The 72,089-nt window shown below is 35.0% G+C and overlaps 3 protein-coding genes across 3 annotated transcripts in view; all 3 read left to right on the top strand.

Annotated features, from left to right (window-relative positions):
* LOC110918373 (protein trichome birefringence-like 41) overlaps window positions 1-9,851 on the top strand; it is a 13,265-nt gene extending 3,414 nt beyond the window's left edge. Inside the window, exons 2-5 of the mRNA XM_022162705.2 lie at window positions 5,198-5,372; window positions 5,445-5,620; window positions 6,028-6,186; window positions 9,454-9,851. Coding sequence (XP_022018397.1) covers window positions 5,198-5,372; window positions 5,445-5,620; window positions 6,028-6,186; window positions 9,454-9,739 — 796 coding nt within the window. The 3' untranslated portion in view covers window positions 9,740-9,851. The remainder of the gene's footprint in view (window positions 1-5,197; window positions 5,373-5,444; window positions 5,621-6,027; window positions 6,187-9,453) is intronic.
* Window positions 9,852-39,236: 29,385 nt separating this feature from the next.
* LOC110918377 (protein trichome birefringence-like 41) lies at window positions 39,237-43,466 on the top strand. The gene is made up of 5 exons (XM_022162706.2): window positions 39,237-39,507; window positions 41,405-41,579; window positions 41,654-41,829; window positions 42,161-42,319; window positions 43,061-43,466. Exons 1-5 carry the CDS (start codon window positions 39,257-39,259, stop codon window positions 43,344-43,346), a joined length of 1,047 nt encoding a protein of 348 aa, XP_022018398.1. The 5' UTR covers window positions 39,237-39,256; the 3' UTR covers window positions 43,347-43,466.
* A 21,828-nt stretch (window positions 43,467-65,294) lies between these two features.
* LOC110920118 (protein FAR1-RELATED SEQUENCE 2-like) lies at window positions 65,295-71,278 on the top strand. The gene is made up of 5 exons (XM_035985676.1): window positions 65,295-65,659; window positions 69,525-69,783; window positions 69,928-70,477; window positions 70,578-70,630; window positions 70,967-71,278. Exons 1-5 carry the CDS (start codon window positions 65,295-65,297, stop codon window positions 71,276-71,278), a joined length of 1,539 nt encoding a protein of 512 aa, XP_035841569.1.
* The last annotated feature ends 811 nt before the right edge of the window (window positions 71,279-72,089 follow it).

The raw sequence follows: 72,089 nt of genomic DNA, 5'->3' as shown, positions 1-72,089 counted from the left end.
ACGCCGCTTTTGTTGGGATCCTATCCATTTCCGCACTCCACGCCATAATCAAACACTTCGTCGGAACCCACTTTAAGACAAAACATTCTTCGTACACCGACCGCTGCATTAGCATCTTTGTAAGCCCATTCGTGGTATATTCTGCTTCCAGATTACCATCCCAAAACCAAGTGTCCTGCCCCACTTCTATTCCTGCAGCAGCCACCATTTCGCACAAAGAAACCCATTGAATTAGCTCTTCTGTTTCCTGCATAATATCAATCCATTCGGCTATGATAACCCGTTGATTATTAACAATTTTTGTACGTTCCGATATCCAGCAAGCTTTTTTATTTTCCAGGCGATAAAGAAGAGGGAATTTAACCTTCAGAGTGCAATCGCCTATCCAAACGTCCAGCCAAAACCGTACCGAGTTTCCATCCCGAACTCTAGGTCTAATAAACGAGTACAACGGAACTTCATTCACCTTTAGACCAGCCACTACTTTAACAATCGCTTTCCAGTTACCAGCCACGTACTTGTTGATCGGAAGAAAACTTTTATAGAAAACTTTTACCCACCGTTGTTATTCCACCATGACGGCGACTAACCGGAAGCCTATTCCGGTTGAAATCCAGGCAAGAATAACAAATTTTTTTGTGAACAATCTTCCAGACATATGTAGTGGGGTAGACGTGGCGACTGCATTGAGAGGTATGGGTACGATTTTCGACATCTACATTGCACGTAAAAGAAATAAGGAAGGAAAGAGATTTGGTTTCGTATCGTTTTTGGATGTGAAAGATCGAAGGGAGATGTTGGGGTCACTTTCAGAGGTAAGAATGGGCAATTTCAAACTCAAGTTCAATGTTGCAAGATTTGTTCTCGAAGATGGGGAGATCAACCAAATGAGAAAGGATTCTTATCATTACCGACCTAAGGTGAGGAATGGGACGGGTCCAACTATTCAGATTCCGGATATGAAGGGGTCGTGTGTAAACAATGTATCCTTCAATGAGGCATCCACAGGGGTTTTCATAGGTAAAACGGTGGTGGTGGACGATGGTTTGGTTGCGTTTAGTGATCTGCATGGGAGGGCCATTTTCGTAAGGTTGAAGTCTTTATATGTTTTACAAAACATAATTGGCATTTTGAAAGAGATGAAGTTGGGAGAAGGGAGAGTTAGATGTTTGGGGGGCTTGTCCGTTTTGATTGAGTTTAAGTCGAAGGAACATGCTTCTATGGCAAAGGATGAAATGATTGGCAGGAAGGAGGAGTTTGATTGTCCTTTGATCTGGGAAGGGCAAACTGTTCCTTTTGAGAGGGTGGCATGGCTCAAAATTAGTGGATTGCCATTGTGTATTACGGATGACAAAGTTTTGAATGACATTGGTAGTCTCTTCGGAGTGGTGGTCAAAGAAGCACGGGTGGATAGACTGGCATGTGATTCGTCTTTTCATTTCATTGGAGTGATTGTTAATAATGGCAGGATTATCCATGAAGCGGCATGTGTTCGATGGAGAGGTTCGTCTTACAAAGTATGGGTGTCGGAGATCGATAAGGAATGGACTGGGGATTTCGTTCTTGGCAGTAAGTCGGAAAATGGATGGAACGTGGATGAGGAGATGAATGAACAGTCGTCGGAGGCGTTGGAGGAACCGGAGTCAACGCCGGTGAAAGTCTCGTCACCGGTAACGAATATTACGCCTAATAAGGAAATTCTTAATGGAGAAATTATGGCAGATTCGGTTTCTTTTGATAGGGTGGAAAAGTCAACTGATCAGTTTCAAAAAGAAGGGGATTTTGGGAGTAGGGAGTTTTTCTCGGGGGGGGGGGGGGGGGAATTTAGCAAATAATCAATCTGTTGCTAAATCTCTTAAGAGATAAAAGTTTAAATCTTTTGCGAACTTGGGTTTGGACTCTTATGGGGGGGGGTCATCTAGTGGAAACAACAGGCCCAATAAGGAGTCAAAAAAATGGGATGAGGATATTTTTGGGCTAGAGCCTTTAATATGTGCTGGGAATGAATTTGATAGACACTTGACAAATAAAGGCCTGGTTATTGTTGCTAATAATTTCACTGGTCTTGAGTCACTACCTGTAGAAGAAGAATGTGAAGAGATTCAAACTAAAAAGGATGATGAAGTGGTCTCCGAGAAGTTTGATAGGCAGGTAGAGGATGGAGGGACAGTTGGGAGTAAGTCTGTTGATGAAGGAAATGTACAGAAGATTATTGCTGACTCTCAACAACCGGATGAGGTAGGATCTTCAAGACTTGATTTGGGGGATAAAGAAGATTCGTTTAATATGGAGAAGGAGGTATCATGCACAGTTACAATGGGTCGTAAGATGGGTGTAGAACTCCAAGATTTTCAAGAATTGATTCGGGATTCTATTGCAAAAGAAGGAGTACAAAAGGTTAGATCATGAATTGTTTAAGTTTAAACATAAGAGGCATGGGAGTGGATGGGAAGGGTGCTTGGGTAAAAGATCTTAGACAGAAACATGAGGTGGGTTTTTTAGTGTTGCAAGAAACCAAGATGCAAGGGCTGACTAGTAGTTTTCTGGAACATTTCTGGGGTAGAGATAGCTTCGGTTTTGATTTCGTAGATCCTACGGGTCTTTCCGGAGGTCTGGTCTCGATGTGGGATAATAAATGTTTTGTTAAAGAGTTGGTTATAAAAAATCGGAACTTCTTGTTCGTGGGTGGTCGTTTGAAGGAGAATAACATGAAGCTGAACGTGGTGAATGTTTATGGTCCTAAAACTAGAAGTCAAAAACTGGTGGTTTGGCAGGTGCTGAGAAATCTTATGGAGGGGAATGAAGGAAATTGGATTTTCTTGGGTGATTTTAACACGGTCAGGAGTTCGGATGAACGAAAAAATACTAGATTTAATGAAGCAATGGCTAAGGATTTTAACGAGTTCATTGATGAAAGAGGTTTGGTGGAGTACCCGATGTTAGGGAGGAGTTTTACTTTTCTTGCAGGTAAAGGAAGGGGAGACAAGCAAAGCAAGATAGGTAGAATTTTGGTTTGTAATGAGTTGTTTAATGCTTGGCAGAACGCTTCTCTCCGTGCTCTTCCGAGGGGTTTTTCGGATCATTGTCCGTTACTTCTTCATATGGTAACGAAAAACTTTGGCCCCAAACCCTTTCGGTGGTTTAATTCTTGGATTGACAAAGAAGGGTGTGTTGATTTGGTGAAGAATACTTTGAGTAACAACATGGGGAGTGGATCGGCGCAAACTATTTTTTCTCGAAATTGAAAAAACTTGCTGTTGAGTTAAGGAAGTGGTGGGAGGAAACTTCAAAAAAGGAAAAGATGGAATATGTAGAGTGTTGCGAAGAGGTGGATAAGATGGAAAAATGTTTGGAAGATAGAAGCTTAACTGAAGAAGAGTGTTGGATATTGGAGGAGTGTAGAAACCGAATTAACGAGATAAACGAGGCTAAGAATAAGGATCTAAAACAACGCTCTCGGGTCAAGTGGGCATCTTTGGGGGATGATAATACAGGGTTTTTTCATAGGGTGATTAATGGTAGGAGATCGACCAACGCTATTCCGGGGTTAGAAGTTAATGGGGTTTGGACCGAGAAACCGACTATAGTTAAGAGAGAAGTGTTGAGACATTTTCGAAGTATGTTCAGTGAGGGGTGTAGTAACAGGCCGAAAGTCCACCTTGATGAAATTAAAACGGTGCCGTTTACTTTGGGGGAAGAGTTGGTTCAACCTTTTAGTAAGGAAGAAATAAAAACGGCGGTGTTCGAATGTGGGAAGGACAAGGCGCCCGGGCCAGATGGTTTTAATTTTCACTTTGTGCAGGTTTTTTGGGACGAGTTGGAAGGCGATTTTATAAAGATATTGGACGAGTTCTTTAATACCGGGGTTCTTAGCCCGGAGTGTAGCACATCCTTTATTACTTTGGTGCCTAAATGCAAAAATCCAACAAGTATGAAGGAATAATGTCCAATTAATTTGATTGGTACGGTTAGTAAGGTGATATCCAAAATCTTGGCGCTTCGTATCAAGAAGGTGATGGGAGAGGTGATCTCGGATACGCAATCCGCTTTTTTAAAGGAGAGGTATATTCTAGATGGTCCCCTTATTTTAAATGAAGTTGTGGCTTGGTTGAAGCATAAATCCAAAAAGGCATTTTTATTAAAAATTGATTTTGAGAAGGCGTACGATAATGTTAATTGGGGTTTTTTAATTTCGGTGATGGAACAAATGCATTTTCCTCCTAGATGGTGTTTGTGGGTGTGGGGTATTCTTAAATCGGCTCGCTCGGCAGTATTGGTTAATGGGTCTCCAACGTATGAGTTTACTTGTAAAAAAGGGCTTAGACAAGGTGACCCGTTATCCCCGTTTTTGTTTTTGATAGTTATGGAAGCACTCTCTCTCATGATTAAAAAGGCGGTTTTGGGAGGAGATTTTAAAGGTATTAAGCTTGACAAAGATGGTATGGTTATTTCTCATATGTTCTATGCCGATGATGCACTTATTCTAGGAGATTGGTCTAATGTGAATATGGTGAATTTGGCTAGAATATTGAGATGTTTTCACATTTGCCCGGGTTTAAAAATTAACATCTCAAAGTCAAACTTGTATGGGGTGGGAACTAGTAGTGTGGAAACGGACACTATGGCTTTAACATTGGGATGTAAAAGAGAAGAGTTGCCTTGTGATTACTTGGGTGTAAAAGTAGGTGCAAATATGAATAGAGTGGCTAGTTGGAAGAAAGTGATTGAGGTGTTTGAGGCTAAACTAGCTATTTGGAAGGCTAGATTGTTATCTATTGGAGGTCGAGTGACGCTTATTAAAGCGGTGCTTGAAAGTCTTCCAATCTATTACTTTTCATTGTATAAGGCGTCAAAAAAAGTTGTTGATACTTTGAAAAAAATAATGAAGAAGTTCTTGTGGTCGAGTACGAATGTTGGTAGCAAGATCCATTGGGTTAGTTGGGCTCGTGTCACTACTCCGAAGAAGTTAGGAGGGTTGGGGATAAAAAAAACTAGAGGATGTTAATGATGCTTTGATTTTTAAATGGGCTTGGAGATTCCGTGCTAATAAAGTGTCGTTATGGAAAAGGGTGGTTGAGACGTGTCACAAGAGCAATAATATGTGTTTCATAGTTGACATTTATTTTTAAAAAGTACATCAATCTTAAGAAATTATAAGAAAACCCAACTTATTATTTTTTGCAAATTAACATTGCAGGTTCAATGCCGAGGAATTCTTAACAAAAATGAGCGGAAAGAAAATAATGTACATCGGAGATTCAGTAAGCGAAAATCAATGGCAATCGATGATGTGTCTTCTTCGTACTTCTTTGCCGCCGCAATCTATTATCAATGAACATACAGCCAAGTCAACAACAACTGTCACATTTGAGGTTATCAGTCATTTTCTATTTTATTTTACAATGTTCTAAAGATCACAAAATAATTATTATTTCAATCTGTAGGATTATGGAGTTTCGATTTCAGTTTTCTTGTCTCACTACTTGGTTGACATTGTGGAGGAGGACATCGGTCGTGTTTTGAAACTAGATTCCATAACAAACGGAGATGTATGGAAGGAGAACGACGTTTTGATCTTTAATACTTGGCTTTGGTGGTATCGTCGAGGAGAAAAACAACCGTGAGTATCATAATTATATATTTTACTACTAGAAAATTGACTTTTTGTGACAAAATAAATCACTAACAAACTTATACATCGGTGATTACTGATTATTGACGGATAGTTCAAACCATAAAATACATTTTATAATATTTGTCAATAATCTCTCAATCATCTATGGCGGGTTGTCGTTGATCGATCAGTGAATTTGTCATGGCTTTCTAGCCAAGAACCCTAATGGTAATCCGTCGGTGGTATTTCAGTTAGTAATCATATCCTTGGGTGATTTTTGTTCTGTACCCATAAGCCTTCACCGAGTGGCCACGAGTAACGGCTTCATCGGTTGCTTAAGATCTTTTGATTTGTAGTGTATGAGTCTATATAACTAGAAATAGTTTATTGATGGACATTATAATTTGATGCAGATGGGATTATATTCAAATAGGTACGAACATTACAAAGGACATGGACAGAATGGTTGCTTTTCAAGAGGGTTTAAACACATGGGCGAATTGGGTCAATTCGGAAATAGACACCGAGAAAACCATAGTGTTTTTCCAAGGAGTCTCTCCATCTCATTACAAGTAAGTATGTTTATCTACTCTATTATGACGACTCTCACACACATCTCTAATGACCCGCAATGTTTGGTTTGTAACCCGTCTTTGTTTTTCCAACTAATTAACTATCTTATAATACACTAAATGAGCCCATGTCCACTTTACCATAGTCAATAGGTTCATCATATACAAAATTTATAGTTTAGTGTTTAATTTAGATGGCTTCGAGTCAATTTTATGTTGAAGATGTGTGTAAATATTTAGCTAACCAGGTGAGTCTGGATCGTGGGTTGATACTATATATCAACCAAATTTGTAAAGGGTGTTTTTTTTTTTCAAAACTTAAACTGTTTATGTATTTATGTTAAAACTTAAAACGTTAAGAAATAAGTAAGTAGAATTTATGGTTTAAACACAAGTGATACATAGACATTTTGTTTCTAAGTGAATTTGAAATTTAAATATAGCGGGTATAAGGGAAAAAACTATCAGTTTTTAGATATCAAATTTAATAACTAAAAATCGATAAAATAAAGAATAATGGATTTTAGTAATCCTAACTATTGTCGTTACCCTGTAACGGTCCCAACTTAAAAAATAATAAGTAGTTGTCTCACCTTTTCATATACTGTAAACCAATGAACCTATAGTAAACCGGAAATGATAAGGTGAAAAAAAGAAATTAAAGTTATGTTCGTAAAGGTCCACTAGTTTACAATAAGTGAAAAGATGAGACCACCACTAGTTATTTTTTAAATTAAGACCATTGCCAGCCAACGACAAATAGTTTGGATTATTAAAATCTATTATTTCTAAAAATAACCAAAATCAAATGAGTATTTTTGTTACATTTACCTTTTATAGGACTTTTTTTGTTACATTTACATTTACATTTTGTTTACAATTGATAATTATATTATATTATATATTATATTATATATTATATTCAATACTTACAAAACACATGAAGGGCAATAGTGTCTGCCCCCTATTGGTTTAAATGGGCGGCAGAGTGAATAGTGTCAGGCAGCTGCCTGGCACTTCCTTATTGGCCCAACAAATTTACGATTTTATCTCGCATTAAAATTACGATTTTGCCATCTGTATAAAATTATGTTTTTGCTCCCACTTAAAAATAAATTTGCCCTTTTACTCCCAGCTAAAAATTTCGATTTTACCCCGTTTAAATTTACACTTTTGCCATTAGTTTTTTTTACTTAAAATTACGATTTTGTTATCAGTTCAAAATTATGTTTTTACCCCCACTTAAAAATAAATTTGCGTTTTTGCTCCCAGCTAAAAATTTTGATTTTGCCCTCGGTTTAAAATTTCGATTTTGCCTCGTTTAAATTTACACTTTTACCATTAGTTTTTTCCTTAAAATTACGATTTTGCCATCAGTTCAAAATTAAGTTTTTACCCCCCACTTAAAAATAAATGTAAGCTTTTGCTCCCAGCTAAAAATTTCAATTTTGCCCTCTGTTAAAAATTAAGATTTTGCCCCGTTTAAATTTAGAATTTGCCATTAGTTTTTTTTTTCTCACAGCCAAGTTACGATTTTTCCCCCAACTTAAATTTACATTTTCTCCATCGTTTTTGTTTGTTTTCCTGGTTAAATTACAATTTTGCCCCAGTGTAAATTTGCAGTCATGCCGCCAGGTGCCTGGCACTCCCCCATTGGTCCTTTTAATTTACGATTTCATCCCTGAATTAAAATTATCATCTCGCCCTTGGTTCAAAATTACGCTTTTCCCATCGTTTTATTTTTTTTAGCAAAACTATAAAAGTTTTTTGTTTAATTGGTTTACTCCATTTAATTTTTTTTTCGTGTCAAAAAGCTGCCTAACACTCGCTCATTAGTCCTGAAAAATTACAGCTTTGCCCTGAGCCGAAAATTACAGTCTTATCATCGTTTTATTTTTTTTCCTAGCAAAATTATAGTTGTGTCTTTTTAATTGATTAAAAATTATTCGGTCATCGTCCCGCAACGCGGGCGGGGTATCAACGAGTTATATATAATTTTCAACATATACATTTCACATGGCGGGAATAGTGGTTCGCAGCCATTGGCTGAAATGAGCGGTCGGCCCTTCCCTATTGGACCAACCAATTTATTATTTTACACACGCTTTAAAATTACGTTTTCGCCCTGGAATAGCGTTTCTCTGCCATTGGTTCAAATGGGCGGCGAGCAATACCAACTGGACCAACCAGTTTATTATTTTATACCCACTTTAAAATTACGCTTTTGACCCCCGTTAAAAAATACGGTTTTGCACCGGCTTCAAAATAAATTTTACCCTTTTGCCCCGAGCTAAAAAATACGATTTCGCCCTCGGTAAAAAAATTATGCTTTTACCCTCAGCCAAAATTACGTTTTCACCCCAGTTCAAAAATTTTGTTTTCCCCACGGCTCAAAATTATGATTTTACACCAGTTTATTATTTTATATGCACTTTAAATTTACGGTTTTGCGCACAGTTTAAAATTACATCTTTGCCCCCAGTTCAAAATATAATTATGCTTTTGCCCGCAGCTAAAATTTACGATTTTCCCCTTGGTTCAAAATTACGATATCACCCTCAATTCAAAAAAATGTTTTTGCCCCTAGTGCAAAATAAAAATATGGTTTTCCCCTATCTAAAAATTACGATTTTACTAAACAATAATATGACTTTGCCCCAGCTAAAAATCGTGTCAAGGAGCTGCCTAACACTCGCTCATTAGTCCTTACAAATTACTGTTTTGCCCTGAGCTCAAAATTACGATCTTGTCATCGTTTTACTTTTTCTTTCTAGCAAAATTATAGTACTGGTTTTTTTATTGGTTGAGAATTATTCAGCCACCGCCCCGCAACGCGGGCGGGACATCAACTAGTATAATACAATTTCTAACTTTTGTGAGTAGTGATTTGTTTTTTTTTTTTTTTTTGTTTTTTTTTTTGTTTTTTGTCTTTTTGTATTTTGTATAGTTTTATCCCTTAAATTTCAGCATTGACAACCCTTTAACTTTCTAAAGACTTTGTAATCGAGTTGTATCATTTTTATGTATGTGTGAGTATAAATTCAAGTTGATTTACGTTTCGATGTAAACTTTTCCAGAAATGAGGTGGGTCAAATGTAATACATTTTCGTGCTTATCATTATGTACGTTTTCAGTTGGTCTACGTTTGACGTAAAAATTTACAGAACGCCGCGACAACGCGCGAGACAATTTTCTAGTTACAACTGTTTATTAATTTGGGTGAGTTTTTCATCGAATTATTGACAATTGAAATCAAAATTTCTTCAGCGGGTCGGACTGGAATGAGCCTGGTGTGACAAATTGCGCTAAGGAAACGCTTCCAATGAACGGATCAACATACCCTGGTGGCGTACCTAGAGCCGAGATGGTGGTAGAGAAAGTACTAAGTGGTATCACAAAACCAGTGTCATTGCTCAACATAACAAGACTATCTCAATTAAGAAAAGATGCACATCCAAGCACATTTAATATTTTCGGAATGGATTGCACACATTGGTGTGTTGCTGGCCTTCCAGACACATGGAACTTACTTCTATATGCCGGTCTTGTTTGAACCACATTTTTGGTTCATATTAAATGTTCTCACATTTTTGTTTTGCAAGAAATAACAATCTATGGATATAATTATACTACTTCAATGATCATTTACAAAATATTTGAGGTTGCATCCATTTGGTAACATAACGCTTTGTATAGTTAGTAGAAAAAGACTTGAATTCACGGCTAATATATTATATGATCAGCGTCAAAGGCTACTTTGTACCATATATCACGATAATGAAAATCATAATTTTTAACAAACCTTATATTACAAAAAGTTTACTCTTCATATAAAATATAAAATAAGGGAAACTGTTTTGTAATAATCCCCTTGTAGACGTAATTGGCCATTGACAGTTTCACTTTTCAATATTCCCTTCCCAGTCCAACCTTTCACCTATTTGTCATCCATCGGTCCCCGTTAAAAAAACTTAACGGAGTTAAGTTTTTTTTCCGAATTACAAACAAATGTTTTAGGGCTTTTGATCAGAACGACGATACGAGTCGTTTGATGTAAAACTTACCTTGAAACGGCGCTCCAAACGACTTGATTTTTCTTAATTGAAAGTTTAAACACCCGAATTGAAGTACCCTTTTCGTCGTTTGGAGCACCGTTTCGAGGTAATTTTACATCAACCGACTCGTATCGTCGTTCTGATCAAAAGCCCTAAAACATTTGTTTATACTTCGGAAAAAAAAAGTTCGCTCCGTTAAGTTTTTTTAGTGGGGGACCGGTGGAGGAAAAATAGATGAAAGGTTGAACTGATATGGGGTATATTCAAAAGTGAGACTGTAAATGGCCAATAACGTCTACTAATGAATATTACAGACCAATTTCCCAAAAAAAGGGTCCTAATATTAACACATGGGAAAAACTTATTTACACATGGTGTATACGGGCCGTATAATGTTATACGGCTCGTATAGAATTTAAAAAACTAACAAAGTTTGTGCCAGCAGACTTTGTCAATTTTTTTAATTCCATACGGGCCGTATAACAGTATACGGCCCGTATATACCATGTGTAAATAATTTACTTGGTCGTATACAATGTATACGAACGATATATACGGGTCGTATACTGTTATACGGCCCGTATTCTTCGAAAATTAGATTTTTCTCAAAGTATTTAAGGGATTTAAGGTGCCAATCACACGAGACATTCTACAGTCGTGAGGTGGTCAAACCTTTCTAAAAGTAGAAAAACATAAAACATTAATAACTGACAAAGATTGAAGAACAAAAAGCCGCGTCGGTTTCAGAATAAAAGGAAGAGTGAGGCATTTGATGAGAGTTGTAAGGAGAAGCGTTGAAATCAAGGGACCCGTCATTACAACCACTTGTTTTCAACGGGGATCTCTCAATTGAATAGACAGACACTTGCTTCATAGGACTCACTTGAATCGTCTCGAAAGTACTGAACAACCGAAATAACAGCTTCGGTTTCATCAGCCTGTACCGAAGAAACCAAATTCGCAACAATGAGTCTGAGTCCATTGTTGTTCTTGAATGTTTCGAATCATCATAGAAGACGTGTTGGGTTCTTCTGCTAGTGGTCGGGCTTTCAATGCTCACACAGGGTGATAAACAACGCTGATATGAACACAAACCAACTACTTTATCTGGAGTTTATTCTCTTTAATCTATTAGAACGATCCTTGTTTTGTCACGTACATGCGTTTAATTCCCAACATACTTGTTTTGTCACATACATTTCGTAAGAAACTTTTCGTGCAGTGAACCTTCAGTTGTGTACGCAAATTCACCACCGGTTTCTACAGCACAAGCACATACACCGGTTTCCAGGTAGGGTTTAGAATGTTTGAAGGAATGTTGGTTTAATACCAACTCATCTTTAGTAGTGTTTGTTTGAGAACCTGATTCAGATAAACAACGGTTCTCCAATTCCAGAGTAAGCAAAGACACAACGGTTCTCCAATTCCAGATCAGTAATGAACGTTCAGTTGTGTACACAAATTCATCACCGGTTTCTACAGCACAAGCACATACACAGGGAGAATGTTCTCGAAATTGAAGGAAAAGAAAAAATGGTTGCTGATGTTTTTCACTATCAGGATTTTGTTGGTTTGTTTCCAGGTAGGGTTTAGAATTTTTGAAGTATTCTTGGTTCAATACCAACTCTTCTTTAGTAGTGTTTGTTTGAGAACCTTATTCAGATACACAACGGTATTTAACGTACACACCGCGTTCGAAGATCCTTGCATTAGACACAATTTGTTGGAATTTGTGGATCAACAGAAATAACTGAAATAACAGCTTCGGAATCTATTAACCCACAATTGGTTTGAATTTGTGGATCAACAAATGATTGGTTTAATACCAACTACTCGAAATCCCTTTCGTTTTTTAGATCGTTCTAATAGATTAAAGAGATAAACCATTATCACTTCCAGATTCGCTAATTCACTATTGGGTCTTAACGACATGATTAAAACCGCATCCGTTTTGTATACGGAAACGATGGCTATGGGAATGTCTCGAAAGAGGAGACTCACCGTTTTGCTTCATAGGACTCACTTGAATCGTCTCGAAAGTACTGAACAACCGAAATAACAGCTTCGGTTTCATCAGCCTGTACCGAAGAAACCAAATTCGTAATAATGAGTCTAAGTCCATTGTTTTATCTTGAGTCATCGGGAAAACTTTTCCTCAGGGGAGGGTGAGTAGTATGAGTCTGAGTCCATTATGGTTTAAATCATTGAAGATGTAATTGCAAGACTGTTTGTCGGGCTTCCAATGCTCACACAGAGTAAAAAACAACCCTTGATGTTGAAACCGGTTTTACCTCATGAAAAGGAAAGAAATAAATTTTTTTATAGAAACATTGGGATTCAAGGGTTTATGAGTCAAAGTTAACATTCAGAAAGCAGATGATTTGTACATGGTTCAATACCAACTCTTCTTTAGTAGTGTTTGTTTGAGAACATGATTCAGATACACAAATTCATCACCGGTTTCTGCAGCACAAACACATACACAGTTAGGGTTTAGAATGTTTGAAGTATTCGGATTTTGTTGGTTTGTCGGGTTGTATAACTACAATCCTTCCTACATTATTGAAAATTACTATATCACAAAGATTTGTTGAAAACCCAACTCTCTCTGTAGATAGGCTAAATTGCACTTTTCGTCCTTTATGTTTCAGGGTTTTTGCAGGCGCTGTCCTTTAAGTTTAAAAATAACACTCTATGTCCTTTATGTTTGCAACCTATAACAGGCGGTGTCCTTTCTCATAAACCCAGTTAACTTTTTTATGTTAAAACCCCTCACCTTAACAGCAGGGACCGTATGTGTAACTTTGTAAACATGTTGGACCTTTAATGTTAAAACCCCTTGTCTCTCCCATTTTTCTTTCGAAACAAACCCTAGCCTACTAGAAATATCCACAGCCGCACAACTCACTCTCTTCTCCCTCTCCATCAGATCCGGCGACCGGAGCCGGGTACGGCCGGCGCTCCAACGTCTGTTTCTTCTCCGACAAGCACCCCCGACTTCCACTTCGTCTTACAACCGCCACTCAGCCCCCAATTCTCTGATATCATCGCACACCTGCACACAATCTGAATCAAGAGAGAGTTAGAACGGGAGAGAAAGAGACAGAGCAGAACATGGGTGAGAGAGAGAACCGGAGAAGATGTGGGGTTTTACAAAGTTACACATATGGTCCCTGCTGTTAAGGAGTTTTACAAAGCTACACATGAGGGGTTTTAACATAAAAAAGTTAACTGAGTTTATGAGAAAGGACACCGCCTGTTATAGGTTGCAAACATAAAGGACATAGAGTGTAATTAAAGGACAGCGCCTGCAAAAACCCTGAAACATAAAGGACAAAAAGTGCAATTTAGCCCTATAGATATGACTGAGAGTGAGGGTTACTCTGTTATATACATCAACAAATGATTGGTATAATACCAACTGCTCGAAATCCCTTTCGTTTTTTGGATCGTTCTAATAGATTAAAGATAATAAACCAATTTTTACCATTTTTTACCATATGAATACGGGCCGTATACAATTATACGGCCCGTATACACAAAGTTAAAAAAAATTACCGGATCCTATACAATGTATACGATCATTGTATACGGGCCGTATACTATTATACAGATCGTATACTATGTGTAAAAATGATTGTATCAGACTCTTTCCCCCTCCTTTTCTCTCTCTGACAACCCTAGACCCAAACCACCGCAATCCACCATGATTATGTCTCTTCTAGCCAAAGAGAATGCAAAGCTTCATGCAGCCGAGGCCGCTTTGTTAAAAATAACAAAACCTAAAACTAGTGATACTGGCCCACAAGAGTTGAGCAAGAATTGGGTCTGTCGCATGATAGAAGATACATATCGTCCGTTCAAGTTGAGCTTCCTGATGCAACTTTTTTTGCGAAAGGAAATGAGAGATCAAAGGTTAAGGATGCTGAGAATTCTGCAGCTTCGGTGATGTTATAATTTCATTTCAATTAACTTCACTAGTCAGACAACTATTGTTGAGAACCTGGTTCTGATTTATACAATGCACGACATGTCTGTTAGTGGTTTCTGTTTGGGAACCACATATTTGCTTCAAGATTTACGTCTGATGTCTAAATTTGATCACATTTGACTTCATCTACCTGTGTTTTGAAAATAGGCCTTGTTCTTCGTTTTTTGGATCGTTCTAATAGATTAAAGATAATAAAACATTTTTTACCCTATTAATACGGGTCGTATACTGTTATACGGCCGTATACACCAAGTGAAAAAAATTTACCCAATCGTATACAATGTATACGATGCTTGTATATGGGCCGTATAATATTATACGGCTCGTATACTATGGGTAAAAATGGTAAAAAATAGTTTATTCTCTTTAATCTATTAGAACGATCCTTGTTTTCAAAGGACTCACTTGAATCGTCTTGGAAGTACTGAACAACAAAAATAACAGCTTTGGTTTCATTAAACGGCTTTGAACGAGTCTATAATACTTGTAATCCTCAACCGGCTTTGAAACCGGACGGAATATACGAAGAAACTGTCGGAATTTGTGGATTTCGGTTGGTTCAGAAACTTAACAAGAGAAGCAACAGAAGCAACTTGTTGGAATTTTTGGATTTCGGTTGGTTCAGACACAATTTGTTGGAATTTGTGGATTTCGGTTGGTTCAGATCTCTATTCGGTCATCTTTCCTCTCAATTGAATAGATAGACACTTGGTTCAAACTTTCAAAATTCAAATCAAACTAACACAAAGTATCTTGATATGGTTGGTGTAAAAGCTCACATTTTACTACATTGACCATGTCTTTTGACAAATCATCTGCTTCCTGAATCTGAATCTGAAAGTTAACTAGACCCCTCAAGTTGTCATTCATAACAACTAAGCATCTGGAGAAGAGTATGTTGATATAGGAGAGTTGATGCAATTTTCCAAGCATTTTAGAGAGACCTTTAAGTACGGATCCTACAGCTACATTTGGAATAAGAAGTCCAACAATATGAATGCACGTAATGAATTTAACAACTGGTCAAATCACACACTATAAAGTCTAAACTTATCGTGTGTTGTAGTTTTAATGAAGCAATGAAGATTGAATATGCAAACCGCATCCGTTTTGTATACGGAAACAGTGGCATGGGAAATACAAACCCGACACGTCTTCTGTGATGATTTGAACGATCCTTGTTTTGTCATGTACATGGAAAAACAAGGACCATTCACCTCTTTCAACCTACCAAAACATCGTAAACCCCTTCTTTTAATCTATTAGAACGATCCTTCTTTTGTCACGTACATGCATTTAATTCTCAAACATCAGCAACCATTTTTCCTTTTCCTTCTATTTCGAGAACATTCTCGCTAACATGAGAAACGAAAGAGATTTCGAGCAGTTGGTCGATGACATGATAGATAAAGATCTTGACACGATCATATCCATTTTCAAGTTTTAGACTAGATAGAAGACGTGTCGGGTTCTTCTGCTAGTGGTTTCTGTAACCAATTGAGAACCACATATTTGCTTCAAGATTTACGTCTGATGTCTAAGTTTGATCACATCTGACTTCATCTACATGTGTTTTGAAATAGGCTTTGTTCTTGGTTTAATGAAGTTACACGTAACATCTAGTTATCTTCAGATTTAAACAATGCACGCCTCAACTGAGATAACGGACATCCATCAAGCTCAAAAAGAAAACTTGTGTTTCCCATAGTCACAAACGATTGGGGTTTGTATTTCGCATAGCCACCGTTTCCGTAGTAAAAAACGGTTGCGGTTTGCACATTCAATCTTCAATACTTCATTAAAATACCACTAGTAGAAGAACCCGACACGTCTTCATGTTACGGAGAATGTTATAGAAATTGAAGGAAAAGGAAAAGATTTGTTGAAATCGAAGAAAAGAGTAAAAAAGATGACAACTTATTAAAAGTAGCAATCACCACCAATCATTTCCTGGTCAAATCACACAATATAAACTTTAAAGTTATCGTATGTTTGTAGTTTGGAAAGATGACCGAATAGAAATCTGAATAACAAACTGTAGAGAACTTGTTTGTGTCGGTTTGCAATCACCTCCAATCATTTCTTGGTCAAATCACACAATATAAAGTTTAAAGTTATCGTGTGTTGTAGTTTGGAAAGATGACCGAATAGAGATCTGAATAACAAACTGTGGAGAACTTGTTTGTGTCGGGTTCTTCTGCTAGTTATTCGGAATGTTTCGGATCATCACAGAAGACGTGTCGGGTTCTTCTGCTAGTGGTTTCTGTAACCAATCCATAATCACCCTTGGTAGTTATTCGGAATCGATAAATAACCAACACGAAGATCTTTAAGATCGCTAAGGTTTCCATCAACGGACTGATCGGTAACGTTACTCTAACTATGCTCCGATTTAAGCGGCGTGTTCCGATCAACGTTTATCGACATTGTTAAAGTTGATGAAGAGTTTAGAAACCCTAGAATGATTGTGTTTTTACTGGAAAAACTGTGATACCTGAAAAAACACCATTATATACGGCCCGTATACAGTTATATGGCCCGTATAAATTTAGTAACATCAAAAACCTCCCAAAATAAATCCATTGAGCCGTATACGTTTTACAAATCGTATTCAGATGTATACGACTCGTATAACTATATACGGGCCGTATATAATAAAATCAAAAAAACATTCTCTACGCATTTTCCTATTAAAAAACATTCTATATGGGCCGTATAATTGTATACGGCCCGTATACACTAGGGAGTGTGAGAATAAGATATAACGGGTGTGGGAAAAGGGGGGCCAAAAAATTGTAGTTTATTATTGTAAATAATATATGAAGGATATAACTTAAGGGTCATATCACAATAGTTGCAAAATAATTCATATGTTTAAACGTAGTCAAGACTCTTGTGACTTAAATGTCATATCACGGTGGCATATGAAAGATATAGCTTAAGTGTCATATCATGGCAATTACAAAATAATTCATATGTTTAAACGTAGTCAAGGCTCTTGTGACTTAAGTGTCATATCACAATAGTTACAAAATAATTTATATGTTTAAACGTAGTCAAGGCTCTTGTAGAAGTTAAATGTAGATCTCATCTATTAGCTCCTGTAAATATGCTAATAATAATGTTTTTTAACCAAATAAAGTTTAATTTATGAAGCCTGATATCATATAAGGTTGGTATGTTTTGAGCTTTTAGCAAACTGATGTAACAAGTTACGAATTTTGATACGATGTAAGCTTTTAGCAAATTGATATAGCGGGTTACGAATTTGTCACTGATTTTTTTTCTTCCATATGCAATCAATGCAGTGTTGTAATGTTGTTTTGGTGTGAAAACATAGGAGTGTTGTTAAATACATCTAAAAAGTCAAACCTTTTTTACTTTTACCCACAAGTCAAGTCATTTCAGTCAACTTTTCAACTTTTTTCCATAGGGGTGTGATAAATACACCCAAGATAAGGCTATGGGGTGTGGTTGGAGCCCCCATGGGGCTTTATCAGTCCACATAAGCTCCACGTCAGCGCCATGTCACCCCTGGGGCTTTATCATGCCCCCCTTTAAATTGCAGGGTGTGGATGGAGCCCCATGTCATGATTACCTAATTATTTATTTATTTAAATAATCTTGCACTAGACGTTCATGAGCAGCTAACTGATTTCGTTCAATAGGCGGTTGTCTGGTACGCGATGCAGAGGATTCAGCTTCTTCTCGCAAATAATTAATCGCCTTCTGCGTCATGGCGATAACCATATCGTCAAGAACACCGTCGGATGAGGAGGATGGTCGTAGCGGAACCCCACAGCCGGCGGCGCTGTGGGGGTGGCATCGAGTGGCGGTGAGGAGAATCGAGAGAGAAGGAGAACGATCGGAGAGAGAGAGAGAGAGAGAGAGAGAGAAGATGAGAGAGAGAGAGAGGCAGGGGAAGGAGACACGACGAAGATAAAGAGACACGACGGCGGAGGTCGCCGCCGCCGGTCAGATTCGAGCCGACAACCCAATTTTGTTTTTGGATTTCTCCGGTAAGTTCTAAAACAACATTTTTTATTCTCTCGAATCCATGTTCCCTGGCCGTTGTGGTTGCCGTTTCAGGTCATGATGTTCGATGAGCGATGATGACGTTAATGGTGATGAGTGTTGGCCGGCGTCGGTTACGTCACGGCATGCCTGTTGGAGTTTCATTCAAGTTCCGTTCAAGTGTTTAAGATTTCGTGTCCTAGTTCAAGTTAATTTGGGTTCCGATTTTGTGAAGCATGGTCAACAGAAGTCAACCGCAGATCGTTACGGTTCGTTGGTTCAGTTGTGGGTCAGGGGAGTATTTTGGGTTCGGGTTTGCCCAGTTCGGTTTCGGCTCGGATCTTGGTTCATTTCCAGTTCGACATAGTTCAGTTACGGTTCACTCGGTTCAAGTTCGGTTCGACAAGAAAATAGTGCGGTGACACAATTCGGTGGCGGCTGGGTTTTCGGCTCGACGCGGTGCAACTCGGGTCAGTTTCGGGGTTTGGTTTGGGTCGAAAGCAGTCAACGGACCCGAGCTCGAACCGATACTTTAGTGACTTGTTACGTTTGGCATTTTGATAGAAATTTTATATATTGTGTTTATATTGTTGAAAATTGTTGAGTTTTGAAAAGATAATGACAACTTGAGTTGTCGGCTTATTCCAAAAACAGAGGAAACTCTGTCCGTTTCCGTAAAAACGTAAAACGTAAATAGTTTAACATAAAATGTAAAACGTACAACGTAAAAACGTAAAACGTAAAATGTAAAACGTAAATCGTAAAACGTATAAAGTTTAACGTCAAACGTAAAAAGTTTTACGTAAAACGTAAACTTTTATGTAAAAACTATTTAACGTAAAACTTTTTCTACGTAAATTATAAAACGTAAAAAATCGTGTGATAAAACGGCGCCTAAGAAACGGGACGTAAAAAACGCCGTGTTAAAACGGGACGTAAAAACGGCGCGTTAAAAAAACGACGCTTGAAAAAACCGAGCGTAAAAAACGGCGTGCCAAAACGACGCGTTAAAAAACGATGCATGAAAAAGCCGGGCATAAAAACGGCGTGCAAAAACCTGAGCGCAAAAAAATTGTTTTTGTTAAAAAATTTGAATTTAAAAATGCTTTTGATAAAAACTTTATGTTTTAAAAAATAAAAAGTACGTAATATAATAAAACAAAAAAGTAATAAAAAATAATAAAGGCAAAAAAAATAATTTTACTAAACTACCCTTTTGGATTAAAATATTAAATATATAATAAGACAAAATGTATTTAATATTAATTTTAGTTACTTTTAATCTCATCCATCCATATTGTTGATCTAGTGGCTAGAAAGTGGTTAACTGGAGGTGGTTTTTAGCGCTCCCCTATATATATATATATATATATATAGGGTAAGGATAGTGTAAAAAGGGCCTAAAGTGTGAGAAGTGTGAGAAGTGTATTATAACACTATATATAATACTATATAACACCATATAAACACTGTATAACAATATGTAACACCATATAATACCATATAACACTATGTAACACTATATAACATTATATAACAAATATAACACTATACATCTATCATAGATATGCTATCAGACAAACTATAGTGTTATATTTGCTATATAATGATATATAGTGTTGCATAGTGTTATATGATATTATATGGTGTTACATATTGTTATACGGTGTTTATATGGTGTTATATAGCATTATATATAGTGTTATAATACACTTCTCACACTTCTTACACTTTGAGCACTTTTTACAGGATCCTCTACCTATATATATATATATATATATATATATATATATATATATATATATATATATATAGGGGAAGGTTCATTTGAGAAGAAATTTAATGTGAGAAGAAAAAGAAGAAAGTGCATATTAGTAAAATAATATTTCATTTATAACTCATATCATTAATTTTTAACTCTTTAATTAATTAGTCAACTAATCATTAATTATCCTACATATAATCTACAAACCTATACATATCAAAATTTCCTACATATACCCTACACATTATAGAATTTTATCCTACACACCTCGAAATATATCCTACACAACTTGTAATTTATCCTACACAACTAGTAATTTATTCTACATTTTAAATTAAGTTGTTTTTTTTAATTTGGAAAAAGTATATATTTTGAAAAGGAGTTACAAATTTTATTTAGTTAGCTATTAAAGGGGAAGAATATAAATTAATGATTTTTGTAAGTTTACCATAAGTTTACCAATATACCCTTATATTAAAAAAATAGGGTATTGGATTTTAATAATCTCAAGTTTCACTTATTGGCCGGTAATAATCCTAACTTCAAAAATTGCCTACAACAGTCCCAACTTGTAAGATTTTGGCCACCAATGATCCTTGTCTAACTGGGTTATAACCTTGTTGGGCTGGTGACCTGCAACTTATTCCGGCGACCCGTTTTACCCCTGAAACCACCAAACGAGACCACCACCAATCATCTCCGACCTCCTGTAATCTTCTCTGCTTCTCAAAAGTTTAAAATTTCCACCATCTACGCAACTCCGGTGACCTGCAACTTATTCCGACGACCTTCTTTACCCCTGAAACCACCAAAGGAGACCACCACTTGTCATCTCCAACCTCAAGTGACCTTCTCCGCCGCTCAAAACTTCAAAAAACTAACTGGGTTATAACCCAGTTAGACAAGGATCATTGGTGGCAAAATCTTACAAGTTGGGACTGTTATAGGCAATTTTTGAAGTTTGGATTATTACCGGCCAATTAGTGAAACTTGGGATTATTAAAATCCAATACCCCTAAAATTAAACGCAAATATTAAATGAAACAATCTTATTGGTTGAAACTTTTTTTTTTCTTACAAAAAAATTATTCTCATTTGAACTCTCCAATATATATATATATATATATATATATATATATATATGGAGGGGTTCATGCGAGAACCACCCTTATTGTGAGAACCTTGAGAACCAATGTGAACACAACCTAAAATAGCTAAAAAAAACCTAAAAAAACCTAACCCCCACCCCCCCTAAAGCTAAATGCTAAAAACTAAAACCCCCAAAAAACCTAACCCCCCCCCCAAGCTAAAATGCTAAAAACTAAACCCTCAAAAAACCTAAAAAGTTCTAAAAAAAATCTAAAATTTTTTTTTTTAATATTTTTTATGCTTAAATCGCTACTTTTAGTGGACAAAATTTTTTTTTTGGCTTCGAAAAGTAGCGATTTTTATATAAAAATATTAAAAAAAAAATTGTGTGATTTTTAGCTATTTTTAGGCATTTTTGGTGTGTTCACATTGGTTCTCGCGGTTCTCACAATAAGAGGTGGTTCTCGCATGATCTTCTCTCTCTCTATATATATATATATATAGGGGATCGCTAAAATGAAAACCACCTCTAATTATAAAAACCACAAGAACCACTTTCTGGTATTAGATCAAGATGATGGATGGATGAGATTAAAAGTAGTTAAAATTAATATTAAATACGTTTTGTCTTATTATGTTTTTAATATTTTATTCTTAAATGGTATATAAGTAAAATTGTCTTTTTTGTCTTTTTATATATATTATTTTTAAATTACCTTTTTTGTCCTATTCATTAATTAGTTTTTTGACTTAATTATTTTTTATTTATAAACAGATTTTTTTTGTTAAAAAATTTTTTGAAATCAAATTTTTATTATAATTTTTTTAATTTTTAAGATTTTTACGCACGGCCTTTTCACGCCTCGTTTTTTGACGCTCCGTGTTTTCGCTCAGCTTTTTCACGCGTCGTTTTTTCAACGCGCCGTTTTTACGTTTTACGCCCCGGTTTTTTACGTTAACATTTTTTTACGTTTTACGCGCCGATTTTTTACGTTAACGTTATTTACGTTTTACGCGCCGGTTTTTTGCGTTTTACGTCCCGGTTTTTTACGTTAACTTTTTTACGTTTTACGCGCCGGTTTTTTACGTTAACGTTTTTTACGTTTTACGCGCTGGTTTTTTACGTTAACGTTATTTACGTTTTACGAGCCGGTTTTTTGCGTTTAACGCCCCGGGTTTTTTACGTTAACGTTTTTTTACGTTTTACGCGCCGGTTTTTTTACATTAACGTTTTTTACGTTTTTACGTTTTACTAAAAAAAATTACGTTTTACGATTTACCTAAAAACTTTTAACGTTTGACGGAAAACTTTTTACGTTTTACGTAAAAACTTTTTACGTTTTACGTTTTTACGTTAAAAAGTTTACGGTTTAACTTTTTTTTTTTACAAAAACGTTTTTACGCAAAAACTAACGCATCCAGAAAACCGCACACTCGGGATGTGTCTCAGATACTTTGTTATCATCATCGACGCCTCAAAAATATCAAAAGAACGAGAGGATTCTTGAAAAAAACGAAGTTTTGGCTCAGATTTTCCGATAATCAGAGGCTGCAAAGTGGGGTTGCGGGTTCAAAACCCTACCCTCCGCCATCCTTGCCGCGCCATCGTCAGTTTTTTTTTTTTTTTTTTTTGCATCATCACAGCCGATTCAAACAAGGCACCATCTTCAACCGATTTAAACATTCAAAAGGAACAAGAACATGATTCAAACATATTCAAACAATTTCAAAAAAAGAAAATTCAACAGATTCAACAGAATCAAACCCACAAAGATTCAAATCCAGTTTCAACAGAATCAACCCCGCATCAAAAACAGAGTTTTATCTCCGATGTTTTAACCCCAGATTCAACAGAATCAAACCCACAAAGATTCAAACCCACAAAGATTCGAACCCAGATTCAACAAAAATAAAATCCCACCTTCACTGACCCAACTCAAAACCATTATCGAGCACCCACCACCTCCGACATCGAGCACCCACCACCTGCCATCGAGCACCCACAACCTCCGACAACGACACCAACCCCAACGCCACCAACCCACCTCTGCCCCATACCACCCAAAAAACCCCCACCGCCACCAACCCCAACGCCACCGCCCCCACCACCAACAACCGTCGCCCACCTTCATCATAAAAAATCCCCCCAAGAAATAAAGTTAAAAAATAAGAAAGATAAGTAGATCTATGTGATAAAGAGATATATAGAAATAGGTGGGTGTGGGTGACCTGAATAGATGGCGGCGGATGGAGTGGAGGTCACTTGGGACGGTGGAAGGGGTGACGGTGGGTCGCCGGGAGAAGGAGGGGGTCGCCGGAGAGCATATCTGAGTTCGGTGTGGGTGTGGTGTTTGGGGGTTTCCGGTAACGTCGCCGGTGAGGGGGTGGCCAAGGGGAGAGAAGATGGTGGTTGTACATGATGGTAATCGGTAGTCCAGGCCGCCGATTTGTGTGTTCAGAGGTAGATGGTGGTTCGGTCAGAGGGAATAGTGGGGTCACTGTGGTGATTGATTGTCCAGCTGCTTAGTCACCGGAGAAAAAAGAACACATAGGAGAGATGGTTTGTAGGGTGAAGGGAGCTCGAGCAGTAAGGAAGGAATGGGTTAGGTGTTGGGTTATGGGGTTTGAATTTCAACATATGAGGTCTATGCAACTTTCAAGAGGTGAGAGGTGAGGGGATTAATATTTTGAAGAGAGGGGAAGAGAGTTCTAATGAAATAAAGATGAGGGGACAGACAAGCATTAAATGGAGAGAGAGTGTGGTGATTTGACATATGAGGTAGTTGACTAATATACCATTTATGTTGGCACCCTATATATATATAGGGAGGGGCTCATGCGAGAACCACTCTTATTGTGAGAACCTTGAGAACCGATGTGAACACAACCTAAAATAGCTAAAAAAACCTAAAAAAAACCTAACCCCCCCCCCCCAAAAAAAAAAAAAAAAACCTAAACCCCCCCCCCCCAAGCTAAAATGCTAAAAACTAAACCCCCAAAAAACCTAAAAAAATCTAAAAAAAATCTAAAATTTTTTTTTTGAATTTTTTAATATTTTTTATGTTAAAATCGCTACTTTTAGAAGCCAAAAAAATTATTTTTTTTTGCTTCGAAAAGTAGAGATTTTTTTATAAAAAATAATAAAAAATTCAAAAAAAAAATTTGTGTGATTTTTAGCTATTTTTAGGCATTTTTGGTGTGTTCACATTGGTTCTCGCGGTTCTCACAATAAGAGGTGGTTCTCGCATGATCTTCTCCCTATATATATATATATATAGAAAAAGTATAATGTACTTCAAGGCTTAACCTACATTAACATACATGACAAAAAATATAATGTGCGTTATTATCATAGAACGTGCATGATTATAGTCCCATGCGTGATTATGTGGTCCCATGCGTGATTATGTGGTCCTATGCGTGATTATGTGGTCCCATGCGTGATTATACCCCTAATCCAACGGTTACCATTGTCTCCTACGTGATGTATGATAAGGCTTTTTGTATGTTAACCTTACTCTCTCTCTCTCTCTCTCTATATATATATATATATATATATATAGGGGTGGGCTCTATAAGAAACCCCATCTTTTTTAAAAAACTTTGGAAACTCTATGTGGTCCATTGATCTTGTTTCATCTTAATAGATTAAGGGTCATGATTTGTTTAGACAACTTTTAGCATTTAAAACATTAAAATACTCCATGCTGGTACAATTATAAGGGCATTTTGGGTAGTGAAGAATCACCTTTTGAATTGGAAAGTACTATCAGTGCAATCAAATCACCATAACACTCCTCATCTTTCTCTTACCTCTTTCTCTTTCTCATTTCTTCTACCCTAATCTTGAAGACAAACAAACATGAGAAACAACCACCATCAGCAACCATCTTCTCCAGGAAAAACAAACAACCAGCACCAGCAACCACCTCCTCCGGCGAAACTAACCGGACTTCTTCTCCGGCCCTCTCTCTCCTCAATAAACAACAACCACCAGCAACCACCTTCTCCAGCGAAACTCACCGGACTTCTTCTCCGGTGCTCTCTCTCCTCTTGGTCTAATTGCTCTTGGTAATTTACTATTTTCCAATTTGGTTCAATATGCTTTCAGTTTTATTCATTTTCAATAGAAAACTTGGACCAAGATACTGTCGAAGAATCGAAGAACCAAGATCCTGTCAATAATAAGTTGGTTTTGATTTTTAATTGTCATTTACTTTGATTTTCGTTCTTCACAATTGGTTTTATTTTTTCCAGAATTAAGAATGTTGCTGATGTGTGTAAAATGCAACATATAAAACACATCAATTAAGGCATAAAACTAACCCTTTTTAAGTACTAATGTTGGAAAAAGAGTGTTTTTGTCTTCCTTTTGTATTTTCAGGATGAAATGAGCTCAAAATCACAAAAGAAGCAAAAAGACCCCTAATTCTATCATAATTACAAGAAAAGGAACAAAAGCAAACTGCCCGGACCCTCAACGGCACCTCCCAAGACAAAGAGAAGAGAACAGATGTCTGAACACGCCCCGTGTTCAGTGAACACGGGGGCGTGCCCAGGAAGCAGCAGAAAAGACAAACCAGTAGAAGCTTCCATTGCTCACCACGGGGCCGTGCTCAGCGGACACGGGGGCGTGTTGAAAGTACAGCAGGCGCATTAATTGTAATTCGCAATTACAATTAATGAAGAGAGAGAATGTCAGACGGGCACGGGGCCGTGTTCAGCGAACACGGGGCCGTGTCCAGCGTTCTGTTCAGCCTATAAATAGAGGAGCTTGGCTTCATTCTCTCTCATCCCTTGGCACACCACCTCTCTCACACTTCATCCACCACCCACCACCACCATAACACCATCATCCACCACCATCATCCATTGTCCATCATAGAGTGTGTGAGTCGTCTCGGGATCCAAGATTGATCGTAAGAGTTCTTGACAATCAAGGCCATGTTTGTCTAAGTCTCTTACATCACTTGGTGAAGACAAGTGTTTAGTATAATACTTTTTATTTTTAATCTTTTGCACTTTTTATTTGGTTTTGTATTAATGACTTTAATAACTAGTTACTTATGTTGAAGGTGATCTTTCCTTATCGTTTGTCCGTGGTGTCTTGGCATTATTTTACTGTCTATATAAAATAAAAGATTTTCACCATTCATATCTCCACGGTCTATATGGAGGTATGTTGGCTACCTGGTCGGGGGTTAAGGGAACGGTTTGGTAAGGGTCTTGCCCTTGTTCAGCGTTTAGAGGTCCTGCTTGGGACCTGGGTCAATTTTAGTAGGATCTCCTTCAATGCCCATAGGTATTGGATGGCGGGGATCCAAACTCTTTGACCCCCTCATAAGCTAACTACTATTAATACTATAACCCGGCTATTTAGGACTGTATCCCTGCTGACTCAGACTACTTAGCCGAGGGTAACGTCGCCGCCAAAAGCGGGGCCTACCATAATTTGCATTAATAACTTAATTCATTATCTTTCAATAATCCAACCCTTTAGGATTGTATCCTTGCTGACTCAAACTACTGGGTTGAGGGTAACGTCACCTCCGAAAAAGGGGCCTACTACAATAACTAAGATAATCTCTTAAACAAGTGCAAAAGTGCGAAAATAATCAAAGGTTATACTAATACATTTGTCGGATCCAAGTGATTCATCTTGTCTATCTGTTTTTATTTTATTTTAATTTTCAGCATTTAGTTAGTTTTTATTTTTCTTAGTTTAAAACATTTTTCTAACTTTTTGATTTGATTAGACGTTGGGGATAAACCGGTATTAAAAGCTCTTGTGTCCTTGGACGACCTCGGTATCTTACCAACACTATACTACGTCCACGATGGGTGCACTTGCCCATATGTGTGTTTAGTGTTAGTGAATATCGTGTTTTATAAATTTAAAACTTGGCTAAAAGTGTAAAAAGGGCTTAAAAATATATCTAAAATTATATTACACTACACGCACATCAGTTGCCAAAAGATTAATTATTTTTCAATATCATTGATTATTGTTTCAAAAAAAAAAAAGAATGACGTCTATAGGTAATAAATTTCAATACTATTGATTTTAGTTTGGTTTTCATTCTTCTGGTGTTTATAAATTTTGATTTTGATTCATGGATTACTTGTTTTGGTTTCAAATTCGTTTGATTTTGATCCATGGATTAGTTATTTTTGTGTTAAAAAAATGTGTTTGGTGGTTTGGGGATTTTGATCTGAACAGTAACTGTTTTTTTTTTGTTGGTTTGGTTGCCTTGTTTGGTGCTTTTTGATCTGAATAGTAACTGTTTTTTGTTAGTTAGGTTGCTTTGTTTTGGGCTTTTGATCTGAATAGTAACTGTTTTTGTGCGTTATAGTACAGAAACAGACCCATAACATGTGTTAATCCCCTGTTAGAATGATATATAACGTGTGTTGATTTACAGAAACAGACCAATAAAGATATTCAATCGACAAGCTGGATGGATGTAGGCGACGTTAATGCGGGGACATGTGTTAAAAATAAAGATATTCAATAGGTCACATTTTTTTGGGAAGGAACTCTTCGTTCATTTATAACATGTGTTAGTGGTTCATGCTGTAACAGAACACCATGATGTAACCTGACATCTGTTCATGTATAACTTGTGTTAAGCCACTGTTAGAACGATATATAACGTGTGTTAACCTTGGTTACTAGTAATATGTAATGTGAGACTCTTATTATTTTATCTAGGACGTGTTGTTAAAAATGTTCCGGGTGTTAATGAAAACAAATGTGACCTTACATGTACACTAACACATGTTAGTATCTGACCAACTATTGGGGGCAGTCATTTTTCCATCGTGCGATCCATTCGGCCTTAGAGAAACAAAAATGATATTTTTTGGATTCAACAACACGTACCAGTAACACATGAACCACCTAAGAATTTATACACACGTACCAGTAACACATGAACCACCAAATATCCCCTGGAAGTCATTGTCCATCGAAGGAAAAATTACTGCGTTTCATTTTATTTATTCCCAAGTTACCTATACATGTGTTACCATACATGGTCCGCTATTCATATTTCACGTTACCTGCCATCCTCCTGTTGTCTGTACATGTTAACACACGTTATACACATGAACCACTAACACAAGAGCCACCAACTATCCCCTGGTACTACTGGGGAAAGTCATTTTTCCATTGAAGGAATAAATACGGCGTTTCATTTTATTTATTCCCAAGCTACCTATAAATGTGTTACAATACGTGATCCACTAATCATATTGCACATTTACATGCCATCCTCCTGCTGGCTGCACATGTTAACACACGTTATATTTCGTGTATATCGGGAACTTAACACATGTTAATGAAAACACGTATGTTACACACGTTATATTTTTGTTTGTGTGTACCATGTGCCATTCTCAAATGTTGCTGCTTTTGCACTCGTACTCAGTCATCCCCTACGTAATTTCGTCATTGTTGTACACTCAGCAAAATAGAAAACAAATGCAGGAATCTCTGTTTGGAAAACTACAAATAAAAGTTTTGTGTGTTTGTACCATGTTGGCGCCATGGTTCAGGATGTTTGCTTTTGAACTATTGGTTTATTTAAATGTTATAAATATACCAATTAAATGACAACCATAGATCTAGTTAATAAAACATAATCAATGGTTGATCTTTGGCTTCATAGAATTTCACAATGATTTCGAATGTCAATCTAGTCAAATGAAATAAAATACATGGTCTACATTTATCCACATGGTCAAAGAAGTAATCATGTTCTTTTTGTCCTTTGTACATACTTTTTAAATTAACAAAGGTTAACACACGTTATATATCATTCTATCAGGGGCTTAACACATGTTATACATGAACACATGTCAGGTTACATCATAGAGTTCTGTTACAGCATGAACCACTAACACATGTTATAAATGAACGAAGAGTTCCTTCCCAAAAAATGTGACCTATTGAATATCTTTTTTTTAACACATGCCCCCGCATTAGCGTCACCTACATCCATCCAGCTTGTCGATTGAATATCTTTATTGGTCTGTTTCTGTAAATCAACACACGTTATATATCATTCTAACAGGGGATTAACACATGTTATGGGTCTGTTTCTGTACTATAACGCACAAAAACAGTTACTATTCAGATCAAAAGCCCAAAACAAAGCAACCTAACCAACAAAAAACAGTTACTATTCAGATCAAAAAGCACCAAACAAGGCAACCAAACAAAAAAAAACAGTTACTGTTCAGATCAAAAATCCCCAAACCAACAAACACATATTTTTAAAACAAAAATAACTAATCCATGGATCAAAATCAAACGAGTTTGAAACCAAAACAAGTAATCCATGAATCAAAATCAAAATTTATAAACACCAGAAGAATGAAAACCAAATTAAAATCAATAGTATTGAAATTTATTACCTATAAACGTCATTCTTTTTTTTTTTTTTTTTGAAACAATAATCAATGGTATTGAAAAATAATTAATCTTTTGGCAACATTCTTAATTCTGGAAAAAATAAAACCAATTGTGAAGAACGAAAATCAAAGTAAATGACAATTAAAAATCAAAACCAACTTATTATTGACAGGATCTTGATTCTTCGACAGTATCTTGGTTCTTCGATTTCTTTTAAGAAATTAACATGTAAAGTTGAATTAGGGGTGTAAAAAAGAAAAAAAAAACTCGAACCCATCAAAAAAAAGGATGAAAAACCTTGATCATTCTTGTCCTCGTCAGTAGGGAACTTGTTGCGAATGACGTTCCCGTCAGTGGGGATCTTGAAATGGAGGTTTTGAAATGGTGGATCTTGAAACCGAAATGAAGTTCATGGAAATGGATCTTGGGTAGAACTTGAAAGAGATATGAAGTTAATGGAAAATGGAGGTTTTGAAAGGGTGGATCTTGAAACACAGAGATGAAGTTAATGAAAAAATGGAGGTTTTGAATGGTGAATCTTGGGTTTTGAAAGTAGATTTGGATGTGATGGGTATTAATTATTGTCAAATCAAATAGGGGAAAATATCTAAGATAGATGTGAAAATACCATAATGCCCTCAAGGACAAAAAGAATATGATATTTACTATGGACATGTGGCAAAATCTAGACCATGCATTGGGTTAGCAAAGTTTTCTTAAATTCAAGGGTTTTTTATAGAGCATTGCCCAATATATATATATATATATATATATATATATATATATATATATATATATATATATATATATATATAGGGCTGGGCTCTATAAGAAACCCCATCTTTTTTAAAAAACCTTGGAAACCCAACCTCATCCATTGATTCTCTTTCATCCAACTTGATCAATGGCTCTCATCATTTTAGTAACAATTATAATTAAAAGAAATAGTATAATGCACATTTGAAAGTCTGGGAGGGCATTTTCGGTAGAACAAAACCCACATTTTGGCATTGAAAATGACAAAACCTACTTGTGTCATAATCTCTCTCCTCTTTCTTCTAGTCTAATCTTTCAATTAACTATTATCTCTCTCCTCTTTCTTCATCATTGAAAAGAAGAAAGCTTAATGGTCTTCAATGGTGATCTTCATTTGAAGATAATTTCAGCGTCATGTGGTCTGAAAAAATCACAAAGACACACGCACGAGTGTGTGTATGAGAAGAGCGATGACAAGATGAATGTTTTTAGAGAGAGAAAGTTGATGTTTTAGATAAAGAAACAACAATCTTTATCACAAAGACACACGCACGAGTGTGTGTGTGAGAAGAAGGTTTGAAGATCTTCTTCGTGTTCATCGGACGGGTATAGATCCGGTAAGTGTTCTTGAAATATCATTTCACACTTGATTTTTTGTTGAAATGGTTGTTAATATGTTTTTGTGTGCTGAAAGTGTTTTAGTATTGGTTAATGGGGTATCCATGGTTAATGTTAATGTATTTTAAATAAATCAAAAACTTTAGGATGAGATTTTGAACGGGTTTTTTTGTTGGTTTAGTTGCTTGTTAGGGGCTTTTGATCTTAACAGTAGCTGTTTTTTTGTTGGTTTGAGTTGCTTGTTTGGGTTTTTGATCTGAACAGTAAGTGTTTTTTTTGTTTGGTTACTTGATTCACAGACTCAGGCCCATAACACGTGTTAAGCCCCCCTGTTATAATGTTATATAACGTGTGTTGATTTACAGAAACAAACCCATAAAGATATTCAATTGAGAAGCTGGATGGATGTAGGAGAAGTTACTGTGTGTTCTAGTAATGGTTAATGTTAATGTATTTTAAATAAATCCAAAACTTTAGGATGAGATTTTGAACGGTTTTTTGTTGGTTTGGTTGCTTGTTTGGGGCTTTTGATCTTAACAATATTTTTTTTTTGTTGGGTTGCTTGATTTACAGAGACAGACCTGTAACATGTGTTAAGCACCTGTTAGAATGATATATAACGTGTGTTGATTTACATAAATAGATCCATAAAAGATATTCAATTGACAAGCTGGATGGATGTAGGCGACGTTAATGCGGGGACATTGAATAAGTCACATCCTTTGGGAAAGAAGTCTTCGTTCATTTATAACATGTGTTAGTGGTTCATGCTGTAACAGAACACCATGATGTAAACCTGACATGTGTTCATGTATAACATGTGTTAAGCCCCTGTTAGAATGATATATAACATGTATTAACCTTTTGTTAATTAAAAAAACAAGTAATATCTATTTTATTTTTGTTAATGTTTAAAATATCCGATAATGTGGATACTGAGCGTAAAACTTGTACAAGTAATAAATGTACAAGTTAGTATGTAACGTGTAATATGAAACGAGCCATTTATGGTAACACATGTACCGGTATAATATGAAACGGGTCATTTGTTTTGCACATTTTGAAATGTATAACATGTGTTAAGCCACTGTTATAATCTTTTTGTAACCTGACATGTATTCATGTATAAGCTAGTGGTTTACAATGTGTTAAGCCTATGTTATAATCTTGGTTTAACCTAACATGGTGTCATGTATACCTGGGATAAAATGTGTTAAGCCTCTGTTATAATCTTGGTTTAACCTAACATGGTGTCATGTATAAGCTAGTGGTTTCCAAAACACCATGATGTGTATATACATACTGTAACATGTATTAAGCGACTGAAATATATAACATGTGTTAAGCATCTATTATAAAATGTGTTAAGACTTCCATAATAGATGCATAAACTCCAATAGTAACTTAATAACAACAGAGTAAACCTGATATAACGTGTGTTAAGCCTCTATTATAACATGTTTTAAGACTTCCAGAATGGATGCATAAACTCCAATAGTGTGTTAAGACTTACAGAATGTGTTAAGTCCAATAGTAAACTCCAATAGTAATATGTGTTAAAACTTCTAGAATGGATGCATAAACTCCAATAGTAACTTAATAACAACATAGTATACCTGATATAACGTATGTTAAGTCTCTTTTATAACGTGTGTTAAGGCTTCCATAATGTGTTAAGTCCATACCGTTTTAACATCATGTACTAGACAAAACAATAAGAGTCTCAAAATACATATTACTAGTAAACGAAAATACATAGCACTAAGAAAAATGGTGGAGCTTCCTTTGACAGTCTGCCTTAGCTTTTCAGCGGCTACCTTTGCTGCCTTAGCTTTTCAGCGGCTACCCTTGCTTTATTGTTTGGGTCGGTCTTGAAACGGTTTGTAAACATGTGGGTGTGCGTATGCCATGGAAGTTATAAAAATGTGTTTTCATGTCTCACGTAACACGTGTTATGTTGTACATGGGTTTCATGTCACATGTAACACATGCATGTCCGAGAAGTTCAAACTATAACACGTGTTAGTTGTGTTGTGATGTAACATAAACATGGTCATGATCCTTGAGCATCTGATCCACGTTTGACGAAACCAACGTTTGCTATAACACGTGTTATTTGTGTTGTGCTGTAACACAAAAATAAAAACCTGTAAATTACATAAACATTTACCCCTTTTAAGAACCATTTTAACAAAAAAAATCATGTTTCATCTCTAAAACAGCCATTACACAAAAACCTATTAACAACCAGGTTTTGTGAATAATTTTTGATATTTTAAGTGTAAAAAATGGAGCCAGACGTTGAATATCATCTTATAAAGTCCATACCTATATCAATTTTAAATTCAATATTTTATTGGTTCAATATTTAAGTGTAAAATAGTAGAACCGTAAATTATAATCATCTTTCAAAAGTTCATACCTACATGCTCAAGTTATCAACTAACATAAACTCCACAAAATCAGAAAAATCCATACAAAATACCCAGAATCAAACATATATGAAAACATATGTTGCATAAAACTAAAAGAGTGTAAAAAACTCACAAATATCAAGATCTGAAACAACATATACAAATCATATTTTATATAAACAAAAAAAGTGTAAAAAACTCACAAATATCCAAATCTGTAACAACATTATGAAACATGTGGACAAAGGAGATCTAAAAGGAATGGAACAAGATCTGGAAGGGGTTTCCACGTGGATCTGACTTCATATATTAACATCTTCATCACAAAACCACGTTCTTCATCAGGGATTGATCGATCTGATTTTCGTTCTTCACTTCGTTCTTCATCGTTGTCAATGAACCTGTTGGGGAAACTATGGACCGGTGACATTAACTCGGAGGTTTGTGGATTTGTCTCCATGGCCATTAATGGAGAAATGATAATTTGGAGGAGAAGATGAAATATGCACTTTCTCTTTCTGTTAAAAGAAGATATAAATTAAAATGAAATGAAATAGGGTAAAAGAAATATGGAGTGGCTGATTTGAACACATGAGTTGATTGGCATTAAATGATCATGTCAGATCAAATTGGGAAAATAACTTGGGTTGGGAAATTACTGATATAACCTTGAGAGCAAAAATGATTAACAAGGGACTATGGCAACGTGGATTAATATAGGCTACAAGTAAGGTTTCCTAAGTTTTCTAAGTAAATGGGGTTTTTTGCATAGCATTCTCCTATATATATATATATATATATATATATATATATATATATATATATATATATATATATATATATATATATATATATATATAGGGAGCCACTAAAATAGGAACCACCTCCAGTTGTAAAAACCGCGAGAACCACTCTCAACCAATCAGAAAAGAGGGTATTTTAGTCATTTACACCAAATATCAAATCAACATCTCTCCTCATTAAATTTTCTGACTTTATAAAAGCTCTCTCCTCTCTCATTTACATTTATCTTTCCTCTCTCAAAACCCTGTTTCACCTTTCAGATCACAGACATTTAAACTTTCTCCCTTCATCTCCATTCATTTGTCTCTCTCGATTATGTACAGAACACACACACACAAACAAGTGTCAACTCCCTCACCCCTTCTCCCAAGCTCAGCCAACAATCCCCTACGTTTCTTCTCCGGTGAGTCCACCGGCGGCAGTGGTTGATTCCAGCTGCGACATCCCCACCCACTTGATCTCGTTCTTCGGCGGTAACTCCGAGCATCAGAACATCCACCGGCGTCCGGTGATGGCGTGAAGACAGGACAAAGAAAGAGGCGAGTTGGAGGTGGTCCGACGAGGACCGTTGACGGCGACAGCGCCGTGAGCAGCGGTCGCTGGCGGCGGCCGTGGGTGCGATAGCAGTGGCGACGGTCCGCATTGGTTCTCCGTCAAACTTCCGAACAGTCACGACAACCAATCTTCTCCTCCGGTAAGTTCACCGGTCCTTCATTGTTTTCGTTCTGTTTCTTTGATTTCGGGTTTATTTGGTTTGAGTTTTGTTTGTTTCGGGAACCTACTAGTAAGTTTCAATTTTGTGATTTTGTTGAATATTACAGGCTCCTTTTTGGATTTTGTCGAATATTACGGCCTGATGTGGTTTGATTTTTGGTTCGGGTTAGGTTCGGGTTCACTTCAGATATTGTCGGGTTTTCGGCTCGGTTTCGGGTCTCGGTAAAAGCTGGTCAGCCGCGGTTCGGGTGTGGTTCGACGGGTCAGATTGTGGTTCGTGACAATTTGATTCAACTAGGCAAACCCGGTAAACTCGGTTCGATGTCGGGTCAACTCAGTCAACGGCAGTTAAAGGCTCGGTCAACGAACGTCAAAGTTAGTCAACTGGTCAAAGCCAATCAACAAAAGTCAACGGTCAAACTGCCAGTCAACAGCAGTCAACCACGGTCAAAACCAGACCCGGTAACAGTTTAAACAATGCGAAATTCTTGTTTATATAGTTATAGATTTTTAGTTATACGCGACCCGAGCTCGAACCGACTAGATTAGAAATTTGTTTTGTTTTGACATTTCGACGAAAACTATATATATTGATATTTTTGTGAATGGTTTATTGTGGTATTTTAAAAAAAAATAAATCGACACTTAGTTGTCGGGATTGTCCAAAAACAGAGGAAACTCTGCCCGATTTTCGAAAAATCTGTTATACGTAAACTTAAAACGTAAAACGTAAACTAAAAACGTAAAACGTAAAACGTAAAAACGTGAAGCGTAAAAAGTTTTACGTAAAACGTAAACGTAAAACGTAAAAAGTTTTACGTAAAACGTAAAAAAGTTTTAACGTAAAACGTAAAAAGTAAAAGGTTTTACGTAAAACGTAAAAAGTTTTACGTAAAACGTATAAATTTTTAACGTAAAACGTACAACGTACAAATTATCCCGTAAACCGTAATTTTTTTTTTTGGAATAAAAAAACGGGCCGTAAAATACGGAACGTAAAAAACGGCGCGAAAAAAACGGGGCTAAACGGGGCGTAAAAAAAATTGGGCAAAACGGGGCGTAAAAAAAATTGGGCGGAGACGAAGCATAAACACGGCGCTTGAAAAAACGGCGCGTTAAAAAACGTGAAAAAAACGGTGCGTTAAAAACGTGGAAAAAACGCGTCTTAAAAAACGCGGATTGAGAAAAATGGTGCGTTAAAAAAACGGCGCCTTTAAAAAACGGTGCGTTAAAAAAACGCCGATTGAGAAAAACGGCGTCTTAAAAGAACGGCGCCTTAAAAAAACGGCGCCTTAAAGAACCCGGTGTGCAAAAACCGGCGTGTAAAAGTTTTTGTCTTGTTCAAAAAATTTGAAATTAAAAATACTTTTCATAAAAAAAAATTCTTTTTAAAAAATAAAAAGCAATATAATAAAACAAAATAGTAATAAAAAAATTAATAAAGACAAAATAGAGTATTTTTACCATATTACCCTTTTGAATTAAAATATTAAAGATATAATAAGACAAAATCTATTTAATATTAATTTTAGTTATTTTAAATCTCATCCATCCATCTTCTTGATCTAAAGGCTAGAAAGTGGTTCTCTCAGTTTTTACAACTGGGGTGGTTTTCATTTTAACGGTCCCCTATATATATATATATATATATATATATATATATATCGAGCATATTAATTTTGATTCTTATTTAATTTACGTCGTTTAATTTTATGAATTTTGAATTATCTCGAACTTCTACCACCAATATCTTTTCATTTATATATAGAGAGACATGTTATAAGTGTCGATTAATTAGTCTTTATTAGGGGTGTAAACGAGCCGGGCCGAGCCCGAGCCTTCCACTACTCGAGCTCGGCTCGTGATATTTTTGTGAAGCTCGAGCTCGAGCTCGACTCGGCTCGAGCCTAAAATTTTAAGCTCGAGCTCGGCTCGTAAGTAAAATCTAAAGCTCGAGTCCGGCTCGGCTCGGCTCGAGATTATTTGAGAACAATTTTAAACGAGTTCCAAGCTCGGCTAGAGCTCGCTTCAATATAGCTTAAACGAGTCAAAGCTCGGCTCGAGCTCGGCCCACCAATGTTATATAATATATATATATATATATATATATATATATATATATATATATATATATATATATATATATATATATATATATATATATATATATATATATATATATATATATATAGGGAGGGGCTCATGCGAGAACCACCCTTATTGTGAGAACCTTGAGAACCAATGTGAACACAACCTAAAATAGCTAAAAAAAAACCTAAAAAAACCTAAACCCCCCCCCCAAGCTAAATGCTAAAAAATTTAAGCCCACCCCCCCCCCTCCCAAAAAAAACCTAAACCCCCCTCCCCCACCCCCCACCCCACAAGCTAAAATGCTAAAAACTAAACCCCCAAAAAACCTAAAAAAATCTAAAAAAATTTTTTTGAATTTTTTAATATTTTTTATGTTAAAATCGCTACTTTTAGAAGCCAAAAAAAAAATTTTTTTTTTGGCTTCGAAAAGTAGCGATTTTTTATAAAAAAATATTAAAAAATTCAAAAAAAAAAATTTTGTGTGATTTTTAGCTATTTTTAGGCATTTTTGGTGTGTTCACATTGGTTCTCGTGGTTCTCACAATAAAAGGTGGTTCTCGCATGATCTTCTCCCTATATATATATTTTAGTCTGCCATCTTAAAAAATTAGTGTTAATTTACTATTTTGTACATGTGAAATGTTTTATATAGTTATATATAGATATATATATATATATATATATATAATTATGTTTAGGCTCGTTTAGGCTCGCGAGCCTAAACGATCTTTGTATGCAAAGCTCGAGCTCGGGCTCGATAGCTAAACGAGTCATATTTCAGGCTCGAGCTCGGGCTCGAACTCATTAAAGCTCGACTCGTTCGAGCTTTTTACCGATCCGATCCCGGGTAGCTCTCGAGCCGTTGCGCATCATTTACACCCCTAGTCTTTATTTACTTCATGTAAACTGAAGAAAGAATAAAAAACCAGGTGTTTTTCAAAAAATAAAAAAATACCATATACTTAATAGTTATAAAAGAAAATAAAAGATATCATAAATAATTAGAAAAAAGATAAGAATAAATATGATGATGACAATTGCCATTTTTTTAGAATCATTTATAAGAATTAAGTTTAGATATTTTTTTAACAACAAAACTTGCTCCTACACCATTTATTTAAATACCCTTTGTTCATATTTAAACCTACAACCTCCCCTTTAATGGTTATGTGTCTTTAGCAAGTGAGTTACCCCCACATTTAGATTAGATAAAAGATAATGAGTACTTTAAGGATAATAGCTATTAGATAAAAGATCATGAGTACTTTAAGGATAATAACTAAATTAGACAATAAAAAGAGCCGGAAAACAATTATGAGCATGTATAGAAATACGACATGTATTTCATATAGGTTTCTTTTATTTTGTAGTATAGATGTGTCGCTATATTATTGTTTCCTATTTTTCTCACTCAAAACAAACTTCTTATTTGATCCCAACCTTATATAAATAAGTAAATATACTTTACTCACAAAATTTTTATTATTTATGTAGATAATTAAACATATGTATTCTCCACATTTAAAATTCAATTTTTTAAACCTACATAAACCTCAGGAATTTAACCCCTGCACTTAGTTTTTTTTTTTTTTTTTTTTTTTTTTTTTTTTTTGAAAAGCAAAATTTTACACCTAATTACCATTAAACCTTTTTATTTGTAAGAACGAAAACTTTTATTATTTATGTAGATAATTAAACATTTGTATTCTCTATATTTAATAATTAAACCCACGTAAACCTCAAGAATTTAAACTCTTGCACTAAGTTCTGTTTTTTTTTTCAAAAGCAAATTTTTACACCTAATTATCATTAAACTGTTTTATTTGTAAGACCTAAAATAGTATTACTTTTGTAGATGACAAACACCATACTATTAGAGCGGTTATCAGTTGGTTGAAAAAACGTCAAATTTATAGTACATTAGTTTTGGCTAGACCAACATATATATTTAAACTTGACCCGCTTTTGTATCCTGAAATATATAGTATTTTATATCTTCTAAAGTTTCTTTCCAGAACTTATTTTTCAATCATTAATCTTACCATGTTAATAAGATTGACATGACTCATTATGTTAAAGAACTAAATAATTAGAAGCTATATTTAGTTTGTCATAGTTATTCAATTTAATATTCCATAATTTCAACCCTTTCAATTTAATTAATTAAAGATTTGACCACTGAAATTAAATTGTTGGTTAGGAAGCAAATATTAATATAATTTTTATAATACTGAAGTCCAACTAATATGTAAACGAGGTGGTCCTCTCTCTCTATATATATATCCTCACTAATAATATCTACACATATTATTTGTGACTTATTGTGTGGTGGGATTGGTACTGATGGGTGGTGGGATTGGAGGAATATGTTGGTTTACCATTATTCTTTTTGCACTTGTATCGGGACCGAAATCATACGCGTGTGATGCGTGCGATTTGTACCAAGGAAGATGGGTGTACGACGAGTCGTATCCCTTGTATGATTCATCAAAATGTCCACACATTCGAAGGGAATTCGACTGCATCAAGTACGGCCGCCCTAATCTAAACTACCTCAAGTTCAGATGGCAGCCCACCAATTGCAACTTGCCCAGGTATACATAAATTTGTCCATCCATACAATATATAAAGATATAAACATATACATATAGAGGTTAGACAGACATAGATACGTGTATGAATCAATGTTAGATGTTGTCTTTTATAGTCATAATTCAAACGTATGACTATCTCTTCTTTTTCTACACGCTCCATGTGGAATGTTACAGTATTCACGTGTAACGCCTATCGTGTAGTCTTTGGTTATTTTATTTATTTATATTGACCAAAAATAGAAGGTCGCAAAGTTTGCAACCGCATCTAGTTTGCTCGTTAAATTTGCGAGCAACGTGAATTCGATTGCAAATCAGTTCCAATTTTTGCGATTGGTATTTCCTATTCCTATCGCAATCCTATCGCAATTGTCCAGTTTTATAATAGTGATGGATAACAAATTAAAGATATTTAGAAATATTTAAGGTTAGACAAAAATGCAACGAAGATAATAGTTGAATAAATCAAATTAAAGTTTTAGTTAAATACATAGAATGCCTAATGATCGTATTAATAATTGATGTGCGCATGAATTTGGAACCAAGTATTATATTTTGCTGATATATCTATTAGATGTATGTGTTAATATATGGTTAGTGTACATATCATTATTAAGAAGATAAATAATTTGTTAAAAGGTTAAATTAAAAGAGTATAATGGTCACTAAATATACTTTTTGAATGATGTAATTCATATTGATATTACATATGTATTAATTATTTAATAAATCTTCCTATATATATACTAATAAACGAAAATCTTTTTTGGATACGTGTCGCTCTCTGGTGTTTTCTCATCTTATTTCCTATTTATCTCATATTAAATAATAATAATTTTATTCAAAATACTAGATAAGAATAAATATTTAGATAAGGATAAACGTTTGTTTTTATTATGATCATATTAAATAATAATAATAATAATAATAATAATAAGTAAATAGTACACCAGAGTTTATTTTTAGGAGACAAATCTTGACGAATGTATGTGTTAACATATGAAATTATATTTTATTCAACACGTATAATATACGAGCTTTTTTAAAGATATATCTTTTTTATTATTTATTATATACAATTACATTTATGCAAAATAAAAGAACAAAGTAAAATGTTATAATAAGTAAATAATACATCAATGTTCATTTTTAAAAGATAAATCTTGATGACTATTTATCTTAACATATGACATTATATTTTATTCAACACATGCAATATACGGGTTTTTTAAAGTTATATTTTTTATTATTTATTATATAAAATTATATTTATACAACCCGTGTAATACACGGGAATCTAACCTAGTGATATTAATATGTAATTGTGAAAGTATCATAAATTTTTATATTATGAAGATAAATAATTTGTTAAAAGGTTTAATTAAAAAGGTATAATGGTCATTAAATGAAATTTTTGAATAATGTAATTCATAATGATATTACACATATATTATTAATTATTTAATAAATGATGTTAATATGTAAAGGTGAAAATATCATAAATTTTTATACTATGATGATAAATAATTTTTATAAGGTTAAATTAAGAAAAAAAGTGTAATAGTCATTAGATAATTTTTTTAGTAAAGTAATTCAAAATGATATTACGTTATGTATTAATTATTAATAAGATGCTAATATGTAAATGTAAAAGTATCATAGAGTTTTAACATTTTTGCTTCTTCAATGGTCATCTAAAATTATATTTAAATGTGTTTAATTGGATTACCTTCTTAATATATTGCTTTCTTATAAACATAGATGAAGATAAAGTTTCTTTGATGTAATAAGAACAATTAAATGTTAACAGATTAAGGGTATTTCATACTTCACAATTGAGATTATATTTTGAAAAGTACATCTTAAGAAATAATCAGAAACCCAACATATTACATTGCAGATTCAATGCTAAAGAATTCTTAACAAAAATGAGTGGAAAGAAAATAATGTTCATCGGAGATTCAATAAGCGAAAATCAATGGCAATCGATGATGTGTCTTCTTCGTACTTCTTTGCCGCCACAATCTATTATCAATGAACAAACCGTCAACTCAACAACAACTGCCACATTTGAGGTTACTGGTCATTCTCTATTTTATTTTACGATGTTTTTCAAAGAACATGAAATAATTGTTATTTCACTTTGTAGGATTATGGAGTTTCGATTTCGGTTTTCTTGTCTCATTATTTGGTTGACATTGTGGAAGAGAAAATAGGTCGTGTATTGAAACTAGATTCCATCTCAAACGGAGATGTATGGAAGGAGAACGACGTTTTGATCTTTAATACTTGGCTTTGGTGGTATCGTCGAGGAGAAAAACAACCGTGAGTATTAGAATTAGTTATTTCACTACTAGAAAATTTACTTTTTATGACAAAAAGTAAATCTCTTACAAACTTATACATTGGTGATTATTGGTGGATAGTTCAAACCATAAAAAATACATTTTATAATATTTGTCTATAATCTCTGAATGAGTTGTGGCGGATTGTCGTTGATCGGTTAGTGAATTTGTATCTACAAGCCTTCACTGACAACTACTGCCTTCATCAAGTGGCCATGAGTCCACAATGACTTCCTCCTTCACTTAAGATCTTCTTATTTGTAGTATATAACGAGAAATAATTTACTAATGGACATTACAATTTGATGCAGATGGGACTATATCCAAATTGGCACAAACATTACGAAGGACATGGATAGAATGGTTGCTTTTCAAGAGGGTTTAAACACTTGGGCGAATTGGGTAAATACAAAAATAGACAGCGAGAAAACCACGGTGTTTTTCCAAGGAGTTTCTCCACCTCATTACAAGTAAGTATATTTATTTACGACAACCTCTAGTGACCCGCAATGTTTTGTTTTTGACCTAACTAAGTTTTTTCCGTTTAGTTAACTATCTTATAATACACTAAATGAGAGGCCATACCCTCCCGTGCGAGTTACCATAGTCAATAGTTCATCATATACAAAATTCATAGTTTTATGTCATTTAAATGGACTCGAGTCAATTTTAGGTTGAATATCTGTGTAAATATTTAGCTAACCAAGTCAGTTTAGATCGTGGGTTGACCCCTTTATGTCTAAAAAAACTTTAAAGGGCATTATTCTTTTCAAAACTTATTATGTACCCGTCAAACCCGATGAATTCTGCAAATAACAAAACTAATGATAAGGTCATGGGAGTTTAAATTAATTACATATTTTTGCTAAAATTTAAACAGAAAAGAAATATTAGTAATTAGAATGTGTAAGAAATAAGTAATTAGAATGTGTAGTTTAAACAGAAATGATATATAGACATTTTTGTTTCTAGGTGAATTTAGAATTTAAAAGTAGTGGTAGAAGGGAAAAAACTATCAGCTTTTAGAGATAAAAATAATAATAAAAAATCATTAGATTACTAGAGATAAAAATTAACCAAAATTAAATCAGATTTTTTTTTGTTACATCTACATTTTATTGACAATTGCAAAAGCTTTTTTATTTATTAATTCGAGTGAGTTTTTCATCGAATCGTTGACAATTTATTAACTGAAATAAGAATTTCTTTAGTGGGTTGGAGTGGAATGAGCCTGGTGTGACAAATTGCGCCAAGGAAACACTTCCAATGAACGGATCAACGTACCCTGGCGGCGTACCTAGAGCCGAGATGGTGGTGGAGCAAGTTCTGAGTGGTATCACAAAACCAGTGTCATTGCTAAATATAACAAGACTATCTCAATTAAGAAAAGATGCACACCCAGGCAGGTTTAATAATTTCAGGATGGATTGCACACATTGGTGTGTTGCCGGTCTTCCAGACACATGGAACTTACTTCTATCTGCTGCTCTTGTTTGAACCACATTTTTGGTTATATTATATGTTTAAGCATTTTTGTTTTGCAAGAAATAACAATCTATGGATGTAACTTAACTACTTGATCAATTACAAGATATTCAAGCTTGCATCCATTTAGTACATCACGATTTTTATTATATTTAAAAAAGAAAACACTTGAATCCACGACTAATATATTATTGAACAAGTTCAAAGGCCACTGTGTACGGTACCATGATAATGAATGTCATAGTTTTTTTTAACAAACTTTACAAGAACATACATTATGATGACCGTCGTCAAGTCATTCATAATCCTAATTAACCTAGATAGCTAGGGTATGTACGGTATCATATTCACGAGGAGCATGTGGTTAGTATTACACATTTGGTTTGACTGGTGCCAATAAAACACGATGATGTGATTGTTAAACAAAGTGAATTGCATAAACTAAAGACTAGTTAACGAATTATAGTTCAAATACTTAAAATATAGCCACAACAAGGCTTGGGTTTGGACATTCAATAAGCAATCTAAATATCATACATTCATCACTACATAGACATGGTTTAGTTTACCAAATTCACACATTGGATAATAATGGACGCTTCAATCAAACAACAACTATATTAATGATTCTAGACTGGATAATTTATGTTATGTGATGGGTACTTATCAATCATCAATTTACCATCCGACGCTATCAATCAAAACACCTTATTCTCAATTGATAAAGACCAAATAGAAGAAACAATGCAATGACATGTTCAATATAATAAATCGTTCAACATGGAATTTGATTAACACATGAAATCACAATAAAATGTTAAGTGCTTAATAAGTCATAGCAAATCCATGTCAGATGTACTTACAATTCAGACTGATTACCAAAAGAATTCAAAACCTAGGCCTGGATGCAATCATGGAAGATCTAAATGGAAATTGATGATGAAGTGTGAATTCGGGAAGCGAAAGGCATGAATTGGATGAAAGGATACTTTGTCACTAAAGTTCCTAAGCATCCTCTTCATTCTATTGCTCCCCTAGATGTTGAATGATGTATTTTTCACGTTTTTGGCATTAAAACTTGTCCTAGAACCGCCTAAAACCGTTGGTAACTACAAGTTGGGCGTATTGGTACTCTGGTGGGCGTACTGATACTCTAGCTGCATTCAGAAACTATGTTTACAGCTAGAATACGCCCAGAAATCAATATTGAGTAAGAGTAGGGATACACCCATGGAATGGAAGTATGGATACGTCCATGCTCTTTCTTGTCTTGTTTCTATCCTCGTGCAAACGTAAAGCTTCTGCCACTCGTGATATCTTCACTGCAAACCTGCACAATCATAAAATAGACAAAGTAACCATATTCCAAGTATAATTCCTAGTAAAAACTTATAAAACCATGACAATTTAGACCATCCAACCATAACTCATCACATTACCCTTCATATAAAGGTAGTCAAGGCTCTTGTAGAATAGGGTCAAACGCTACTTTGTACCATATCGTAAATAATATATGAAGGTTATGACAAAGTGTCATACCACGACAATTACAAAATAGTTCAAATGTTTAAACATGGTCAAGGCTCTTGTAGAAGTTAAATGTATATCTCCTCAATTTTTTTTCTTGTTTGAAAAGCATATCTCCTCAATAATTAGCTCCCGTAAATATGCTTGTGGAGTTACTTATATTTCAAATGTAAATCAAGATTAGTGTTGAAGCCAATGACATTATATTTGGCATATGTCATAAGTTGATTTGAAATGAATTATTGACAAAATTATCATATTTTTGGGGCGTCGAATATTTTAAAGGCACAAAATATACAAAAATGCAATAATTTTAGCACAATTATCCATCATGCTAATGTATGCAAATTTTATGTACTTTGTTATCTATAGTAAAGCTAGCGTTAAAAAAAGTTTTGCTTCAACTTTACTTTTATTGAACACACTTGTAACGGAAGTTTCAAATCGTTCATGTTTTAGTTGTGATGTATACATCACATAATATTCGAAAAGTGAATTAACCCTAAAATAGAAATCCCGGTCCAGGTCATTCAAACTTTTTATGTGATTTTTTCAATTCGGTTCCTCATGGAGAAGATGATTTATACATGGGAAGCATTTACTTGTTTCCATTTTAATAAGGGTGTAAACGAGCCAAAACCTTTATTAGTTACCCGAGATCAATTCGCTAAAAGCTCGAATCGAACCAAACTCGTTTAATAAATGAGTATGTGCTTTATATATCAAGCTCGGCTAGACTCGCGAGCCTAAGCAATCATTGTGTTTATATAGATATAAAAGTTTATATTATATATTACAGGAGTAGGATCAAATACAAACCACATTTCGCATACAAATTGTAAAAACCATTTAAAAAGTGTCATGTGTCATCCAACTAATTATATAGAAATGATAAAATAATATCCTAAATAATATTAATTATATTGTATTCCCTATAAATATGCTAACAAGCAATTAATTCTTTATTTGGATCTTACTTTTGTTTTCAATGTGCTGATTAAGAAAAGTGTTGATATCAGTTATCTTAATTAATTTTCATGTGCTAATATAATTCAAAAGTGCTACTTTTATATATGTATTGTTTTAGTATGTGTTAATTTAACTCTTTTAAGTGCTAGGATCTGTTCTTACAGTTTGTGTAACACCCCAGCCCCGCTAGGGCTGACGTGTCACTCTTACAGATATCAAAACTAAAACTAATCCATAACATTAAATAAAAGATCCTAATTACATTTATTACATTACTGAAATAAAGAATCTTGGCTAGCAACTTCCTAACGCTCTTCACAGAAATCCCAGATCATCCCATATTGCCTGTAAAACAAAAAGGAAAAAAAACACAAAAAGAAAATACGGATGAGCCAAAAATTGCTCAGTAACGGAGAAATCGACAGTACAGGTAAAGCCATATCAGCGGAAAGAAAAACATAATAGAACTATGACTGAACTAAAACGATTACTGACACGAGTACTGAAAACAGATGCAGACAAAAGACTGATACACTAACCGATCTGAAACTTTAACGAAAACTGATACGAAAACAAAAGTCAGCCATACACATAACTGATATCGAACCCAACACAAAACCGTTGTAGAGACTGATACATAGCTGACCACGATGACTGAAATATTTTATCTTGTATAAACGAACTTATTGAAAACATCGTTTAAATAATCTAGTATCCGTATAACCAGAGAAGTTTCTAACCCATTATTCATAGTTTGTAAATGAAATGTCTAAACAAATCCAAGAAATAATAATTATCAAATATTTTAAACAACATTTAATAATGCTATTATTTTTAAAATAAGATACTTGACAAAAGTATTTTCTTATATTGAGCGTTTAAATTTTATCAAAATAAAATAGTTTATCACATTTCATAGCAAATCAACATTAGACAAAAAGAACTAATTTTCTAACTTTAAAAAAGTTATAATTTAGAAATATAATAAATGTCATAAACTGGATTTCAAATGAAATACTTATAAAAGTTTCATAAACTGATATGGAAAGCCGATACAGAATCAAAACCAAATACGTAAGCCTAAATATTTTAAAAACCACTAAAAATCATATAATCTTTAAAAGAAAAGGATTGTCGAACTATTATATTCAAATAAATGTGTGGATTCAAATCCATATATATTAATTAATCAAATTTCATAAGTTATTATTTAATTAAAATAACTATTTGTATTGCTTTGGAGATTTATATTTAATAACCAAAATAATCTAGATGACTTGAATTTAGAAGTAGAATAATTTAATCCTTACGAAATTTCTTAAATCAATGAGAAAAATGGACACGGAGAAAAGATAGATTCAACAACAAATATCGACAGACACCGAACCAAATACTGAATACAGATATTGTCGGACACAAACTAAACGTATAACACGGAATCTAAATCCAAACTGAGGCTAATACTGATCGAGACAAATCTAACACAAACCGGTACAGATACTGAGTTAAAACAGACATAGCTAATACATAACAGAATCGGATACTGAACACCAGGACACATAATTAACCCAATACACGATCGGAAACAAAACTAGATGCGTACAAACATATCAGACCTATCAGAACAGATACTTAACATATTCATATACAGAAACATATACTAACTTACACGACAACTATATGTGAACAAAATAAATCGTGTAACACAGAAGCACCCAGAGCCAGAAACAGACTGGTACATAGCTAGCTAGTCCATGCACCTATGAGATGGTGAGTGTGGCGTGCACCCCTTATTCCATCTCCAGACAAACAAACAAATTCAAACTCAGAGCTAAGATCGATCTATACGCCTCTAGTGGCCAAGGTGCTACACAAGCACGAGCTAGAGACGCCGTGAACTTTTATTACGCACTGTCACGATAAGTGTCATGCCGTTGACGCTCAAACGACAAGTCAGACATGCTTGGGTGACAGAGTACAAATACTAACGCCTTATAAATAATTTAAAGGCACCTAAAATTTAATACTAACAGGAACATGCGACCATGAGTATAAATCTGAGGTATGGCATGTTACAACATACTAATAAACAAAAAAAAACAAATACAAACCGACTCTTATAATGTATCACACATCAAACGAAAATAGGTATCGAATCATGAAAATAACACTTTAAGACCGAGACAGTAATCCGTACTACAAAGTAACGGATATGATATAGAGAAATACTATGATGAGGAGACTATAGAATCCGTACCAACGAGTAACGAAAATAAAAGTATACTACGATGAAAGAAAAACAGAATCCGTACCTTAACTCAGCAAGCAAATCATATCAATAACCAACTCGTCCTTAATACGTAAGCGAACCTAAATCCCATGTTATATTTTCAAATAAGTTATGTAGTAAATTATTCGTCTAGTCTATCATTTCGTTAACTTTTTCCGGCGATCAAAAATCCAAATCTAACCCCTTGATGTCACACATTTATTTTAGCACTTAACGTCAAGAAAAAAAATTACCAATATAGAACTTACAAAATAGTCATGAATTACTTCGTTCATCGTTTTCGACATTCTAAATAATATACATATATATATATATATATATATATATATATATAGGGCATGGCTCTATAAAAAAACTCTATCTTTTTTAGAAAACTATGCAAACCCATTGTCATCCATTGATTCCCTTTCATCTAACTTGATCAATGGCTCTCATAATTTTGGTAAGAATTATATTTAAAAGAAATCTTATAATACATATTAGTAAAGGAGAAGGGCATTTAAGGCATTCAAAAATCTGACTTTTCTCTTACACACATCAACTTTATTTCTCTTACACACATGTTATCTCTCTCTCCTCTCTCCTCTCCCCTCTCTCTTCAATCAAGATCATGATGAACACCAAACACAAGTTTCGATCTTCAAGTTCAGATCTACATCGTGTGAAAGAAAAAATGTTTGAAGATTGTTGTTTTAGAGAGAGAACGACGGCAGGAAGAAGGTTTTTAGAGAGATGAATTTTTTTTGTTTTAGAGAGAGAAACAACAATCTTCATCATGTTCATCTATAACACCAAGAACACACATACAAGTGTGTGAGAGAGAAGAAGTTTGAAGTATGTTGTTTTAGAGAGAGAACGATGACATACGCACGAGTGTGTGTGTGAGAAGAAGGTTTGAAGATCTTCTTCGTGTTCATCGGATGGTTATAGATCCGGTAAGTGTTCTTGAAATATCATTTCACACTTGATTTTTTGTTGAAATGGTTATTAATATGTTTTTGTGTGCGGAAAGTGTTTTAGTAATGGTTGTTAATATGATTTTGTATTTTAAATAAATCAAAAACTTTAGGATGAGATTTTGAACGGGTTTTTTTGTTGGTTTGGTTGCTTGTTAGGGGCTTTTGATCTTAACAGTAGCTGTTTTTTTGTTGGTTTGGGTTGCTTGTTTGGGCTTTTGATTTGAACAGTAGCTGTTTGCTTGCTTGATTCACAGACTCAGGCCCATAACATGTGTTAAGCCCCCCCTGTTGGAATGTTATATAACGTGTGTTGATTTACAGAAACAAACCCATAAAGATATTCAATTGACAAGCTGGATAGATGTAGGCGAAGTTAATGCGTGTTCTAGTAATGGTTAATGTTCATGTATTTTAAATAAATCCAAAACTTTATGATGAGATTTTGAACGGGTTTTTTTGTTGGTTTGGTTGCTTGTTTGGGCTTTTGATCTTAGCAATAATTGTTTTTTTGTTGGGTTGCTTGATTTACAGAGACAGACCCATAACATGTGTTAAGCACCTGTTAGAATGATATATAACGTGTGTTGATTTACAGAAACAGATCCATAAAAGATATTCAAATGAGAAGCTGGATGGATGTAGGCGACGTTAATGCGAGGACATTGAATAAGTCACATTCTTTGGAAAAGAAGTCTTCGTTCATTTATAACATGTGTTGGTGGTTCATGCTGTAACAGAACACCATGATGTAACCTGACATGTGTTCATGTATAACATGTGTTAAGCCCCTGTTAGAATGATATATAACGTGTGTTAACCTTTTGTTAATTAAAAAAAAACAAGTAATATCTATTTTATTTTTGTTGATGTTTAAAATATATGATAATGTGGATACTGAGTGTAAAACTTGTACAAGTAATAAATGTACAAGTTAGTATGTAACGTGTAATATGAAACGAGCCATTTATGGTAACACATGTAGTGGTAATTTTGGAATATATAATATGAAATGGGTCATTTGTTTTGCACACTTTGGAATGTGTAACATGTGTTAAGCCTCTGTTATAATATTTTTGTAACCTGACATGTATTCATGTATAAGCTAGTGGTTTACAAAACACCATGATGTGTATATAACGTGTGTTTCCAGAATGTGTTAAGTCCATACCTTTTTAACATCATGTACTAGACAAAACAATAAGAGTCTCACATTACATATTACTAGTAAACAAAAATACGTAGCACTAAGAAAAATGGGGGACGTTTACTATACCCATAACCGTATAACTAATATAACGTGTGTCAAGCCTCTATTATAACGTGTGTTAAGACTTTCAGAATGGATGCATAAACTCCAATAGTAACTTAATAACAGCAAAGTATACCTGCTATAACGTGTGTTAAGCCTCTATTATAACGTGTGTTAAGATTTCAGAATGGATGCATAAACTCCAATAGTAACTTAGTAACAGCAGAAGTACAAACACGGGCGACTCCAATACAAAATGTTTTAAGTCCATACCGTTTTAACATCATGTACTAGACAAAACAATAAGAGTCACACATTACATGTTACTAGTAAACGAAAATACATAGCACTAAGAAATGGTGGAGCTTCCTTTGATAGTCTGCCTTAGCTTTTCAGCGGCTACCTTTGCTGCCTTAGCTTTTCAGCGGCTACACTTGCTTTATTGTTTGGGTCGGCTACCCTGACATGTATTCATGTATAAGCTAGTGGTTTACAAAACACCATGATGTGTATATAACGTGTGTTTCCAAAATGTGTTAAGTCCATACCATTTTAACATCATGTACTAGACAAAACAATAAGAGTCTCACATTACATATTACTAGTAAACGAAAATACGTAGCACTAAGAAAAATGGGGGGCCGTTTACTATACCCATAACCGTATAACTGATATAACGTGTGTCAAGCCTCTATTATAACGTGTGTTAAGACTTTCAGAATGGATACATAAACTCCAATAGTAACTTTATAACAGCAAAGTATACCTGCTATAACGTGTGTTAAGCCTCTATTATAACGTGTGTTAAGACTTCAGAATGGATGCATAAACTCCAATAGTAACTTAGTAACAGCAGAAGTACAAACACGGACGACTCCAACACAAAATATTTTAAGTCCATACCGTTTTAACATTATGTACAAGACAAAACAATAAGAGTCACACATTACATATTACTAGTAAACGAAAATACATAGCACTAAGAAAATGGTGGAGCTTCCTTTGACAGTCTGCCTTAGCTTTTCAGCGGCTACCTTTGCTGCCTTAGCTTTTCAGCGGCTACCCTTGCTTTACTGTTTGGGTCGGTCTTGAAACGGTTTGTAAACATGTGGGTGTGCGTATGCCAGGGAAGTTATAAAAATGTGTTTTCAAGTCACACGTAACACGTGTTATGTTGTACATGGGTTTCATGTCACATGTAACACATGCATGTCCGATAAGTTCAAACTATAACACGTGTTAGTTGTGTTGTGCTGTAACATAAACATGGTCATGATCCTTGAGCATCTGATCTATGTTTGATGAAACCAACGGTCCTGAGAATTGGATCTTATTTCCCTTGTATCCATCACCGTCCTAATAACAAAAAGATAAGATAACCGTTAAGTCGTTAACCAGACATAAATATTAACACATTCATAGCCAGAAAATCTTTTTTCTCAAATAACATAAAAAACAGTTACTATTCAGATCAAAAGCCCTAAACAAAGCAACCAAACCAACAAAAAATAGTTACTATTCAGATCAAAAGCCCAAACAAGCAACCAAACCAAGCAAACAACTTTTTAACACAAAAATAAAAACCTGCAAATTACATAAACATTTACCCCTTTTAAGAACCATTTTAACAAAAAAAATCATGTTTCATCTCTAAAACAGCCATTACACAAAAACCTATTAACAACCATTTTAACAAAAACATCAAGTGTGAAATGATTTTTTAAAATAAAATACTCAAGAGATTGTTGTTTCTCTCTCTAAAACAACAACTTTCTCTCTCTAAAACACTTACCGGATCTAAAACCATACGATAAACACGATGAAAATCTTCAAACTTGCTTCTCTCTGTGTGTTCTTGGTGTTCTTGATAAACATGATGAAGATTGTTGTTTCTTACTCTAGAAATCAGCTTTCAACAAGCATGAGCACAACCGAGATGAAGATGACGACGTGAGATAAAGCATGAACACACCCGAAAATCAGCTTCGAAATAAGCATGAACACACCCGAGATGAACAAGATGAAAATTATTGTTTCTCTCTCCAAAACATTAGCTTTCTCTCTCTATAACACCAAGAACAAGCTTCATCATGTTGGGGATCAGACGATCTGGTGACATTAACTCATGTGTTGTTGGTGGAGTCTACATGGATATTAATGGTGGAAGGAATATATGTTCCAGAGATGAAGTTCGTGGACTCTAATCAAATGTCTTTATTATAAGGTAAAAGATAAAGATGGAGGTTTTGAAAGTACACTAGGAAGTGAGTTGTATAATTATGGTTATCAAATCAAAGGTAGCAAGTAATCTTCTTGGGTAAAGTAAGTTGGAAGTAAAAATACAATTATGCCCTTCTCTACAAATGAAAAATGATTATTTTTATGTACACGTGGATAAATGTGGACCATACATTGGGTTTGCAAAGTTTTCTTAAATTCAAGGGTTTTTCATATAACATTATCATATATATATATATATATATATATATATATATATTACAATAATTGTATAAGACACTGAAATGACAAATATATATAAGAAAATAATCAATCCATTAGTTTTGATGTAGAAAACTATAACTCATCGATTTGATAAAACTTTATTATAACCATCAATATTTAGATTTTGGTAATAACTAATGAATTTATGTAATTACTTATTTACTAAAATAATTAAATGAACAAATATACATATAACATAAATCAACCTATACATACAAACACAAAATGCATAACACAAAACACAATTTCAGACGCATCCCCATACACAAATCAACGTGTACCCACATGCAACATCATGCGCGCACACACATACATGACAAACAAATAACACACACTAACGCACACAAGACGACACACACAACATTACACACACACGCACACCGTACACACACATATATCACACGTACATAATATAAATACACACAACGAACTCTCTTCCTCTATTCGTATTCGCTTGCCAAAATCAAACCAAAAGAAATCCCAAACCCTTGATCGCCGGAACAACCTACCCTTAACCCAAATCGAAAGTCTTAACCAAAAGAAAAAAAAAAGAAATCAACGAACAAAGGTAGTTGGTTCGTCTACTTTGTATATCGGAACGACGAGAGCAAACTCGGTGGCGATCGTGGTGTCGATGGGCAAAGGTGGCGGCTAACAAATGGGCACAAATGGTGGTGTGGTCTGGTGGTCGGATCAGCAGCGACGAGCTTCCGGAGGTTGCGATGGTTGCGGAGGTGAACTTGAACAGAGGATTACACTAGAAACTGATTAAGAGGGCACAAGCGTTTTTTTTTTTTTTTTTTTTTGTAAAAAGAATTGAATATTAGCGATAGCGGTGATCGTATCAAAATTTATTAGGACAACTCGTTTAATAAGGTAACAATTTTATTTGAAATGGAAGGGTATATAGACAAGAGAAACTTGTATGGCAAATTAAGGCAAATTCCTAATTTGTACGAGATGGAAGATTTCCTTATGTCTAGCATCACTATTAGTATATATATTCTTTTCTCATATTTATTTCCAAGGCATTAACAAAGAAATTATTGTTAATCATAAAAAAAAAGAATTATTTACTTAATATTTTATTTATTAGAGTATGTATATTTAAATCTCATTACATGATAAGTTTAGAAAGTAATATATATATACGTTGACCTTCCCTATATATATTATATACCTAATTCTCATAACGTAGTGTATTAGTTGTTGAAACATTGAATAGTTAATTATAATACAAGTAATAGCTAATTTTAATGTATAGTTTTCGGACATGGGATAATATATATTGTTTGTAAAAATTGTGAGAAAATGATACATAGTAATATATGGTTGAGTATAAGAGTTACCATGTCATGCAAACATTTTAGATAGACTGATTACATTTAACCTATCACAAATCTAGTTAGGTTTTTTTTTTATTTTTTTTCTTTGGATATTACAGTTTGTATGATAAATATGATTTGTACCGGAATTACATAATAAAAGTAAAACTGAAATGTAGTATAAAAAAGACCTTGAATTACATCTTTTGGATTTTTTAAAAGTTATTAGGTAACTATAAGCCAAGGCCTTAAAACTGAACAAAACTATTGCACACATGGAAGGTCGTGTTTAAATGGCTTGATGTCCCTTCTTGTTTGGATATTTGGTCGACAAGTATTATTCTTTGGTTGGATTCGTTGAATGTTTTGAATATGAAGCGAAAGCTTATTCGTGGTGTTATTTTAGCATCATAGCGGACGCTTTGGAGATGTCGAAATGAGTCCATTTTTTCACAAGATGCCAGATGGAGAGAACATATTTTTGACATGGTTTTCAGTTATTCCTTTTAGTGATATGTCAATAAGAATAAGAATACGAAATCAAGTTTGAGTTGGGCTATATGGATTCAAAATCCACTTCTTGTTATCTAATGTTTTAGTTGTCTCCATGTAACTTTTGTTTTTTAATAAAAAATTTTGCAGTTAATAAAAAAAAACAAACCAAATTATACGAACGATTTGGTTTCGCTCATAAGATATATATATCTTTTAGCTCTTAGACCGATTATCATACAACAATGGCTTACATTTCAATTCAAGTGTTGTAGGAAGCGTTTGTATATAGTATAAATAAAATAGTTTTATTCAAATTACAATATAGAAAAAGTAAAGGAAAGCAGTACATTATATATGCTTCTACAACTGAAATAAGCAAAATACAATATAAAAATGCAAAACAAAAAACCGTTTTTGGTTGAGTTTGAGTTTCCCAAAAGGAATTGTTTATTTCCCAGGGTACAACAACCCAAGCAGTTGGTACTACTGGGTAAAAATCTAAACCCGGAGGTATACCTTGAACAATAAAAAGTAGAGGAAATAGATTGTTGGATGCTGTGTTGTGTATGTTCCAAGTATATTTCACAACTAACGATCACTTAATATTTATAGCGAAAACTGAGTTGAAACAACACTGACAAAAATTTAATGAAAAATAAATGTCATTAAACGTCTTTAACACATTTTATTATGTTTAAATGTTGATGACCAAAAACGGTTTCAGTATTGAATCATCTGCAGCAGTTGAGGATAAGTGCTTAACCATCAATGATGAGTTGTTGAACTATCAGCATGAGCAGGTGTCACTACTGAACCGTAGTGTTGAAGGCTAATTCACTATTGAGCTCATCAGCATGAACACATTTGAACCCTGGTGGTGTCACTACTGAACTGTAGTGCTTAAGGCTAATATCAGATGTTCCTCAGCCGACCCGACTAGCCCAGACCCGCGCCACTCGAATTAGCTTTCAAAAGCATAAAGGTGGCTCTCAAGTGTGCAAAGTGCGCCCATTCGCCAATGCCTCACGCGTGTGCGAGTTAAGTGTGCAGCGAACCTTTCGCAAAACCACTGGTCAGTGGCTCCATAGAACAATAAGTAAGGAGTGCTCACGTATATAAGCCACTTCATTTTCTTTTCCTCCTCCTTTGGGATAACTCCCACTTTTCCACTCATTTTACATATTCAACTCCCAACTGCGAGCATCAATATATAATTTATCTTTGCTCTGATTTAGACGTGGTGTTGTTGGTTTTAAAGCCCTTACAGTTACAACATAGAATACAAACCCACAAAATAGTACTTATATTAACCAATGTATAATATATGTTTGTACAAAGTTTAAGAAATGTACACATAACATTTAATGAAAATACTCTCATTTTCATTCATTTTGCCAACAAATGTTTCTCATTCAAAACGTAATGAATATAACATTACGTATTTTAGATGAGATGCGATTCTTGCATTTAAATTTCCACAATGGTCCCTAGCTTGCAAACTAGCTTATGTGAATTTTATGTTTAATTTATGTTGTGGTAAATATGTGTTTTAGTTGTGTGTCTAATGTTGGAACATATTGTTGAAAAAGAGCAATTAACTTAATTTTTTTCCTTCTTAAAAATCACTTGTTAAACCTATGTATGATACGGGTCAGTCCACAACGGCAAAACAGCATGATCAGGCCTAATTACGCAACCCAATCAGCTAGGCCCATTTCGAAGTTATGCATTGTTATGCACGTTTAGAATTCTGCACTTTCTCTTTTGCATGCATGTTTCTTTTTTCTTAGGTCCATGACCCCACAATAGGTGATCGTTTGTACTAGTTGATTTGCATCCCACATTAACAACACTCATAACTACACTCAACTTTCTGCCTTAATTGAAGCCACTCATGAGTCATGATCTTGCCACCAAAATCGACACTTTAGCAGTTGCCATCTCTACTACACACTCCAAATCTTCACCCCTCAAACCACAACATTAATTTCTCCTCGTCGCAAAACCAAACGAAGCACAGTCAGCTGAAAATACCTTACCCTTCTTCGATGGTTCGAATCCTCTAGGCTGGATCTTTCCGGCCGAAAATTTCTTCACGTACTACCAAGTGCCACTTGACCAATGTGTTCCGTTAACGGCCTTGTTAGAAGTATAAACTTAATTATGTTTATGTTTATTATGAAACTTATTAATTCGATATGTATTATGACTTATAAACCGAGAGATAAGCGGGTTATATGTTCAAACGGTTTATGGTAGTTATTCCCGCCATAAACAACCGCCAAAACCTCTCATATATATATGTAATATCCGGCATTATGGTCCGGTATCAAGACAGTTTCAATAGTAACCGAAATTGTCCACCAAATCTTTGTTCCTATTCTTATTCATCATCTGCACATTATCAATGTCAAGTATGTTTGTGAATCCAAAAGAAAACGATGCTTCCGCTGATGTAAAAATGGATTTCCAACATAGTGGTATCAGAGCCAAGTCTGATAAACGTGCAGAAATCAAACCCAATTCAACCACTTTACCGTGCCAACACTGCACTGATGAACAAAATGAAAAAATCCGACGAATCCCTCGCACAAAACTCTGTTACTACTGTCATTCTCCAGGCCATCGAATTAACAATTGCAAAGTTAAAGAAAACGATGAAGTGACACAATTGTTGAAGCAGGCAATAAATTCTGGAACGAAAAGGCAAGAAGGAGATGTACACTGCAAGGATGAGATGATCGTTACAGGCACTGAAGGCGGATTATGGTCCGATATATGGTATGTAAATCCGACGTTTGATCATCATTTTAGTGGTAATTTGAATTTATTCAAGAGAGTGAAACATGTGATGGGGGTAGAAACAAAAACTGGGATGAATAACTTCATGTTCATAAGAGGGGTAGGAAATGTAGAAATCAAAACTGAGAATGAAACAATGAGAATACATAGTGTATTCTACTCACCGGATCTAGAACGTAATGTTCTAAGTCTTGATCAATTAACCCTTCAAGGGTTTACGGTTAAGAAATCCGGTGACATGTGCAAGATTTACCCCATGTTTTCAGCCCCGGTTGCAAATACTGTAAGTGAAGTTAGTGGGTTGTCAAAGGAAGAGGAATTAGGATTGTATGAAAAACGAAAATTGCAATCTCTGTGTTCCGTAGACGATGAATTCAAAGAAAACTACTTGAATTCATATTTTGAAACACTAAGTGTTTCAAATGAATACGAGAATGACTGGACCCGTATGATCATTAGAGCACTTGAATTTCATGAATTTACTGATTGTAAAGCACTGCTCGACATGATTGATGATCGGGATTTCATATTCAAATATAAATATGATCTCGAAGTGAAGTTTGAAGAGATGGTAGGCTGGTTCTTAAAAGAAAAGATGGGGATAACATCAAGATCAATTCCTCCTCTGTTAACTGATGGGAGAAAGATAAATTTGCTCGGGTTGTATGTGATGGTTGAGAGGGATGGAGGCTACCGAAGTGTGACTATTGATAACTTATGGCCGGCGATAGCGAAAGATTTAGGCTTTGAGTATCAAGATGGTGACTTTATAAGAGTCATATATGCCATGTATTTGGATGTCTTGATCTACTATTATAAGTTTAAATCTACTGAAGAAAGGGTGCAGATTAAAGAAATGATGGAAGAAGGTGAAACTTCAACGGCAGGCAAGGATAAAGGAAGAAGTAAGAGTGCAGATCCAACACCGGAGGATGCTGCTTCGGAGCACTATGCTCTATATGCCGGAAATAGCTGGGAAGGTTCATGGATTCTGCATAAGAAGCGTCGCCGGTTTGATTTTAATGAAGCAAAGAAAGCAGTGGATGAAGCGAATCAGAGTGTTCAAGCACATGCCGCCAAATATAATCAAGTTTAGGGGGTTGTGTTAGAAGTATAAACTTAATTATGTTTATGTTTATTATGAAACTTATTAATTCGATATGTATTATGACTTATAAACCGAGAGATAAGCGGGTTATATGTTCAAACGGTTTATGGTAGTTATTCCCGCCATAAACAACCGCCAAAACCTCTCATATATATATGTAATATCCGGCATTATGGTCCGGTATCAAGACAGTTTCAATAGTAACCGAAATTGTCCACCAAATCTTTGTTCCTATTCTTATTCATCATCTGCACATTATCAATGTCAAGTATGTCTGTGAATCCAAAAGAAAACGATGCTTCCGCTGATGTAAAAATGGATTTCCAACAGGCCTTTTACTGCGTAGGAGATGCGTTATCATGATACCAACACTTGGAGACCAATAATTCCTTAGGCTCTTGGCCGAAATTTAAACGTGGAATAGAACTCTGGTTTGGCCCGTCAACATACGAAAACCATCAGCGACAATTCAAGCTTCAACAAACCACCACGGTGGTGGCATATCAAACAGAGTTTGAATGCATTAGCAACCGGGTCACCGGTTTATCTCAGAAAGCTCTAAAAAACTGTTTTGTTTCCGGTCTTTGCGCGAATATCGAGGTAGCAATCCTCAAACCATGCCTTATTTCAAGCAAGTGCCCTAGCTAGACTCATGGAGGATAAGTTTACTAATTCTGGTGGGCCATCATTTAAACCAAACCAACAAATTCCTATAAGCCCAATCCACCAACATGGGCGTCCTCGTCGTTTTCCAATAACCCTATTTCATCCACCACAAACTCAAACAATCTGATTACTACGACCAAACCTCCCCTCCCCACGATGCCTTTGATACTTTTGGCTCCCTAGCGCCAGAAGCCATCAACTTCTTGACGAGGGTTCAACGGGTTATCCACAGCAATTGTTCGACCCCAAGGGGCAGGGGTTTGTGTTCGGGAGGTTGGGGTTTGCAATTCAGAAAAGGTTGGCGGCGCAGCTTGTTGCCCGTCTACCTTCTGTTTTGATGTAACTTAACAAGTTTTCTGGTTATATCAATAGATAAATTCTTTGTTTTTTCCTGTACAAAGCGCAGACGTTGTGTTAGGAATATTATGGTTAGCCACACTTGGTCGTTTGACAGCCGACTTTTCAGTTCCAGAAATTTGCCTCATCTCTTAATCTCCTAACCAAACCAGCGCAACCATTGAGCGTTATGGTAAGAAAAAGCCAACACATTCACTGTTCAAGTTATCACCCAGACGTTCCGGTAATGTTACAAAAATCCAAATTCGGGATTACTTCAACAACGACCCCGACCCGAGCGATAAGAAGCTGGTGCAACAAGTTACGGCTGATCCAAGTTCATTTCCACACCATGTTTGACAAAATGGGTTGATTTATATTCACAGTAAATTTTTTGTTCCACCCATCGCAAATCTTCGTGACCGACCGACTACAAGCACAATTTTCTAATGTTATTTGGGTTGTCGTAGACTGCTTATTAAAATTTTATAATGTTATTTCATTACCGACTCACTACACGACTGTTTATATTGCTTCGATTTTCATGTGAGAAAGTTATTGATTACACAGTTTACCTAATACCATTGTTTCGGATCGCAGTCCAATTTTTATGAGACGGTCTTGGAAAGAATTATCAAACAATGGGAGCCAAACTGTTGCAGTCAAGCGCGTATAAACGAATGGACAAACGGAGGTCGTGAATCGTTGTTTAGAAGCATATTTAAGAGCATTTGTGTTTAAGGAACCAAAAGCATGGGAAAGATACTTGTACATGGCTGAATTTTCATATAACACCAATCATCATTCAGTTATTGGTATCCATTCTTCATTGACATTGAGGACAATATTGTCGAATCTCAGGAGGGGAGCAATTTTATGGGCAGTCCACAACAGCAGAGCAACATGATCAGGCCCAATCAACAATGCCCAGACGCCAGATTGTCAAGCCCAGGAAACTACAAAACCAAAGCCCATTTCGAAGTTCTGCTTAAATACAATGCAAACTACCTAAATACAATGCACGTTTACATATTTTTAGGTAATTTGCATTGTATTTAAGTTGTTTATTTTGGAATTAATTGTGATCCTTTCTTTTCCTAAATTTCTTTGAGCCTCACCCGCTCTAAGGGTGTATCAATGTATTTAGATCATTATCTATGCCTTCTGATAGTATTTGTGGGCTTTAAAGAGTGCAAACATCAAAGCCTTATTTCCCTTTTTATCATTAAAACGTTTTCGTAGGAAAATTTAAGTAGAATGGCAGGTAAAGGGCAATAAGTTGTGTGTCGGAATCCTCTTTTGAATAGCAAATCCGATCCTACCAAAAACAAAACATTAATTCTTTTACATCGAGAAATTACTATGGACAACCCTGCATTCTGTGCAAGAAAAATTTTGATCACTATATAATATATTTCAGTGAATAATAATTCACCAGTTAAACATATTTATTTAGATTGCAGAGCCCAAGGCCCAGTTTGCTCAAGGATGAGCCTCACCCATACCGAGTAGCCTTAGCCACCTGAACCCTTCTTCATTCTTGTATATAAGTTCGCCCATAGTTTATTTAATGCGTTCACTCTAGACTATTTATATAAAAATTTCGAACCTCAGTGGGTTCCGGTGAACCTGTCCCAACTTATGTAGGTCCGCCATGCGAACGCTCCCTCTCTTGGCACGTAAACACTGCCATCTCTTCATCTCCACCACGAATGGATCCAAAAATGACCCATTAACGATGACGTAACATTTCTCTTATTTCAATCACATACACTGATATATGATAAGTTAAGCCATGAGAATATGAACCACCACACACTTAAATCATGCAGATATTTAATTTCTGAAAATAAATGAAAACCAGAACATATCAGTTAAACATTTAAACATTAAAATGTCTGAACATGTGTGCAAACGTTTAACAAAAGTGGACAATCAATCAACTTGGGGTCCTTAATAGTTATCATCTTGGCAAGCGTACTAGTCGCAACGATACAACCCAAAGTGGTTTTCTTTTCTTTACACTCTCTCGTTCCCTATCGTATGTATTATCTATCAATTATGTGCATATTGGGCTCACGTGTACCCACATCCTTCAATAATTGACACATGGGGCTGGAATATACTTGGAGATTTCTGTCCTATTGTCATTGTCATAATTGTAAGGTCATGTTTCTTTCTAAATGAGATTATAAAACTTTATAGTCATCCTAAATGTTTAAAGCAAAAAAGAATGTAGTATATAACAAGATTATTTGTTTAATGTAATGAGATGAATTTTACTTATTATTTTATAATGAAAAATAAGAGAGTAAACAAGAGATCAAGGAGTGGGAGTGATAGATAGAGTAGTAGGACAATGTGTTATCGAGTTTCCTTAAGGAGATAAAAGAAATGGAAACTGAGAAAAAAAATATCGAGTTTCTTTATACATATATATATACACACACGTAAGCTAAATTGGTGCCCAACGATTCCAATCAAAAACTTGATAGTCTACACTCCAGATTGTTGAGTTCTTAGATAAGTAATTATAAATATGAAACGTGGGGCTAGCACTCTTCTTAAAAGCACGTCCCTTAAATTGCAAAGGAGAATTTGGAATAATTAATGTGGATAAAGTAAAGGTAGCATTTGTTGTTCAAAAAGAGTTAAAAATATATGGGTGTGTTTAAATAAAAAGTTGGTTTTGTTTAACTAGGCTAAGGGGAGACGGTATGGATTGTTTGAGTTACTTCGGTGACTCCTTTCATCGATCAGTGAACCACCCCCATTTGTTTGAGTCACTGATTGTTTGAATGTTTTTGGTGTATAGTCACCGATGCGGGAAGAGGAGGGAAGGAGGAGGGAGAGGGGTTTAATGGTGGGTTTCAACCTCTTTCAACCAATCACAATTTTTTTTAATTCTTTATCACCACTAGGTGTTTGAACCATACCCTTTGATTGAGTGCAAAATGGGGAATGGAATGGGGACTTGACATGGCATGCTATTATTGGGTAGAGAATAACTCAAACACCCTAGAGTGATTGAACTATACACTCCTAAGAAAAAATCTCGAACCTTACATTTCATTCTTAAACTGATCTAAGATAAAAATATAGAAAACACGGGTGTAGCTACTTATGCTAACTATTTCTTTTCATTCTTAAACTGATGGCTAAGATAAAAATATAGAAAAAAGGGGTGTAGCTACTTATGCTAACTATTTCTTAATTCCTACTCATTTATTTTAAAGTTCACAATTATTTATACGACATTATCTTTTTAAATACATAATAAAATCAAGCATTTTTTATCTTTAATTTAAATTGTTAATAAAAATGACAACTAAAAATCCCAAAATTGGTGTCATCTTTTTATGTTGTATAATATTTGTTTGCTGGTTTTTTTTTTTTTTTTACTGGATTTTTGTTCAACTTTTTTTTTGTGTTGAATTTATTGTATTGTATCTTTTCTGTTACAGTTTTTTTATATTAGATTTTTTTTGTTGTATTTTGAAAAAAAGAAAGAGGTGAGAGGTTGTGTTTTAAGATCAAAATGTCCTTTAATCATAGTTATCACAAGTGCCACACGCCATATCTACAATCTTCTTAGGCTACATAAGCAAGACAACTTTTGAAAGGATCTTTCCCACACAAATATATAACCAGTCCCTAAAAATGTGGTTCCTAAAAATGACCAAATAACATCTTTTCTTAATCAAGTTACCAATTTCTACAACCTGTCGCTAATTTTGGTAGGTATCCCCAAATCCACAATATTCTCTCTAGTTGAGATATAAATAACTTCCTCTTATTTGGAACATACATAAGCAAATATCCAAGATCCAGCATCTAGTCAGAATTTACAACATATGTAGACTCTTTATCTTTAAGTCTCTTTATCTTTAAGTTTTTGTGACCCATCTGCCTCTTATTTGGAACATACTTTAAGACCTTTAAATCCTTTAATCATTTTTAAGGAATCTAACATGAACTCCCATGATTAATCGCTAAGATAAGTTAAAAAGGAACCATTTGAATAAGATCATAGATTTTTTAGAACAACTACTTTAACTAACCACAAGCAAAACAAGCTAGCATAGCAAGGTTGCTTAAAAACTAGACACAAACAAAGAAGATATATAGATGAATTACTAATTTTAAGAGAACCAATGCAATCTTATAGGTGTGGTTATCACCTTTTGGCCGTGCTTAAGGTGTGAGAAGGTTTTCGGTTTTTACCACAAGATTATATCTTAACTAACAGGGTCAATCCTGAGAATTCAGATGCATTGTCTAAGCCCAAAGAAATGTGCCCCTTAGGACTTAACAAAACAGCTAATGTAAACTATTTATTTTGCAACTCATTGTTGTTGTTGTTGTTATTATTATTATTATTATTTTGAAATTAAAATGTGTATTGGTCTAATACATGATTGGCTAAAGTTATAAATTTTGAGATTGTAAGTTTTAAATGGTCTAAGATATAAGTTTTGTGTTTTATATGAGTTTTTGATATATATATATATATATAGTGGAGAATTCAAATGAGAAGAAACCTTTTTTAAGAAAAAAAAAAAGAAGAAATTTCAACCAATAAAAATGATTCATTTTACTTCATTTAATATAAGGATTTAATGTTACTATAAGGGTAATATGGTAAAACTACAAAGATCATTAATTAGTAGTATTCCTCTTTAATAGGTAACTACATTAAAATTTGTAACTTATCTTCAAAATATATATTTTTTTCAAAAAAATAAAATCAAATAATTTAGAGTGTAGGATAAATTACAATGTGTATATAATAAATTACGGGTTGTGTAGGATAAATTTCAACATGTGTAGGGTGAAAAGTGTGAGGACAGTGATAAGTGTGAGAACAGTGATAACGGATCCTGGCCCAACACGTGGCAGGGGCCTAATTGTTATGCGGGGGTACGATTGTCCTTTTATACGTTCCCTCCTTATTCGCGTTATAAATTTCTTTCAAATTAAAACTCCAAAGATTTATTGTTAGTTGTTACCTCCTTTGCAAGCTTTCTCAGATCTATGGCGTTTAACGTGGATTCTGTTCGACAAAGTAAAATTCGTTGGCGTTTTCTATTTTCGTTCCAGCAAATCATGCAATATATATGGCATTTTGTTCTTTTATCATTGTTCTATGGCGTTTTTTTTTTTTTTTTGTATTATTATTTTTATAATGTGTTGTAGATTTTCATTAGCATTATTTCAATTATGCAATTTAATCGCGTTTTAATTGATATTTAAATAATTATTAAGAACTGCAATTGGAGTTTTCAATAATAATTTTAATTGTTATTTACGTTCTAGTGTATTTCTTATGTTTTTATGATCATTGGCGTTTTTCATCTATTTGATTAGTTTTGAATTTTATTTAGTAGTATTTGTGAACATCAGTTATTATTATTTTGTTAATTTGTGTAAACATTAGTTTTGTTAATTATGGCGTTTTCATTATGATGTTATATTTTGTTGATTATTCATCTCATGGCTTTTTTATCATGTCGTTTTTAAATTATGTGTTTATTATGTCTTGTTTATTATTCATTTAATGGCGTTTTAATGTATAATGTTATTACGAGACATCACTGTGTTTTTCTAATTTTTCTGTTCCTCACTGTGTTTTCTCGGACGAAGTCTCTTCCTCGAGTCAAAGGCTTTGCCCCAAAACTGGATTACCATTTATCATTCCTGACGTCAGTGAAGAATTAAAGCCCACAAAGGACATGGTATTCTCAAGCCTTGATGATTGTTATTCAATGTATGTTAAGTATGCCAAGGAGTGTGGGTTTTCAGTCAGGAAAGGGACTACAAAGACAAACTTTAAAGGTGTCTTACATACTAAATATTACTTGTGTACGAGATCTGGGTTATACAAGGACAAGAAGGTTGATACGTTGGACCCCAATCAAAAGGAGCGAGTAGTGCGATCCAACTTTTCAAAGAGGACTGATTATGGTGCACTGTTATGTGTACTTTTGGAGGCTGGATCATGGAAGGTGTATAAGTTTGTCGAAGAGCAAAATCATGAACTTGTTGAACGTCACGATAAGCATTTTCTTCCAACTGAACGACACCTCACTCAGCTACTGTAACACCTCGAAATTTTGTGTCCAATAAGGTATTGACACGTGTCTTGAGTTTACACGTGGCGTATAATATTAATAAAGGACTAATGATTGACAAACCTTGAAAGTATGTAAATTCGAGGGTTATAAATGTCAATTAAGGGTAAGTATACGGTATAGTAACCCTAAACGATGCTCGTACCTTCAAACGAATAAATCATGGAACGTACGGAAGCGAAACGCGGAAGAAAGTGAGAGATTACAAACTGCAGGGGTTAACTGTGTCAACATGTGTAATTATACCTCTGAGTGACCCTTTGACATACCCGAAGCTTTGTAAACAGTCAAATACGCTCACTAGAATGAACTATATAAATACCGCGAAGTTCCGTTTTAAAACGAGAAAGTTATGATCAAATTCGTGAGCGAGGGGTTAAAAGCGTCAACAATATAAATTAAAGCTTTTCGGATAATAATCGAACTAGCCGGGGGCTTAACTGTACGAATAAAAGACCCGGGGCCTTAATTGTAATTAACCGAGAGCCAAATCGCAAAGTTACCCCTTCAAACCCGAAAGGTCAGGTTATTAATTACCAAAGATTTTATTAATCATTTCAAAAGATTTAAAAAGATTTAAAAACCAACCCTTACGGACCATAAAGGTCCTGCCTTACGGACCGTAAGGGGGTGAATGATTAAATTAGATCCGCCACTGGCTTACGGACCGCAGGGCCCAAGCCATACGGTCCGTAAGCGATGCCCAGCGACAGAAAATTGGCTGTTGGCTGTTTAAAGCGGTAAAACAATTAAGTATGGGTTTCTCAGAGTTATGGGCGCCCCCTACTCGACCCATAGCACCTTAGGACACCTGCCATTGATCCATACTCAATTGTAGGGTGTGTTGTAATGATCTAAAGGCTCCTTATGCACTATAAAAGGCCATGTATAGTCACAACTAAGAACACACTTCAAAACACACCTTCTGCTCTCTCCAAAGTGTTCTTCTCTAGTTCTAAGTCTTACATCAAGTCTCTGTAAGTATGCCAAACCTTCTATGGCTTTGTTTTTGCTTAGTTTAGCCTAAAAGTCAATCCGTCGTAACTAACGATTGACTTTGCAATAATTCATGAACGGTCCAGTGAATTGTCGAATCAAAAGTAGTTATGTGTTGGTATTTATGTGGGTAATAAACCTCTAAAAGGGTTCTCCCTGATCGCCACTCTAACTAGTTCAAATGTCGAGTCAAACGTATGCTTAAAAAGTCAACAGAAAGCCGTTTCGCGATTTTGTACATAATCTGTAATGTATATGCTATGAAACCTATTTGAACACTCATAAAACGTGATATTAAGTATATTAACTTGTCTAAGCTCGTTTGATTCGGCCATTTGCCATATTGACCCGGTTCGGAGCCGAAAGTCGCAAAAGTTTGACTTTTGCTTTGACTTCAGTTCTGACCCGTGTTAGTACAATGTAGATATGCCATAGGACTCTCTTAGGACCAGGTCACGTGATGGTATCACCCTCTGTGACCGGTTCGTTGTTTGTCCGAGTCTTTTACGCATTTCCGTTAATTACTTAAAAGTTGACCGTAACGCCCTTTTTAAAATAAAACGAGTATTTCGGACACGTGAAGGGACCATAACCTTGCTTACTAAATTCTAAGCATGTCCCTAAAGTTTCACGCCAATCCGAGGTCTAGAATGGGAGTTATGCTAAATAGCGCATTATAAGAAACTTTTGTAATAAACGGCGCAATTAGCATAACGCCTACCTAAACCAAGATTTCGTCACCAAAACTTTTACCCACTGTAGTAAAATAATATTTTGGAATTTTTAAAGATTTTTAATTAATTTTAACCAGCTCATAACCTGCGGTTATGGCTACGGTTCGGTAAATACCGAATATGCCCTTTTCGGCCAAAACTCGAGTTCTACAAGGTCTTTTGACCCGATTCCAGTGGCTACTGATTTTAAATAATAAATAAGATATTTTAGACTTATTAAACTGATCAGGAAACTCAGGTTTCCTGTAGAACTCAGAAATCCCTTTAAAAGTCTTTAAAATGACCGGAAAACCCCTACGGGGCGTATAATGAACTAAAACTCGTTACGGGCATTATGGAAGGTATCCTACTGATACCACAACCTCTTTAAAGTATATTGACTTAGGAAAACAGTGTAGGACTCCTACGGTTACCCGTTGCGCCTATTGCGCGCACGGTTCGGCTTATGTAACTAGTTTACATAAATTAGCCGATACGGGTCAAACCATATCATTTTGACCCCAAGATTCAGAGTGTGAATATTAAACCCGTATAAAACAAGTCTCCGAACTTGTTGGGTCAGAATCACATTCCATTCTCGGTTTTCGCCTTTCACGCGATTAAACCGTATCTATCCCTCGAAACTAACTGGTCTAGGCTACGGCTAATATAAAGACCCGTTAGGATTCTAATAGGTTATTTTAAAACCTTCGTTCCAGAATAAGGAGCCCCAGTAAAAGATATCTGTGATTTAACTGATTAAGGACAATACTTGCAAAGGTAAATACTTTTAACTTATTTTCTCTTATACGGGCTTGGGTTACGGTGTATAAAATACCGCTTGATTGAGCATCAAATCTTCCATCGCTTAGGTGGTTAATTGAATAATTTGATCGGCTCATTTAAACAGTCTTGTTACTTAAAAGCCTTTGGGGGGTTAATGACCATGTCCCGGATATCCTTGGCATCATTTTACGAAATGGCCACGACCTCGACACCCGGGTGTAGGCGTACACCCGGTATGATGTCTATACTATTAAAAGACGTAGCCGATGGTTTACCCGCCTCGGTTTTACGCAAATGTGGTGTGTCTATTGATCTTTAACCCGGACAGGATCCGGGCTACTGAACGCATAGAAGGAACATGTAATTCGTTCACAAGATTATAATTTTAAATAATTCTCCCAAGTTATAAAAGAATTTGTGCCTCGTGCATTCAAATCAATTTTAATAAACATTTTTCAAAAGTGTCGGTTGAATGTATTTACCGGTGTAAACTGACGTATTTTCCCAAAAAGATTAAGTGCAGGTACTACACGTAATCGGCTGGCAATAGCTCCTTAGCATCTTAAGAAGTCTCGCAAGCTTGATGTCTTATCTGTTGAACAACATTTTTATTTATCTTGATCCCTCCTGTGGATAATATTCAACTACTTGTGATACATTTGATATTACAGTAAATGGTTGAATTATATTTATCTTTATGCTTCCGCTGTGCATTTATATATTGTGGTTTGACTATATTGTTGCCAACTACGTCACGGTAATCCCTCACCGGGCCCACCGGTGATACACGTGGAAATCGGGGTGTGACAGCTACAGAAGCATGTTATACACAGTATGTCTAAGCTGAATTTGGGTCCCGTCAAGGCGTTTAATGTTATGAAGACTTGTTTTGGCGGTTTTGAAGACGTGGGTGCAAGTAAAGTTGAATTTAAGAACTATAAGAGGCAAATTAACTTGTTTATAGGGGAATATGACGCCGATATGGTTGTGAGACATTTGAATGAAAAAAACATTCCCAGCCTAATTTCTCGTATGATTACATCACAGACGAAGAGAATCGTTTGAAGGGTCTTTTTTGGTGTGACGATCAAGCAAAACGTAATTACCACGTGTTTGGTGATGTGATTTCGTTTGACGCCACGTATCCTTCCAACAAGTAATATTTTATAATTCAACTTCTTCTGTTTTTGGCGTTTTATTAATTTACATTCAATGGCGTTTTATTATTTTACATGCAATGGCGTTTTATTAGTTTACATGCAATGGCGTTTTATTAGTTTACATTCAATGGCGTTTTATTATTGTTTCAGTTCTCATGGTGTTTTCATATATGCAGATACTCTATGGTGTTTGTACCGTTAACTGGTATAGACAATCATCACTGCAATGTTACATTTGGTGCAGCTTTATTGGCGTCGGAAACTGCTGATACATATATTTGGTTGTTAAGAGTTTTTCTAAAAGTTGTTGGTTCTCAACCAAAAGTTGTTGTCACTGACCAAGATCCAGCGATGAAGAAGGCTATTTCTGTTGTATTTGTTGATAGGAGGCATCGGTTATGCATGTGGCATGTGATGCATAAACTTTCTCTGAAGGTTGTTATGCTTTGTTTACCTTTGGCGTTTTAGGATACACTGCGTTTTAAATTACATGGCGTTCTTTACCTTGTTAGTGTTTTTTTAATTAAGTTTTGTCATTGTTTTTTTTATTTATGCATGGCGTTTTTGTGTTATATATAGGTTGGTGTTAGGCTATGCAATTCCACCAATTTTAAAGAACGTATTTGTGGTGTTGTGTGGACGGATATTCTCACACCTGAAGAGCTTGAATCAGAATGGGAAGCGGTTATCGCAGAGTTCAATTTAGAAGATAATGACTGGTTATCTGATATTTTTGCACTTAGGGAATCTTGGATCCCTGCATACAATAGAATGGAGCAGATGTCTGGTCTTATGCGAACGACATCCAGGTCGGAGAGTGAGAATCATTTTTTTTGTCAAGTGTGCAATTCGAAAGCTACTCTTGTTGATTTCATGACGCATTACGAGACTTCAATAGAAGCACAGCCTCATACACATCTTAAAAATGATCATGAATCTCGATACAAAAAACCCAAGTTGAAGAGTAGTTACAAATTGTTGGAAGGGCAAGCTGTTGACATATACACAAAAAGTATTTTTTGTGACACTCAAGCTGAGCTTATTGGAGTTGTGGATTGCATAAATCAACGTTACGAAGATCAGCCTGATGGGTTTGTTAAGTATTACGTAAATGACTTCCAACAGCCTTGTACATCCTTATTTGAGGTAAATAATGGCGTTTTGGTTTTTATGGCGTTTTCTGTTAATGGCGTTTTATCATATGCAATGTGTTTTTTTTTACTTTTTAGACAAACATTCTATGCATGGCGTTATAGAGATATTGTTTTTTGGTGTTTTTCAGGTAATGTTCCATAAGTCTGATTGCACATGCGGTTGCTCATGCAGGCGTTTTGAACAGTCTGGTTTGCTATGTAGACATATATTCTATGTTTTGAGAATTATGGACATTAGGGAATTTCCAAAACAATACATTCTGAATAGATGGCGCAAAGAGGCTTCCCCAAACTGCTCTCCTGAATTCTCAATTAGTCGTGAATATATGACCGAGCTTGATCCTGATGTGCAAAGTATGATGCGAGATATTATTTTTTCAACCGAATACATTTTGAACCGTTTATCTGGTAATAAAGAGGAGCTATCCTTATACAAGGATCATGTTCAATCTTATATGAAGAAGGTTCAAGATATGCAGATTGTTGCTCCTCCCGCTAGTTCTAGGGATAGATTTGCCGAGATAGCCGGTCAATATAAATACGACAAGAATCCGATTAGAGTCCCTGTAGGGTATAAATCCAAAGGTTCTGGTTCTCGGAAGCGCCTGGAATCTAAACAGGAGATAGCAATCGATAAACAGAAATCAAAGTCGAAACCCGGGGCCAAAGAAAGAGAGTGTCAGAACTGCAAAGGCTATGGACACTACGCATCGACATGCAAGCATGCCGTAATTAAAAGAAGATCGACAAGGTCTTCGAGAGCCAGTGAAGAGTAGTTTGGCATTTTGTATTTTTCATTCTAACAGAACACACACAGATGGTCTTCGAGATCCAGTGTAGAGTAGTTTGGCGTTTTATATATTCAATCCTATAGAACACAGACAGATCTCAGTTTGGCGTTTTAAATCTTTTTTTTTTTTTTGCATCTTTTTTCTTTTTTCTTCCTATTTGTTCATAACATGCTACTTCGAAGTTAAATAACAAACAATATAAGATTGGGCAAGGAAATCAAACGCAAAAAAAAAAAAAAAAAAAAAAAAAACAATAACGCCACTAAATAAAACTACCATAAACTTCTAATTTTGGTCGTGCTAAACTCAATAATGTTTTGCTGAACGAAATGGATAACATTGTTAATCCTCAGTCAAGAAAGATGTGTAACAATGTTAACCATCCCGTTTAGCTAAACTTTATTGAGAACAAAAACTGAATCTCCATGAAATGGCCTTTTTGAAGTTTTGTGGTTTTTGTATGTTTTGGCGTTTATATTGAGGATCTTGCTCATTACATAGAGCAAAAGTTTATTGAGAAAATAGTGTATATCAAAGAAACATGGATTGGAATATTTGATATTTTGGTTTTTTTTGGCGTTTATAAGATGAATGGTATAGAGGAAAATATAGGTTTTTGGGGTTTTGGTGTGGATTTTAGTAGTTCTGAGAGTTTGTTTATATAGAAAGTTTTTGGCGCGTTGCGCGATTTTTATTACAGTAAAGCTAGTAATTAAGTTCTGTCGTTTCAGTACTATTTGTTCAGCTTTATCGGTTAAAAACAAAGTTTGGCGTTTTATATCTATGGTGTTATATT

Source organism: Helianthus annuus, chromosome 16, assembly GCF_002127325.2.
Source record: "Helianthus annuus cultivar XRQ/B chromosome 16, HanXRQr2.0-SUNRISE, whole genome shotgun sequence".
NCBI lineage: Eukaryota > Viridiplantae > Streptophyta > Magnoliopsida > Asterales > Asteraceae > Helianthus > Helianthus annuus.
The sequence above is the reverse complement of the archived record's forward strand: the minus strand, read 5'-3'. Positions and strand labels throughout refer to the sequence as shown.

What these genes read in the sequence shown, in the direction of transcription:
- LOC110918377 (XM_022162706.2), top strand. Translation starts at nt 39,257, where the DNA reads ATGGGTGGTGGGATTGGAGGAATATGTTGGTTTACCATTATTCTTTTT. An exon ending in CAACAACTGCCACATTTGAG is followed by an intron (nt 41,580 to 41,653) that starts GTTACTGGTCAT and finishes TTCACTTTGTAG; the next exon opens with GATTATGGAGTTTCGATTTC. An exon ending in GTTTCTCCACCTCATTACAA is followed by an intron (nt 42,320 to 43,060) that starts GTAAGTATATTT and finishes GAATTTCTTTAG; the next exon opens with TGGGTTGGAGTGGAATGAGC.
- LOC110920118 (XM_035985676.1), top strand. Translation starts at nt 65,295, where the DNA reads ATGGTATTCTCAAGCCTTGATGATTGTTATTCAATGTATGTTAAGTAT. An exon ending in AAATGACTTCCAACAGCCTT is followed by an intron (nt 70,478 to 70,577) that starts GTACATCCTTAT and finishes TTTACTTTTTAG; the next exon opens with ACAAACATTCTATGCATGGC. An exon ending in TGTTTTTTGGTGTTTTTCAG is followed by an intron (nt 70,631 to 70,966) that starts GTAATGTTCCAT and finishes TATATGAAGAAG; the next exon opens with GTTCAAGATATGCAGATTGT.